General features: G+C 48.0%; 2 protein-coding genes across 2 annotated transcripts; both read right to left on the bottom strand.

The window, feature by feature from the left end:
* Positions 1-20,883: 20,883 nt before the first annotated feature.
* Positions 20,884-21,741, bottom strand: LOC123076249 (verprolin-like; the record flags this gene model as incomplete). The annotated part of the gene is made up of 1 exon (XM_044498605.1): positions 20,884-21,741. A coding segment is annotated over one exon (858 nt), but the record flags the coding sequence as incomplete, so codon positions are not given.
* A 1,997-nt stretch (positions 21,742-23,738) lies between these two features.
* Positions 23,739-58,254, bottom strand: LOC123078296 (CRS2-associated factor 1, chloroplastic). Its single transcript, XM_044500753.1, has 5 exons — positions 57,565-58,254; positions 57,360-57,487; positions 26,066-26,291; positions 25,315-25,442; positions 23,739-25,242 (listed from the first exon to the last, which is right to left on the bottom strand). The coding sequence occupies exons 1-5, from the start codon at positions 58,184-58,186 to the stop codon at positions 24,244-24,246; spliced, it is 2,103 nt and encodes a 700-aa protein (XP_044356688.1). The 5' UTR covers positions 58,187-58,254; the 3' UTR covers positions 23,739-24,243.
* Between the last annotated feature and the right edge of the window lie 13,835 nt (positions 58,255-72,089).

Below are 72,089 nucleotides of genomic sequence, written 5' to 3'. Positions count from 1 at the left end.
TCATAGGCATTTCTTGACGCTTACCCATATTACCTATTCTTTGACATTCATCACAAGATGAGACAAACTTACTGGCATCCTTGAAGAGAGTAGGCCAATAGAATCCAAACTGCAATACCTTATGAGCAGTTCTATCTCCAGCATGATGCCCTCCATAAGCTTCAGAGTGACATTTCCGTAGGATTTGTCCCTGTTCATGCTTAGGTACACAACGTCTAATAATACCATCTACTCCTTCTTTATAAAGATGTGGGTCATCCCAAAAGTAATGTCTTAAATCATAGAAGAATTTTTTCTTTTGTTGGTATGTAAAGCTAGGTGGCAAATATTTAGCAACAATGTAATTAGCATAGTCAACATACCAAGGAGTACTATGAGAAACATTTATTGCAGCTAACTGCTCATCAGGAAAACTATCATCAATAGGTAGTGGGTCATCAAGCACATTTTCAAGCCTAGACAAGTTATCAGCTACGGGGTTCTCAGCTCCTTTTCTATCAATGATATGTAAATCAAATTCTTGTCACAAGAGAACCCAACGAATAAGTCTAGGTTTAGCATCTTTCTTTTCCATAAGATATTTAATAGCAGCATGGTATGTGTGAACAGTTACTTTGGAATCAACAATATAAGGTCTAAATTTATCACAAGCAAACACCACTGCTAAGAATTCTTTTTCAGTAGTAGCATAATTTCTTTGAGCACTGTCTAGAGTTTTACTAGTATAATGAATGCCATTCAATTTCTTATCAACTCTTTGTCCTACAACAGCACCAACAACATAATCACTAGCATCACACATAATTTCAAAAGGCAAGTTCCAATCAGGTGGTTGAACAATAGATGCAGAAATTAAGGCTTTCTTGAGTATTTCAAAGGCTTTTAAACAATCATCATCAAAAACAAAAGGAATATCCTTTTGTAAAAGACTAGTGAGAGGCCTAGAAATTTTAGAAAAGTCTTTGATAAATCTCCTATAGAAACCAGCATGACCTAGGAAACTACGAATACCTTTTATATCTTTAGGGCATGGCATTTTCTCAATGGCAACAACCTTAGCTTGGTCCACTTCAATACCTCTTTCAGAAACTTTATGACCCAAGACAATGCCTTCATTAACCATAAAGTGGCACTTCTCCCAATTCAAGACAAGATTTGTTTGTTCACATCTCTGCAAAACTCGATCAAGATTGCTTAAACAATCATCAAAAGACTTCCCATAAACAGAGAAGTCGTCCATGAAGACCTCAACAATCTTTTCACAAAAGTCAGAGAATATAGCAGTCATACATCTTTGAAAGGTAGCAGGTGCATTACATGGACCAAAAGGCATATGTCTATAAGCATAGGTTCCAAAAGGGCAAGTAAAAGTGGTCTTTTCTTGATCAGGTTGAGAAACAGGTATTTGTGAAAAGCCAGAATATCCATCAAGGAAGCAAAAGTGTGTGTGCTTAGATAATCTTTCAAGCATTTGATCAATAAAAGGCAAAGGGTAATTATCTTTTCTAGTTGCTTTGTTTAGTTTTCTAAAATCAATTACCATTCTATAGCCTGTAACAATTCTTTGCGAAATAAGTTCATTCTTATCATTAGGAACAACAGTAATACCTCCTTTCTTAGGGACACAATGAACAGGACTTACCCATCTACTGTCAGCTATAGGATAAATTATACCTGCTTCCAGAAGTTTTAATATTTCCGTTCATACCACCTCTTTCATCTTCGGATTTAACCGACGTTGGTGGTCAACAACTGGTTTAGCATCAGGTTCCATATTAATTTTGTGCTGACATAGCGTGGGACTAATGCCCTTTAAATCATCAAGAGTATATCCAATAGCAGCTCGGTGCTTCCTTAGAACTTTCAATAATCTTTCTTCTTCATGTTCTGAAAGGTTACCACTGGTAATAATAGGATATATTTTCTTTTCATCAAGATAAGCATATTTCAAAGTGTATGGCAATTGTTTTAATTCAAACACGGGACCACCTTTAGGTGGAGGAGGACCTCCCAGAGTTTCAATAGGCAAATTGTGTTTAAGCAGAGGACGTTGTTCAAAGAAAATCTTATCTATTTCATTTCTTTCATGCATATGTAAGTCATTTTCATGGTCTAGCAAATATTGTTCTAAAGGATCAGTAGGTGGTACAGCAATAGAAGCAAGACCAACTAATTCATCCTTAATAGGCAATTCTTTTTCATGAAGATTTCTACTGAACTTGGAAAAATTAAACTCATGAGACTCATCACCGAAACTAACACCAACAGTTTGTTTCTTACAATCTATCTTAGCATTAACTATGTTCAAGAAAGGTCTACCAAAGATAATGGGACAGAAGTCATCTTGTGGGGAACCAAGAACAAGAAAATCAGTAGGGTATTTTACTTTCCCACACAAGACTTCAACATCTCTAAAAATCCCAAATGGTGATATGGTGTCTCTATTAGCAAGTTTAATAGTAACATCTATGTCTTCTAACTCTGCAGGTGCTATGTCTTTCATAATTTCTTGATATAAGGTGTAAGGAATAGCACTCACACTAGCACCCATGTCACATAAACCAGGATAACAGTGATCTCCTATTTTAACTGAGATGACAGGCATGCCCACAACAGGTCTATGTTTATCCCTTTTATCAGGTTTAGCAATTCTAGCAGCTTCTTCACAGAAGTAAATAACATGCCCATCTATATCTTCTTCTAAGAGATCTTTAACCATAGCAATGCTAGATTATACTTTAATTTGTTCATCAAGTTTAGTTGTTCTAATATAGCTTTTGTTAACCACAATTGAAACTTTAGCATGTTCCTTTATCCTAACAGGAAAAGGTGGTTTCTCAATATAAGCAGAAGGAACAACTGGATCAACATTATATATTATAGTTTCTTCTTGATTTGGTACCGGTTCTTTAATTTCTTCTTTAATAGGTGGGTGATATTTAAACCACTTCTCTTTAGGGAGTTCAACATGAGTAGCAAATGATTCACAAAAGGAGGCTACTATCTCAGAGTCAAGTCCATATTTAGTGCTAAACTTTTGAAAAGCATCGTCATAAAGGATTTAACATAATCATACTTAAGTTTAATACCCGACTCTTTACCTTCTTCGAGTCCCAAATCTTCAGAGTTGCGTTTAATTCTTTCCAAAAGATCCCACCAGAATTCAATAGTCTTCTTCATAAAAGAACCAGCACAAGAAGTATCAAGCATGGTTTGATCATTACGAGAAAGCCAAGCATAAAAGTTATGGATAATAATTTCTCTTGAGAGCTCATGATTGGGGCATGAATATAACATTTACTTAAGCCTCCCCCAAGCTAGAGCGATACTTTCTCCTTCACGAGGCCAAAAATTATATATATAATTCCGATCACGATGAACTAGATGCATAGGATAAATTTTTTGGTGAAATTACAATTTCAAACGATTCCAATTCCATGATCCAATATCATCGCACAGCCTATACCATGCCAATGCTTTTCCCTTCAAAGATAAAGGGAAAACCTTTTTCATAATTTCATCTCCGGGTAAATCTGCAAGCTTAAACAAACCACAAATTTGTTCCACATATATCAAGTGCATATCAGGATGTTCGGTTCCATCTCCTGCATAAGGATTAGCTAGCAGTTGTTCTATCACACCCGAAGGAATTTCATATTCAATATTTTCAGTAGGTGCAGTAGGTTGAGGGGTAGCTAATTGTGGTTCTGGACGAGGTGAAGATACCCTGAACAAACCCCTCAAAGGATTGTTTCCATAGTAACAAGTGACAATAGATTTCAACACACTATATAAATGTTTTCTTACCAAAGGCGCTTCACTCCCCGGCAACGGCGCCAGAAAATAGCCTTGATGACCCACAAGTATAGGGGTTCAATTGTACCTCTTTTCAGTAAGTAAGAGTGTCGAACCCAACGAGGAGCAGAAGGAAATGACAAGTAGTTTTCAGTAAGGTAATGTCTGGAAGTGCTGAAATTGTAAGTAGCGGAGTAATTTGATAGCAAGACAATTTGTAACGAGCAAGTAACAATAGTAGTAACAAATATGCAGCAAGGTAGCCCAATCCTTTTGAGGCAAAGGACAGGCCAAAACGGTCTCTTATGATAAGCAAAGCATTCTTGAGGGTACATGGGGATTTCATCTAGTCACTTTCATCATGTTGGTTTAATTTGTGTTCGCTACTTTGAGAATTTGATATGTGTGTGGACCAGTGCTTAGGTGTTGTTCTTACTTGAACAAACCTCCTACTTATGATTAACCCTCCCGCAAGCATCTGCAACTACGAGAAAAGTATTAAGAATAAATTCTAACCATAGCATTAAACTTTTCGATCCAATCGGTCCCTTACGGAATAGCGCATAAACTGGGGTTTAAGCTTCTGTCACTCTCACAACCCATCATCTAATTGCTACTCCACAATGCATTCCCTTAGGCCCAAATATGGTGAAGTGTCATGTAGTCGACGTTCACATGACACCACTAAGGGAATCACAACATACATACTATCAAAATATCGAACACATATCAAATTCACACGATTACTTGCAACATGATTTCTCCCGTGGCCTCGAGAACAAAAGTAACTACTCACAAATGATAAACATGCTCATGATCAGAGGAGTATTAGATAGCATAATGGATCTGAACATATAATCTTCCACCAAATAAACCATACAGTAATCAACTACAAGACGTAATCAACACTACTAGTCACCCACAAGCACCAATCTATAGTTCCGGTAACAAGATTGAACACAAGAGATGAACTAGGGTTTGAGATGAGATGGTGTTGTTGAAGATGTTGATGGAGATTGCCCTCCCCAAGATGGGAGAGTTGTTGGTGATGATGATGACGATGATTTCCCCCTCCAGGACAGAAGTTCCCCCGGTGGAATCGCTCCGCCGGTGGGCAAAAGTGCTCCTGCCCAAGTTCCACCTCGAGATGGCGGTGCTCCGTCCAGAGAGTCCTCCCTTATTTTTTTAGGTCAAAATGACCTATATACCAGAAGATGGGCACCTAAGGTGGGCCGAGGAGGGCACAACCCACCAGGGCGCGCCTAGGCTCTCTGCCCACCTGGTGGGCCCCCTCTAGTAGTTATTTGCTCCAATAATTATTATATATTCCATAAAATTTCCTCGTGAGGTTTCAGCTTGTTTGGAGTTGTGCAGAATAGGTAGGGTAGCTTTTTCAGGTCCAGATTTGCAGCTGTCGGAGTTCTCCCTCTTGGTGTGTACCTTCCAAATTATGAGAGAAAAGGCATTAGAATTACTCCAAAAAGCATTATTATGGATAAAAACATTATAAATAACAGTAAGAAAACATGATACAAAATGGACGTATCAATGCTCTAATGCATATAAATTGGTTGAAAAATCAAATTGTGTCCTTGCTTGCATGCTTAGGTCCCATGGAAGAAATGGGAGTGAATGTCAAACACCCTGCCACCGTCACTCGGGCGCAAACATTGAGATACTTGGTTTTTAAATTCTAGAAAATCCAAAACTCGTCTGAAATTCATGAAACTTGGAATGCTATCATGGAGCGGCATCAACATGCCTTGGTAAATTCTTTGTCCCATTTGGGGCAGGTTCGGCTATATGCTTCTCACAAACCAGAGCTTCTCACAACAAGTATGATGGTTTCGGTAGGGAACGCCCCACCTTTGGGGACGAAACGATATCCATTGCCTCTTATTGCTTTCAAAAAAATTCTCGTGTCAACACAGAACAACAGGAGTGTTGTGTCAATTGTTGTGATTTTTCGGGGTTCGTTTGGAAATTTGTATGCATTAACTGAGTTTTCAAAGCATTCATGTGCATAATTCAAATTTGAACTACATGCACATGCTCTAGTGCATATAAATTGGTTAAAAAATCAAATCTGTGTCCTGGGGTGCATGCTTAGGTCCCATGCAAGAAATGGGAATGAATTTCAAACAACAGGGCACCGTTGATTGCCGGCAAAATGTTGAGATACTTTGTTTTTAAATTCTAGTAAATCCAAAACTCGTCTGAAATTCATGAAACTTGGCATGCTATCATGGAATGGCACCCGACATGTTGTGGTATTTTTCGTGTCCATTTTGAGAGAAGGCGCACTCGAATAACAGCCAACAAAGGCATTTTGAAAAAATAGCTGCCACTTTAATATCTCAAACATTTGTATAATTCAAACCGTGTGCATTCTGTTAACCATTCACGTGACGCCATGTGTCTTGGTTTTAATGGCTATAGGAGGTGTCGTGCGGACAGCTACTTGACCTTGACTGAACAGGAGGCGTGCGAGCGCAGTCCGGTGCGTAGGCTGACCGGGAGGCGTGCAAGCTGTCCTCCAATGCGTAGGCTCACTGGGAAGCGTGCGAGTAGTACGCTGCGTAGGCTCACTGCACAGGCTCACTGGGAAGCCGTCGGCGTTGGTGTCTGCGGTGCCGCTGGGTGTTGCAAATCAGAGTTCAAAGGCATGGCCATGGAGCAGATCGAGCATAAGTGCAGGTTAGTGATGCCCTTGTTCCTCTCCCTATTTTTTATGCTCAAGTTATTAGATTTAGTAAATTAATTCAGTCTCATGTGCATGTGTGTGTACTGAACCAATTCCTCTTGTGCAAGATGTTGGTGTACTAATGTTGTACATTATCTTGCTCCATTTTATTTTACTTGATTAAGGCATTATCAATGCTTTCTTGTACTATTGCTTTGAAGATCTGTGATAGATGATACTACTGGAATGATTTAGCTTTTGTGTGCATCTGTGAAGAACTAGTGAGGAATATTGTGGGTGCATCTGGGTTGGGCTTTTTTGTGAGTGTGAGTGCTAAAGGAATGACAGAAGAAGAAGAACTCACCTTTCTTCTTTTGCCATCTCTGCTGTTCCTACTAGTGCTGCTCCTACTTCCAGATCCCAGTCCAATAGGCTAACTTCTTGCTCTAGCCTTCCTCCTTCGATCTACTATGATTTGTCAGGTCACCATCTCTACCTATTATTCTTGGATCTTTGTTGGTTGCAGATAGAAAGATGAAGACAGTGGGAGGAAGACAAACTGCTGGTTTGGCTATTTAGGGAAGAATGGAGACATGTGAAGTCTTAGCAATGGCTTGCTCTTCTCTCTCTCCTTTTAATATCAGAAAACCACCTTCCTTGGCTGGTATGGCTGCCCATCCCCTTCTCCATTGTTCTCACAGGTGCTAGCTTTTAATTGGCTGAAGGTTGAAGCCCATACATAGACTATACTGTTGACCCATTGACTATTAATCTATTGTGCACGTGAGTGTGGTGGTCAGTGTGTGTCTCAAATGTGTCCTGCTATTCTGGTTGACCCAAAGATATTTTTGGGTTGGTCTAAGTTTGGTGTGGCATTGTTGTATAGATTAGCATAGTCTGGTCTCCCTACATTTTCTTTTTCCAAAGATTTGTAATACACTTGTACAGCTGTACTGTTTGAGGTATATGAATATAAATATATATTTGAGTGGTTATGTTTGTTGAAGAAATCTGAGATGTATTTTCTTAATATATTCTACTTAATTATCTAGTTAAGGGTGGAATTACGTGTGAAAAAAATACGGATCGTTACATCCTACCCTCCTTAGAAAAAGATTTCGTCCTCAAAATCGAAACCTTACTTAAAAAGATTGGGGTAGGTTACTCGTAGGTCTGCCTCCTTCTCCCACGTCGCCTCACGAACCGAGTGGTTCCTCCATTCTACCTTGCAGAACTGAATGGTTCTTGTCGTGAGCTTGCGGTCTTCAATTTCTAGTATCTTCAATGGGCGCTCTTTGTAGGTCAGGTCAGGTCATAGATCAATCTCCAAGTCTGACACTTGTGGTGGTGGCTTGTTGCATTTCTTAGGTTGAGATATGTGGAAGACATTGTGAATCCTTGATAGGTGTTGTCATAATTCCAACTTATAAGCATATTTCCCCTTCTCTAAAATTTTAAAGGGCCCAACATATCTAGGACTTAGCTTCCCTTTGATTCCAAAGCGTCGAACCCCTCTCATAGGTAATACTTTTATATACACCTTTAAGTTCATAATCTACTTTCACTATATTGGCAGCTAACCAAACCATGCCAAGGATTATTTCTAACCCTGACATCTCTATGACATATAGGTTTGCTAAAATATTGGTGTTGTGGATTATTATTGGTTGAATCCTGCGCATTGCCTCTACTGCAGTCTTGCCTCCAAGTGAGTTAACTCCTAAAGCTTTTTCCAATGGTGCACATGTTAATCCATTCTTATTCATGAATTCTTGGGAAATAAATAAGTGTGTGGCACCGGTGTAAAAAAAATAACTGTACCAACTGAAGGAGGAATGAGTAGTTTACCGATGGCCACATCTGTAGCTTCTCCTAGTTGCTCTGCAGCCACATAATTCAGCCTTGGCTGTCCTCCTACTTGTCCTCCACGCCCGGCTCCTCTTGCTGCATAGTTCATAGGTCCGCCTTGTCCTCGCCCAGATGGTGGACGATGCACTTGAGTCTGCTGCATAGGTGGCCTTGTAGGATTTGCGGGAGGGGAGGTGCAATTGATCTTGTGGTGTCCTGGTCTCCCACAATTGAAGCAAACTCCTGTACCCATCATACAATATCGAGTAGCATGACCCTTTCCAAACTTCCCACATTTAGGAACAAAGGTTGGTTGAGTAGGAAACCTAGGTCGTGATGGTGGCATATGAGGACGCACTGGTCCATGCATCATAAGACGTGGGTGTTGCATCATGGGGCGTGGGTCTACCCTTGCTTTCTTCCTTCTCTCCTCACTTAGGTTGGCATGCTCATTCTCAAGTATGAAGGCCCTATTGACAAGGTCTTGAAACTGGGTGATCCCGTGAATCGAGAGGTGCATTTTCAGGAATGGGTGCGGCCCCTCCATAAACTTCTCCACTTTCTTGGCTTCAGTGTTCACATCATCTGGAGCATACCTCGCCAAATCATTAAATTGGTTCAGGTAGTCGTTTATCCTCTTACTACCTTGAGTCAGATTGCGAAACTCCCTCTTTTTGATATCCATCTTTCCCTTTGGAATATGGGTTTGACAGAAATTCTCCTTGAACTCCTCCCAAGTGATAGGTTGGTTATTTGCTCGGTTAATGCTGAAATTTCTCCACCAAGCTGTTGCTGGTCCGGTTAGCAGGTGTGATGCATATCTCACCTTCTCTTCATCTGAGCACCCTACCTTTTCCAAATTATGTTCACTTCTAACAGCCAGTCATCTGCCTCTAGTGGATCCACCACCTTGGAGGACGTGGGTGGTTGGGTTTTCAGAAATTCTCCCAAGCTAACTCCTGCACCGGGTAGGTGTGCTCCTCCAGGAACTAGTCTTGTGAGTATCGCTTTGAGGAAGTGGTTCTGGTTCTCTTGGGACTCCCTTCGAGAATTCTCCATGAACTTAAGGACATCTCCCAGATTGCATTCTCCATCCATAAGTCCAGAAGTTCCAGCATTGCCAACTTCTGGGTGCTTGGAAGTTGCACCGGTCCAGGTAGAACACTTTGATTTTCTGAAGCTGGAGTACCACCATGCTGATCATGGGCGCTTGATCCCAAACGAAAGAGAAGGTCTTGCTCGGTCAAACCATTGTTATCCATCCTGCATTTTTTTTGTTGGTTAGTTCTTTGCATGATTATTGATTCAATCAGCAAGCACAAGTGCAAGTGATATCAATAAATAGCATGCTATCCTTAAGTTTATAGTACCAAACATGAAGTTTAATTCTGGTGGCAAATGCCTCTTGTCGGGGAACGTAGCAATAATTCAAAATTTTCTACGCATCACCAAGATCAATCTATGGAGTAATCTAGCAACAATGGGAAGGGGAGTGCATCTACCCTTGTAGATCGCGCGCGGAAGCGTTCAAGAGAATGGGGTTGATGGAGTCGTACTCGTCGTGATCCAAATCACCGACGATCCTAGCGCCGAACGGACGGCACCTCCGCGTTCAACACACGTACGGAGAAGCGACATCTCCTCCTTCTTGATCCAGCAAGGGGGGAGGAGAGGTTGATGGAGATCCAGCAGCACGGCGGCGTGGTGGTGGAAGTAGCGGGATCCCGGCAGGGCTTCGCCAAGCGCAAGCGGGGAGGAAGAGGTGTCACGGGAGGGAGAGGGAGGCACCAGGGCTTAGGTATTGCTGCCCTCCCTCCCCCCCCCACTATATATAGGGCCAAGGGAGAGGGGGGCGCAGCCTTGGCCCTTCCTCCAAGGAAGGGTGCGGCCAGGGAGGAGTCCTTCCTCCCCAAGGCACCTCGGAGGTGCCTTCCCCCTTTAGGACTCTCCCTTTTCCTTATCTCTTGGCGCATGGGCCTCTTGGGGCTGGTGCCCTTGGACCATATAGGACAAGGCGCACCCCCTACAGCCCATGTGGCCCCCCGGGGCTGGTGGACCCCCTTGGTGGACCCCCGGACCCCTTTCGGCACTCCCGGTACAATACCGATAATGCGCGAAACTTTTCCGGCGACCAAAATAAGACTTCCCATATATAAATCTTTACCTCCGGACCATTCCGGAACTCCTCGTGACGTCCGGGATCTCATCCGGGACTCCGAACAACTTTTGGGTTACCGCATACTAATATCTCTATAACCCTAGCGTCACCGAACCTTAAGTGTGTAGACCCTACGGGTTCGGGAGACATGCAGACATGACCGAGACGACTCTCCGGTCAATAACCAACAGCGGGATCTGGATACCCATGTTGGCTCCCACATGCTCCTCGATGATCTCATCGGATGAACCACGATGTCGAGGATTCAATCAATCCCGTATACAATTCCCTTTGTCTACCGGTATAGTACTTGCCCGAGATTCGATCGTCGGTATCCCGATACCTTGTTCAATCTCGTTACCGGCAAGTCCCTTTACTCGTTCCGTAACACATCATCCCGTGATCAACTCCTTGGTCACATTGTGCACATTATGATGATGTCCTACCGAGTGGGCCCAGAGATACCTCTCCGTTTACACGGAGTGACAAATCCCAGTCTCGATTCGTGCCAACCAAACAGACACTTTCGGAGATACCTGTAGTGCACCTTTATAGCCACCCAGTTACGTTGTGACGTTTGGTACACCCAAAGCATTCCTACGGTATCCGGGAGTTGCACAATCTCATGGTCTAAGGAAATGATACTTGACATTAGAAAAGCTCTTAGCAAACGAACTACACGATCTTGTGCTAGGCTTAGGATTGGGTCTTGTCCATCACATCATTCTCCTAATGATGTGATCCCGTTATCAACGACATCCAATGTCCATGGTCAGGAAACCATAACCATCTATTGATCAACGAGCTAGTCAACTAGAGGCTTACTAGGGACATGGTGTTGTCTATGTATCCACACATGTATCTGAGTTTCCTATCAATACAATTCTAGCATGGATAATAAACGATTATCATGAACAAGGAAATATAATAATAACCTATTTATTATTGCCTCTAGGGCATATTTCCAACACCTCCTACTAACCAGAATGATATCCTCTGGTTAGTCATGTGAAGCATAAAAAGAATGGAAATCATTTTTCTTCTACCTAGTAGGATTATGTCCTCCTCTGTGTTACCCACTAAAAAGGAACACAATAGTCAGGTACTGTAAGCCTCCTATGCACACAAGTTGTATACTACAGGGCAAACACTTATGTTAGATCAGTACATCACATAGGTCTTAATTAGGGGCATAACTGCCTTACAACTACACTAACACCACATATGGTTCGGTGCCTACTACTAGTACATATGACACAAACTCTGCCTTGCAGTTCACACATATCTTACATAAACACACATGTTCAGGCTGCCACTACACCAACTACTGCTGATCCCAAAAGATTAGTCTATGGCCAAGGCGTCCCACTCCTAAGAGTTTGGCAGATTGGAACTTGATTAGGCGATGTCGCTGCCACCGCCATTGTTGCTACCGCTGCCACTTCCATTGCTTCCGCCCCTGCCACTTGCGCCAAGCCCAAGTACCCTTGCATGGGTAGCAGCCTCCCTATACTCCCTCGAGCTGACACTCATGTGTGGGTGGATAAAGTCAGGTTGGTGTGGTCGTGGGATAGGGAAGTGGGGTTGCTGCTGCTTCTCTATATCTAGTTGTAGGGCTGGTTCTGGTTCATCTATATGTTCAGGTAGCGGCTGGGGTGGTGTACGTGGTACATTTGGTGAGGGTGGAACTACTAGCTCATTTGGGTTCTCTACTCCCTCAACTTCTTCCGTCTCCTCTAGTTCTACTTCCTCTGGATCCTCCTCTTCTTCCTCTTGAACATCACCTGGTACTATTATAGGATTAAGAGGACCTCCGGGCATAACATTTAGTGCTCCCTGAAGCACAATCCTATCATGTTCGCTCATCTGATAGCATTGATACCAGAATTGGGTTGCTTCCTGGTGTCTAATAAGCTCCTCCTTCATTGTATGATACATCATCGTATCAGCAATCATTGTCATACTAGAAGTGGTGCTAACTGTTGAAGCGGCAGGTGTAGGCTGAGCTGATGAAGACCGAACGCCCAGGCTTGCTCCTCTAGCTCCGTGCTGATGGTTCTGCCCAAAACTCCCAGAATCAAGTGCTGGCAAGTCACGGCATCCGGTGGTGCGCAGTTTCTCTCCAAAGCGTGCTCGCAGTCCAAGCATAGCTTCCTTGGCAACCTCCTGCATGGGTAGAGTGTCATCGGATAACCGCAGCATTGTGGAGAGCTCCACATAGAAGTCCATGTCTAATGGAACACCGCTGAGCACCACAACTACACGCCTGTAGGAGTGTGTTCCATCATCTGGCATCTCTTCAAAGAATCGAGGACATGGTGCCCCAAGCTCCTACATCATTTGCCAAAGTATAGGACATGCTGGCCACGAACCCTTGATGGTGGAATTCTAATTCGAACCATCCTGCAATAGGCTTCTAATTAGCATGGTAGTCATCTAAAGTTACTGGACAGAATAATATGATGTGGGATTAATTACTTGTGTAATATAGCAAGTGTGGGTTCCATCTTAAGTATTCCAACCGTCTCTAACTATCTGCGTGGCCCTCGAAACCATTGCTCTGATACCACCTGTGACGACCCGTGTCATCATTAATTATGATAATTACACTAGTCCTTGGATTATTTCTTGACAAGGCCTTGTCTTGTCAAATAATAATCCATGTCAGAGATTTGCAGCAGGGAAATAGCTAGAGATGGTCATTTTTATTACAATACCATGCCACGCAGGGCAACAAGTCTCAAGTAGGCTTCTCACATGTCCACCAAATTATTACAACTACTAACATTGGAGTTCCAACTAGCAATACTAGATAGGTGGTGATAAAATAGTTTCTAGATTACATAGCTAGATCATAAGTTACTTATTCATCCCAACCCCCATATGTGGCATACAAATTGTACATAGCACTAGATGGATCCACATCTAGGTCCCCTGTGTAGTTGTAGCCATCACCATTGCTCTCCTCACTTGGTCTAGTAGGATTCTCATACAAGCTTTGCTCTAAGAAAAAAATGATTAATAGCAAGAGTGAGTACAAGGTATTCAGCAAGCTCAAATAGAAGAATGCAACACTCATGATAGCTCAATATAAATCAACAAGTCCTACCTCAACTCAACCCCGTTTAAAAAAGAACATTTGTTGCAGAAAGTCCATTTTAAATTATAAAAGCTATCAAACACTCGTATTGCGAGATAGAACCACCAATAGGTCCCCGTAGTCTCCAATCCAAGAGACTGGCATGAATTCATGTTTGCTTTAACTCTGCAGAGTTTGTATCACTTTACCCATAGAGCTCGAAACCATAATTGCCATCTGCATTTCCTTAGATGCGAGACATGGTTCAGAACCTAAGCTTTTTCCCATTATGTATATTATATCTCCACCTGGCTAGTGGTTACTAGCCGTTGTGTCGGGTTTCGGAACCTGCACTCCACCAACGCTTAATATATAGCGCTTGCTAATGCACCCATCCGGCATTAGCTTGGGAACTCATCGCCCATCCTACTACTACTTACCCATGTGGAGAGTATAATAACTTGATGGGTAATGGGCTCAACCCGTCTTAGACGAGACCATGGTTGATACGGTTGTACGACGCATAAAACGAGTGAAAGTTATTTAATCTTAATATCATAGCCATATGTAGAGGACCCCACCTTCCAGTATGTCCATTCCGGGCACCCTCTACCCACCAAATATTTATATAAAAAGAATGGATTAGCTGCTCCATCAGCTAACCCAAATATTCACCAACATTCACTCCACACGATTTATTCAAAAACATTTTATGCAAGTTGATGATAAGATAGCAGAGAATAGTGTTTTTTTAAGTTCTACTCAGTATGATCAAGGAGAGCTTGCCTGAGTTCTCGTACTCAGACCTGAACTCAGTTTGCTTCTGTAGCGCCTCCTTCTCCTGACTGTACTTGCTTCCTGCAGTTCGGCAAATATATATATATATATAGTAGCACTATTCTGATCCTAGGATCAGAATAGTTATTTGGATCACGGCCAGCCCTATATAGGGCCCGATGAAGATGTTCCTGAGATCGAAGCCCACCCGACCCGACCGGTACAAGAAAAAAAAACACCCCACCGGCCCGCTGCACACGGCCTCCCCAAACCCGATCCCGACCTCTCCTCCACTCCCGCCTCCCTCCCTGGCCCGCACCGCCGTCGGCACCTACCACCAACCGCGTCGTTGCACATCCCCCGCCGCTGCCCCCCCACCTGACCTCCGCCGCCCACCGGATCTGACGAATGGCGCCGCCCTTGGCCACGCACGGGCGTCGCGGCCTTCCCAGGGGCGCCGCCGCCGCCATCTGCCACGCACGGCCGCAGCACCCCGCGCTGCCCCCATCCCCAACCTCTGCCCCTCCCGTTAACAGAAGTCGCTGTCGCCGACCCACGCCACCGCTGCCGGCTTCACTACCACCCCGCACCATCCTCCACCGCGGGCTGCCGCCGACTGCCTTCCAGCCGCCGTCGAGCCGCCCAGCGCTTCGATCCGCACCAGAGCCGCCTCCCTTGCCTGGATCCGGCCCCAACGCCTGGATCCGGCCACCCGTCCCGGCGCACGGCCCCTCCCGTGGCCGGACCGCCTCCACCACCGGCCTGCAGCTGCTGGAGCGCCGCCGACAACCATGCCTCCCTCCACCACCGGCCTGCAGCTGTTGTTGTCCTCTTCCTCCGTGTTGCTGCTGCCGTACACTCCGCCCCGCGCGCCAGTCTCCACATCGAGCTGCCCCTCTCCTTGTACTAGCAGTGCACACACTGTTTGTGTATATGTCTCAAACAAAAAAAAGTGTGTTTTTTGTAACATTTTACCCTGTCTTGGTGCATCCTCTCTCTTTGGTTACAGGAGAAGTTCATATACAGCGACAACAACAAAGTTCATGTCAGAAAATTGAAGTCCATCTATATGGAAGTTGATAATTGTTGTGTGTATGCAGGGGAGCACAAAAAAACTTGTAGGTGATAAATTTTCCTTTTGTTTAGCCGCAGCAATCTTTCTTGATGCCTGCTCTTTTTGAAGTGATTAAATGATGCTTGTTTATGGTTCCTGCTGGTGCTTGTGTTGGAAACATATTACAGTGCGCGGATGTGAAGTTCAATTTGAAATAATCGAGCAGTCTGATGGGTATAAAAACCTTGTATTTCCCTGTTTCTCAAAAAATAACGAAGAAGTTCATATTAAAATTTCAGAGCATTTCAAGAGTTAATAAATATAAAGTAGATTCTCCCAATTTCTAAAAAACAAGAAGTTCAAATTAAATTAAAGGAGCGGTTCAATGTTTGTTATAAAACTCAGATTTTTGCCGTTGCTCGAGTAAATTCTTTTTACAATAAAGGCATGGCATCATAGAATGAATTACTAAATAGAAATAGAAAAAAATTGGTTTTTCACGTTTCTAAACACAAAGCTCAATGTTTTATTTCAAAAACAAATTTTTCCTATTTCTAAAAGGACAACCAAGAAGTTAAAAAATAATTTGAGCTTGTATTCAAAATAATTTAAGCTTGAAAAATTGGATTTTCAAGTTACTAAAGAATAAAACCAATAAGTTCAATTTCAAATAACGAAGAAGTTCGATGTTTCTAAAAAACCTCCAATTTTCATATTTCTAAAAATACACAATGAAGTTCAAATAAAAAATGTAGAGCGGTTAAATGTCCATAAAAAACTAAGATATTTTCACGTAACCGAGAGAATTTCAGGTTGATAACGGCTAGAAGTTCACGTATTACACGGTGTGCATTTTGTATGAAAAAAGAATGAAAAAACAAAGGCTAAAGGTTTTGTTGCTAGAAGTTCAAGTGCTCCGTCCGTGGAAGTTCAAAAATTCTTGCAAAAGAGGTTCACCTTGTATTTCCATGTTCAAAAACACACAAAAAAGAAAATGTTTTTTTGCGTTTTAAAATAATTCTCTCAATCCACAAAGAAGTTCAATTATTATTTGGGAGCATTTTGATTTCAAATAGAAACTAAAAAATCAAATTATAAAAATGGAAAAAGTTCATGTATTACATGGTGTGTATTTAGTATGAGAAAAATAAATTAAAAGGCAAGGTCCAATTTTGTTGTTGTTATAAGTTTAAGTCCTTGGCCGGAGAAAGTTAAAAAATTTATTGTGAAAGAGGTTTGCACAAAAGGAATATCATTTGTGTAACACTGACGAATGGATGAGAAAATTACAAAACGAAAATACGTCACAGAAGTTCAACGTGAAAACAGCAGGAAGTTCAACTACTACAATGAATGAATTTCAGATGAAAGAAATTTAAAAACGTCGCGAGTATGAAAAAATGATCAACACGGTAAAGTTGTGTGTTTACATCAGCTTTCCATCGGTATATCACTTGCTAATTTCCGGTGAGTGGGTGAAGAGCTACGAGCAAAAAAAGCATGTGAAAAACAGAGTGAAGTTCAAGTAGACATGCCGAGAAGTTGAAGTCTTCACGCGGTACATTTTGGAAGAATCTGTTTCGCGATAAAGGCAGAACGAATGATCCCGCCGTTTTCGCAATTACTTGAAAATGACTCGGAATCAAAGGAAACCATCAATATGAAAAAGTTTCGTATTTTCCGTAGCTTTTCAATGGTATATTATTTGCCCCATTCCGATAAAGTTTGTAGAAATTATGGCGAAAATACGTTTTTTAGCTATTTTCAAAATTGACTTAAAACAATAAGGAATTGGGAGAAACAATATATACCAAAAAGTTTCGCATTTCCTCAAGCCTTCCAACTCCATATCAGTTTCTGCATTCGGACATACCGTTAAAAAATTAGCTCGAAAATACGAACTCGGTGGAACTTGTACCGTTTTCTAAATTACTTTTAAACCGTTCAAAATTAGAAAAAACTTTCAACATGAGAAAGTAGCACATTTTCATAATGTTTCCAACGCCATATCACTTGCCTCAATTGGATTAGCCATTTAGAAATGATATCGAAAATACGAACTCGGCTGTTCGGTTCACGAAATTTTACAATTTTCCAAATTACTCTTTAACCGTAGGGAATTAGAAAAAACTTTCAACACGTGGAAGGAGCGGTTTTGCAGCAATTTTCCAACGCCATATTATTTGCCTCATTCCGATAAACGGTTTAGAAATGCGATTGAAAATACAATTCATGTTTTTTGTATGAAGAAAAAACGGTTTTCAAAACTGCTCTTAAACCGCTTACATTTTGCCAAAAATTTGACTTGGGTCATGATACTGATGTCCATAGCTTTCCAAAGGTATATCGCAAGCCCCATTTGGGCAATGTTGGCGGAAGTTCAACCTAGCACTAGGAGAAGTTTAGGTCGAACAACTCAAGCAGTAAAATTGCAAAAAACGCAATTTCATCACGACCCGAGAGCAAAATCCGCCAATGAGCGAGATTCCTATTTAAAACCGGTATTTAGTTGCTAAAAAACGTTTCTAGATTACACTAACATCATATAGAACACGATTAACAAGAATAATTCGCGGGGGAAGCCACGGTTGCGAAGATAGCCCGAAGGTCGGGTTCATACAGAGGGGAGTTCAGACGCGTTACTCAGGCAGTTCAGGTTGTGATCAGAATATTATCCTGAACCCGTGATCAGAATAGTGTTTATATATATATATATATATATATATATATATATATATATTTCGAGACTACTAGGGAAATAAAAATATACGTCGGTGCAGTGTGGTCATCCTACAGTCAGACATAATTATTTCTTTTATTACCTATTATTCTTTTTTTACTAAGCTTGCATTAGTAGGTGGATTTAGATTAGATAATTATTAGATGTGCACCTGGGTAATTACCACTACTAGAAACCTCCACATGCCCTCTCCCTTTCTCAATTTCCAAGTCTCTCTCTACTAGTCCTCCACGGAACACAACACACACCAATACTGAGTGTTTGACAAAAAACTACCACTTTAGGGGTTCGCGTCCCACAAAACTACCACTTAAAAAAAAGTGACCGAAAACTACCAAAAATTTCTGATTTTGTGACTAAAAACTACCACTTTCAGATAATGATCAGTTTAGACGATTTAAACATGTTGACCGTCCAGTTGACCATTATTACAGGTGGGACCCACACGTCATTCTTCTTCCTTCTCTCTTTATCTTTCTTTAGCATTTCCACAAACAGCTTCTGTGCATCCCGGCTCCCCGGCGGTCGTCGCCGGAGGCGAGAGGGAGGCCAAAGGGAGGCCACCATCGCGGCGAGCCCTTGTTGCTGGGCGAGACTGCTGCTGCCCGAATTCTGCGTCGTCGGGCACGCGGAGGATGAGGAGGAGGTGGCGCGGCGCAGGCAGGGCAGGTTGACTACGAGGGAGCCGTCGACCAGATCGGAGCGGAGGTCGAAGACGAGCTCCTCCGGCTCGAGCCGCGCGGCGGCGCGGAGCAGCGAGTTGACGCGGGCGGGCCGCGAGGGCGCGCCACCGACGCGGTCCTCGAAAGCACCAAAGGCGGGGTGCTGGGTAGGGCCCCCGCGCGAGTGGTGGAGGAGGGCGCCGTGCGGGGGTTCGTCGCGGCCGGAGTCGTGGAGGCTCATGACGTGCGGCGGGCGGCGGCCGACCATGGGGAGGCGCGCGGCTGCGGCTGGCCATGGGGAGGCGCGCGGCTGCGGGCGGCGGCTGGCCATGGGGAGGCGCGCGGCGGCGGCCGGTCATGGGAGGCGCGCGGCTGCGGGCGGCGGCCGGCCATGGGGAGGCGCGCGGCTGCTTGCCCTCAGGTGCGGGTGCACACGACATGTTTGAGGATATGCCAGAGAGAGGAGGAAGAAGAAGATTGTGGGCCTGCATGTCATAAACGCATTTTAATCATTTAAACCGGTCATTATCTGAATGTGGTAGTTCTGTGGGACGCGAACCCCTAAAGTGGTAGTTTTTTGTCAAACACTCCACCAATACTAGTCCACCAAGAACAGAACACACGTACATGTCTTCCCTCCCTCCTATTCCTCTGCTCCTAACCTAGCCAGATCGGCCACGCCGCCAGCGACGGGAACATGCTGCTCCGCCACTGCCGGACCTCTCTCTCTCTCTCTCTCCAAATCCCTAATCTCTAATCCCCTCTCAGATTTGACTTGCAGGTTAGGTTCTTGTTGTGCTGTGATTCATTTGCTCCAGATCGAAGTCGCCGGTGTTGGTGTCCGTGGTGCCGCTGGGTGTTGCAGATCAGAGTTCAAAGGCATGGCCATGGAGCAGATCGAGCATAAGTGCAGGTTAGTGATGCCCTTGTTCCTCTCCCTATTTTTTTATGCTCAAGTTATCAGATTTAGTAAATTAATTCAGTCTCATGTGCATGTGTGTGTACTGAACCAATTCCTCTTGTGCAAGATGTTGGTGTACTAATGCTGTACATTATCTTGCTCCATTTTATTTTACTTGATTAAGGCATTATCCATGCTTTCTTGTACTGTTGATTTGAAGATCTGTGATAGATGATACTACTGGAATGATTTAGCTTTTGTGTGCATCTGTGAAGAACAAGTGAGGAATATTGTGGGTACATCTGGGTTGGGCTTCTTTGTGAGTGTGAGTGCTAAAGGAAGAGGTAATAGCACCCCAGGTACCCTAACTTGCACCTGATGATTCAGTCCCAAAGTTGCAAAACTTGACCAAACCATACCCCAACTTGCATCTCATGTGATGATTTAGTCCCAGGCCAATCAGAGCTCGCCAATTGGCTGGACCGGTCAGCGCGCGCAGTTTTGCACAAAACCCCCTGCCGTTTCCTTGAATCAACCCGCAGTCACCCCCCACCTGAATTAAATCTGTCGGAATCCACTTATAAGCCACACTTATAAGCCACGGACAACACGCCGCCTCCACAGCAGCCTCGCCACAACAGAGGCACCCACGCAGCCCAACCCGAGAGCAGAGCAGAGCAAGGAGAGAGGATAGAGGGAGATTGATCGATGTCTTCCACATCGGTTCCGCCGCCGGTGGCGCCGGAGCGGAGGGTGCCCGTGGTGGTGCCGGTGGTGCCCCACTTGGCTGAGGGAGGAGGAGGTGGGAGCGGGGACGATGCGCGCGGTGGCATGGCGGGGATATCGCCGAGCATCCTTATCATCGCCGTAATCGTGGTGGTGATGCTTCTGGCGTCGATCTCCATCCACTACTTCATCCGCAATCTCTGCCGCCGCAACTCCTCCTCGGGGCCCTCCGCGCCGCCGCTCTCGCTCGTGGCGGTCCGCAGCTCCGCGGTGGCCCCGGCGGCGGCGGCGCCCGTGGCCGACCAGGGGAAGGAGGCGGCCGCGGAGAGGGAGCGGCTCATTGGGCGGCTGCCGCTCTTCACGCTGGCGTCGTCCCTCGCCGCGCTGCCCAGGTCGCTGGGGCTGCGGCGCTGGAGGCCGGAGCTTGTCCCGCCGTTGGAACGCGCTGTTTACTAGGTAACTAGTATGCTCCCGTCAGCCACCGCACGAACCCGTAGAACGCGCTGCCGTCCTCGGACTCGGCCCGCCGCGACGCTGGCGCCACCCCGCCGTCCATGTTCCACCACCACTCGGCCGTGGCGGCGGCCGTCACGCTCCCGGCGTCGTACCGGCTGCTCCACCGGCTGCTCCACCTGCTGCTGGAACGCCCCACCGACCTGAACGACGCTGTCGGCGTCACGGACGACGACAGCGCGCGCTCCGCCGCGGCTGCCAGCTGCTGGCTCGGCTCGCCGGTATTTCGAGCCGTGGGTGGCGGCGGTGGCGCCGGGTTGGCAGCGCTGGGCGGCTTGAGGACCACCTGGAGGTCCTCCTCCACGAGGTACTCTGTGTTGGTGTTGGAGTTGGGGAGCGGGTACGCGCGGACTCCCTCTGGCGGCGCTGCGGCGACGGCCGCGGAGGAGGACGAGGAAGTGGAGCGGCGGCTGCTGACGCTGTCGAGCTCGACGCGGAGGAGCTCGGGGAGCGGCGGCTGCTGACGCTGTCGAGCTCGACGCAGAGGAGCTCGGGGAGCGGCGGGTACGGGAGTGCGATGAAGGCGTGGCAGAGAGGGCAGGACGGGTTGGCGCGGAGCCACGGGTCGACGCAGACGGAGTGGAACGCGTGGCGGCACGCCGGCAGGAGGCGGAGCTCGTCGTCGGCGCAGAACACGCACTGGCACACGCCGCAGTCCCTGGACGACCTGGGACTGCACACGGGTTGATTCAGGGAAACGGCAGGGGGTTTTGTGCAAAACTGCGCGCTGACCGGTCCAGCCACTTGGCAGCCAATTGGCGAGCTCTGATTGGCCTGGGACTAAATCATCACATGAGATGCAAGTTGGGGTATGGTTTGGTCAAGTTTTGCAACTTTGGGACTGAATCATCACATTGGGTGCAAGTTAGGGTACCTGGGTGCTATTACCTCCTAAAGGAATGACAGAAGAACTCACCTTTCTTCTTTTGCCTTCTCTGCTGTTCCTACTAGTGCTGCTCCTACTTCCAGATCCCAGTCCAGTAGGCTAACTTCTTGCTCTAGCCTTCCTCCTTCGATTTACTATGATTTCTCAGGTCACCATCTCTACTTATTGTTCTTGGATCTTTGTTGGTTGCAGATAGAAAGATGAAGACAGTGGGAGGAAGACAAACTGCTGGTTTGGCTATTTGGGTAAGAATGGAGACGTGTGAAGTCTTGCAATGGCTTGCTCTGCTCTCTCTTCTTTTAATATCAGAAAACCACCTTCCTTGGCTGGTATGGCTGCCCATCCCCTTCTCCATTGTTCTCACAGGTGCTAGCTTTTAATTGGCTGAAGGTTGAAGCCCATACATAGACTATACTGTTGACCCATTGACTATTAATCTATTGTGCACGTGAGAGTGGTGGTCAGTGCGTGTCTCAAATGTGTCTTGCTATTCTGGTTGACCCAGAGATATTTTTGGGTTGGTCTAAGTTTGGTGTGGCATTGTTGTATAGATTAGCATAGTCTGGTCTCCCTACATTTTCTTTTTCCAAAATTTGTAATACACTTGTATAGCTGTACTGTTTGAGGTATATGAATATAGATATATATTTGAGTGGTTATGCTTGTTGAAGAAATTTGAGATGTATTTTCGTAATATATTCTATTTAATTATCTAGTTAAGGGTGGAATTACTATGTGAAAAAAATACGGGTCGTTACAACATGTTTCCACGAGCACCGGCTTGGATCATGCTGTGTCTAAGGGACACATAGAGATTATTATACGCCAAGCAACATCAAAAGTGCGGGTTTCCGAAGATGGAATGTCTAATGTTTTTTTGCCTTGGGAATTAATCGGACTATTGCGAGCGGAACGAGCAGGGCGAGCTTTAGATGAATCGATCTATTATCGGGCAATCTTATTGGGAATAACCATAACAAGGGCTTTCCTGAATACCAAAAGTTTCATATCCGAAGCAAGTTTTTAAGAAACTGCTTGAGTTTTAGCAAAAGCTGCACTACGAGGTCGCATTGATTGGTTGAAAGTGTTGAAAGAAAACGTAGTTCTAGGGGATTATACCTGTTGGTACCGGATTCCAAAAAATTATGCATCATTCCCCACAAGACAAGAACCTTTATTTCGAAATAAAAAAACTATTCCTGTCAAAATGAGAGTGTTTTTAGGGGGATTTTCAACGATCAAGACCATCAAGTTGACCAAGAAGCGCGCCGCGAAGCCTCAGCGGCCTGCTAGGCTTGCTCGGCCTGAATGGGCCCAAGTTACCATGTCAACTACTTAAGCTAGAGAGCGCGTGTGTAAGAGGGTGCTTGGATTTAAGGGACTTATTTTAGGTTGACTAAAAATAGTCTCTTTAAAAGGCTAAAGTTCCAAGCACCCCTGACTAAAGAGGGGTTAAAACTAGTCTTGAGACTAAATTTTTTTAGTCAAGGGTACCCCTACTAAAATGTGGGTTAGTCCTTTCTCTTTTCACTTAACTCCTCTCCTTTAACACATGCGAGTTCTGGATTGGAGGGTTTACAGGATAATAAATGCTCATTAACTTGATTTTAGACTCTTTAGTATTTGGATCCAAGCATGGGTGAAGCTAGCAAGTTTTAGTCCCACTACTTTTAGTCATGAGACCAAAAGGTATCCTAGCACCCTCTAAGGCAGGCAGGACAGAACGGCTGGAAGCCGAGGCACGGCTCGTGCGTGTAGCGTGGACGAGTTGTCAATCCCCTTCCTCCTCCTCCATTTCGAATTGTAGCTCGAGTTGCTGGTAATGTCGCCATGAAATACAATTGAGAGAGAATTGGCGCTAACAAAATTCTTCACCAAAATGTCAGAGAAGTGCACCGAAGCCAAAAGAGATCAAACGAACAAAAGCACCAAACACTAACAATAACTGATCAAATCTGCATGGAATCATCTACAAGAACAAAAACCGAAATTCCATAAGATCAAATACGTGGCCATCTCTGGCTCCCTACCGCTACCCGATAAGGCACCGTCACAGTGGGAAGAGAACAAGGGTAATTTTATTGTCACCAACATCACACCCTATGCCTAAATGTGGCCAGTGAAGAATACAAAAATCAGTTTCCTTCGATTTTGCCATTAAAATCCAACGCAATTGACTGAGTACTTCTAAACAATTCTTGAGTCTAAAAATTGAGGGGCAAGTTCAGTTTCCTTCGATTTTGCCATTGAAATCCAACGCAATCCAAGGCTGCTGGTTCATCTTCCTCCTCCCTCCAGCCGCTATCCTGCCCTGGCCTAACACGGCATGACATACATGCTCCATTGCACTCATTGACCATGTCAAAGTACAGGGTATGCATATTTTGCATGCCGTCATTGTTACTAAAAGAGCAGCCATATCTAAGCAAGTAACTTCGCTAGTTCATCCACTCTCAGTGTACCTCGTGGAACCACATCCGATAGAAACTCTTGTGCAAGATCATTTCTCTGCCTTCCCAATCGTCTGTCAACATCATATTTCCTTCCAACATCACTAGGTTCTTCATGTTCTATAGAATGCTTCTTTACTCTTACGCTCTTATCTGGCATGCTTTTCCGAAGGTCGGACTTCCTTCGTGCACTTTTGAAAAGTAGACCTCGTGGAGCTGTCTTTGCAAAGGCAACAGACTTTTGATAAATCACATCAGCATCAACAAACTCATTTTCATCCAAGACATTTGCCCTTCCAGTTAATGTGGCCTGTTCTAAAAGAAGTAACATCCCCTCCACACAGGATAACATTGCTGAATAACTCTTTACACCATCATGTCCATTCAAATCTTTACTAATTTTGCTCGTAGTCTCTAATTTGCTGACCACATCACTCCTGCTCGTCGGACAAATGGAAGTTTCTACCACATCTGGATATTGTTCAGACTTCCCAGAGTCAACAGGAGACCTTCGAACTGGATCTCCATTTTCACTGTTGCCTGATATGATACCTTGGCCATAAAACTGTGACGTAAGAGATGGAATCACTGTATCTGAAGTAGAAAGTTGTAATGGACCAACAACTGAGATTTCAGTTACAGCTACACTCTTAGAATTACACAATCCAAGGACTGTAAGTGGAGAACTTAGCACCATATCATTAGCAAGACTAGGATTCAAGGGATCTTCCAGAAAACGTTCACGTTCACTCAAGATGCTGTTGTAAACAGATGCTGCATTATTGACCACCTCGATAGAAGTCGGAACAGTTGCTGAATCATTTTCCATTTTATTCAATTTTTCTTCACCATTGAACGGATGTTGATCACTTACAACTTCTGGCAGAGGAAGAGATGATCTCCAATCATTTCCTCTCCACATCAGTATATGTTCAAACTCAAAAGACAGCAAGATACATGGAACTAGATCCTGCAAGGTACAGTTACTCATGCTTTGAACAAAACAACCATATAACAATACAATACAACAGATTAATCAAACCTTCAGTTTAGCTCCAATTTTTCTGCAATCACTTTTGTTTAGACTTGAGCAATCAACTCGGACAAGATCACATGCTTCAAATGCTTCTCTAACTTCCTTCACAAGGTTAGCATAAACACCATTTTTTCCTGTACAAAATTAAACGAATTGAGGACTCTGGTACGAGCAACAGGATATGGCCCAATGACTCAACCATACAATCGAAACGTGCAGATCAAAATGTTGTATATGGATATACGATATACACCGTACTAAGAAAATTCAGAAAAGCTGGAATAAGGCTATAGGAAATGGGGAAAAAAATCAGATATCATCCAGTTTTTTCGCCATACGTATGGCTGTAGGACCAAACCATAGCAAGTTAACCAGTTGAGGCAAAGCAAGTATGAGTGTCTACTCTACACTGAGTTTGGTCACAGGCATTACATCTTTAATTGTTTTTTAACATAAGTACAACGTAGAAGGTAGAACCAAAAAAAGGGCATACTTTGGCCTTGTTTAAGAGATCTTCTTTTCTTATCTATTTTTTGAACAATGAATAATATATCATGCAACATGCATCAACTTGTCGTATTAGAGTAATTGACTGGTACATTTTATAAGCCATGCAACATGCATCAACTTGTGATTTCGGATTTCTTTCGCCTTTTTTGCGAGAGGGCTCTTCTTTCTCCTTACTATGTTATCTACTGAGCATCCAATGTTTAAAGTATGGTTCAAAGCAACATACATGGAAAATAAACATCTTTACCAAGTTTGCAAATTGGTGTTAATTGACGCCCTCTCTTGCGCATTTGTGTTGCCTCGTCTGAAGTTAAGCCATCCGGCACCGTTTTGACCAGGCGAGGGTACATCGGTGCTGCAGGTCTCCAGAGCATAAGTGGAAAAACTGGGCGAGTCCTGTAATTATAGTTTCTGCCACGAAAGAGAAATATAACACCCCCTTGACGGTGAATTACTTTTCCTCCAACTTTTTCCTGCTCAAGTATGTGGTGTAACTTATGAGAAAGTAATCAGCAGACAAGCTGCTACCAGGAAGTGAAGAGGACAACAAAAACAGAAACTACATAAACGAGTTTAACTAACACAACTTTTACATTAATTCATTTAAAATGGCGAACTAGTTTACTGGTGCACTAAAAAATAAGAGTGCAATTCCTCTCCGAGCTAGAAGAGGAAGTGGAATCAGTATTGACACCCATAGTAATGGGTGGAAACTTTAACTTGGTCCACGAGAATGCGGATAAAAGCGAACATCTACTCCGCGTCTGGGGCGCCAAAAGGGGAAGGGGCGCCAGACCGTTCAAAGCTGACATGCTCCAAGAGATCTAGTTGGACCAAAAGATCGATGCGTCCGGTCTCTCATAGAGAATGGGCTCATTGATATGCGCTTGAAGACCAATCCTTTTGTACAAAGAGGAAGTTTACTGGTGCCAACGGGGATGTCAGAAGTGGTTGCAACTGAACAATCTTGAGAAGGAGCATAAACTGATGTTTTCTGAGATGAACCAACTTTACAACATGATTAAGGTCAAGGTCAATCAACATGCCAGTGAAGAAGCACTCAAGCGCTCTTGGCTTCTTCTGAAGAAGCATTACACAGTTGAAGAACTGGATGCGCCTCCTTCAACTTCTTCACCGCCCGGCGCCAGGGACGACTAGTGCCTATGTCCTCATCTTATTGGTTAGCTTTGATGCCAAAGGGGGAGAACATAATGATTAGAAGCTTCAAGATGTATTTGGGAGGGCAACCTAAGTTGATATACGGTTCTTAGTTCCTCTGATGATTCATGTATGATTTGTAAACTCCAAGTCTCTGATATTGTGCTACAATATGTGTGACGTGCTTATTCATATGCATGTTGCCAATTCTTCAAGATCACATATGTGCATTGTTGTTTCTTCCTTCTTATTCATACCCAATGCACTCCCAGATTCTGTAAGTGCATCTACTGCCCCCTAGAGGGTTTTCGATGATTAATGACAAAATAGTTAAGGAACTAATGTGTTTGTGAGTATACACAGGTGAAAGTCCCTGAGGATTTGGTTTAACATGAGAGTTATGACCCTGAAAATTTGTGATGACAATGAATACTTTGGGATTGCCTGTTCGAGAAACAATCAGCTCGCAGAGAGGATAATGAAGCGTAGTGAAGACTGTTTTTTCTAGTTTCATTTTCTTCTATTTGTGTCATAGGGCAAACCGTACTATTAAGGGAGTCTAAGTGAAAGTTGAGATCTAGGTCTTTGATGTATGCTTAATCCAAACATCTTCAAGTGAAGACTTGGAAATCTCTTCGTGCGCCGTGATTTTCTCTGTGAGTCCGAGACGATGTTCTTCAGGACTCCGAAGAAGAATCAGGTGCAGTTGAGTCGACTTGACTTGTGCTGCAAGTAAGTCACAGGCCGCTTTTAAAATCCGACAATAACTCCATGTGTCGGTTTTCTGTTAGGTGGCAAGTACCCATGTTAGTCATTGCAAACCTTGGCATTGCGCCAACTATAAATAGCCACCCCACTTCAACTTTAGATGATTGGCTGCTCCAGAAAGAATTGACAAGAGTTTGTCAGACCAACCAATCCTCTCGAAAGAGATTGAGAGAATCCTAAGGGAGGAAAAACCCCCAGAGCCTAAAATCTGCTAAGTGATTGAGCATCACTGAAGAACTAGTCGAAACTTAACTTAACCTATTACTCTTGTGGACTATGCATCCACTAGACGGTTAGGTGTCAATTCTGAGCTCTAAGAGTAACTGTGGACGACCGAAGAACAAGTCTGTGAAGGTCCTGGAGATCTACCTCGAAGATCTTGGGCGAAGTCTAAGTGACTTTAGCTCAAGGAGAATAGGATAAAGGCTTTGCCTTCTGAACTAAACCTCGGCCTCTCCAACCAGACATAGAGTTGTGCCAGCAGTTAATACCTTAGTAGGCTGGGAACTGGTCTTGGACGAGGAAAATGAGGCTCTCATGCTTCCCTTCTCCAAGGAAGAAATTGAGTCGGCATTGCACTCCGTGAAACTGATACAATACAACGCCAAGACCGGACAGGTTACAGGTTAAAAAGCTCTGGGGAACAATTAAGGACATAGTTTGCGCGATTGTGAATGATTCCGTGCTTGGGATGGTCGACATTGCTGCTCCCGATGTTCAAGGGGGTGACTGTACTACGAAATTTCGCCCTAAACGTAATGTTCAAGTTGGTTGCTAAGTACTACACTAACAGACTGGCTCACTTAGCTCATCACATCGTCAAAAGCTGCCAATCTGCATCTATTAAGAGTAGGCATATTTTGGAATTAGTTCTCTCCCTCTATGAAATAGTGTGTGACGTGAGTTAGGAAACAACCAGCGGTCCTACTTAAACTTGAGCTCAATAAGCCCTATGACTAGGTGGACCGGGTGAGCTGGTGTTTCTCCTGCGGGAAGTGCCCGTGAGAAAGGGTTTTCATGCAGCATGGATTCACCACATTTTGCACTTCGTTTGGGTGGGGTGGGGGGCCTTTAGGAACAGAAGAGATTTGCACTAAGGCGGCCTGCTTTCAGCCCCACAATGTTTGATATTGTGGCCCAAGCGGTTGCTTCGATGCTCGATAAGGCATGTCACATTAAGAGTGGTGCCGCAATTCATCCCGGGGAGTTACCCAACTCCAATAGGCAAACAACCCCATGTTGTTGTTTCACCCAGACCAACATAGCATTGCCACCGTCAAGCTCCTTTTAAGTTTGAAGGTAATGTCCGATATGAAAATCAATTTCTTTCTGGGTTTTGCTTCGGTACCCCCCCCCCCCCCCCCCCCAAAAAAAATTTGCACGGATCTTCAAGTTATTTTTAAAGGCTATCGCCTCCGGGTGCCTCTGACATCCGCCAGTTCCGGCCTATCACTGTGATCAATGTGATATTCCGGATCTTGGCCAAAGGGTACGCCAATAGGGTGACCCTTTTAGCTGACACCATCACTCACCCCAACCAATCCGCCTTCATTCAAGGGCGGTTTATTCTGGATGGAGTTTTGGTTTTCCACGAGGTCCTTCATGAAGTCCGGTCCAAGCACCACCGAGCTGTCTTCCTGAAGCTTGACTTCCATAAGGCCTACGATACGGTGCCCTGGCCCTTCCTTCGGGAAGTCTTACTCCGCAAGGGTTTCGACGACCGGTGGGTGACCAGAGTTATGCAACTCGTCTCTTGCGGCCAGACCGCGGTTAGCATTAATAGTGAGGTTGGGCCATTCTTCCCCACTCTTTGTGGGGTTCGCCAGGGCGACCCGTTCTCCCCGTTTCTGTTTAACATGGTGGTCGATGCCCTTGCGGTCATCCTGGATAAGGCCAAATCTGCTGGCCATATCCACAACATTGTTCCTCACCTAGTAGGAGGGGGAGGGATCTCCCTCCTACAATATGCAGACGACACCATAATAATGGTGGAGGGCTCCGCGACCGACATAGCCAACCTGAAGTTTCTCCTCCTATGCTTCCAACAGATGTCCGGGTTCAGTATCAACTTCTAAGAGCAAAGTGATGATCCTTGGCTATCCTCCGGACGAGGCCTAGGCCATAGCTGATCAGCTGAAGTACTGCTTGGGTACTTTTCCCACGACTTATTTGGGGATACCCATTAGTGACTCGCGACTCACCGTGGCTGACCTCCGCCCGACAGTGACCCGGATGCAGCACCGGGTCGAGCCCTGGAAGGGGAGGTGGCTCTCGAAGGCGGCCCGGGTAATCCTCATCAACTCCTCGCTTGCCAGCCTCCTATGGTTCCTCATGAGCTTCTACAGCCTGCATGAGACGCTCCATCACGAGATCGCCAAATACCAGTCCAGGTTTTTCTGGGCAGGCGAGGGTGACAAGCAGAAATACCATATGGTGAGCTGGCCCGACATTTGCAAACCCAAGGACCAGGTGGTCTAGGGATCTTGTCTTCTCGGCGCATGAACATTGCTCTCCTGACCCATTGGCTCTGGCGTATCGCCAATGGGGAGGGAGGCCTCTGGCTTACTATCACCCGAAACAAGTACCTTCGGGGCCAACCCCTAGCTTTCTGTCAGCGTTCGGGTGGCTCCCAGTTCTGGCAGGCTGTGATTCAGCTATTACCCGTGCTCCGCATCGGCACGTCCATCTCGGTTGGCTCCGGGTCCTCGACCCTGTTCTGGTTCGACCGCTGGTTAGGGGACTCCCCACTGGCCGCTCAATTCCCGGATCTATTCGCCATAGCGGTCGACCCTCGGGTCTCGTCGAGACGGCCCTTATTGACTTAGGGCGTCTCGCTTTCCGGCGCCCCTTTGGCCCCCTTGAGGATGCCGCGTGGGACTCCCTCCTCCAGGATATCGCTCTTCTTCCGATGGACGTCGAGGGTGCCCCTGACTCCATCTCTTGGCATCTAGAGCCATCCGGCCGCTTCTCCACTAAGTCCTTATACGCGGCCATCGCCCCCTCGTCGGCCCCTGAGCCCTTTAGCCTGATCTGGGACATTCGCCTCCCCCTGAAGATCAGGATCTTCTTGTGGCAGTGGATCCGGGGACGCCTTCCCTCTGGGATAGAGGTCCTCAAGCGTAACAGGAGATGGGATGTGTCCCTTGTGAGGCACGGTGGAGGATACTAACCACATCTTCTTCTCCTGCTCAACAGCCCAATTACCGTGGTCCTGCTTTCGCGAGACAGTCGGTGGGCAGTGGTGCAACACCAACTTCCCTGACCTGCTTGCGGAGATCCACGCCGCCCCTCCTCGCTACCGCCATATTAGATGGCTATGCGTTGGGGTCCTCGCCTGGACGCTTTGGACCATCCGCAACAAGCTTGTTATTCAGAAAGTGCCTCTTCGACGTGCGACTGACGCAATCTTCAAAATGTGTGGTTACTTGCAGCTCTGGCGGCCGCTTAGCCGCCCCCAGGATCAGGACGCCATCAACACCCTCCTTGCCGACCTTCGCTCGATGGCCTTCCGCGTGGCGCCACCGCTGCCGCCCCCTCCTCCGGAGCCCGATTAAACCTGCTGCACGGGTTGCTATTTGTGTGTGTGTTGTTTTGTTTCCAGGGCTTGTTGAGTTGTGCCCTCAGCATTAACCCTTTACTCTTGTTGGTTGTGAGACGTGTGTGTGTGTGTTTGTGTGAATCTTGTTGGACGTTTGGCTCGGGCGGTTTGCTTTATAATATAAAGCGGGGCGAAAGCCTTTTTGGGTAAAGGCTATCGCCGTATTAGCCTGTAGATCAAACGTATTGAGTACATTGATTTGGATACAAAAGACTATATTACCCGTTTTTGTTGAAGGGGTACCTTCTAATCTCCACCTTTAATCTGCATCGATGTCCGTAAAATTTTCTAGGGGAGGTGTACCGAAGGAAAGTTCTTTCTACAAACGTAAGGTGGTCGCCATGGGGATGCACGAGGGCGAAGATCGCATGGTGGCCAATCTTCTGAATAGTAACTTGGCAGCCTTCCTGATCTTGTACCGGTTTGCAATTAGTGATAGAAATCTAAGCATAGCGGAATGGGATCAGTTGGGTGTCAAGGTTGCCAAGAGGGTGGAACCTTGGCAAGGCAAATTCATGCCTTCGGGCGGAAGATTGGCTTTAGCGAATGTGTATTTATCGGTGATTCCCTCTTTCACTATGGAGTTGATAGCAAACTTTGATAAGGTGCGTGCGTGATTTTTTTGGGAAGGGGAAGGTAACAAACACAAATACCATATAATCAGATGGGTCGATATTTGTAAACCGAAAGCCAAGGGAGGCCTCAGGGTGATGAACTTAGAAATTACAAATGTGTCAATTTTATTAGCTCAAAAAGAAGTTGTCGGCCCAGTGGGAACCATGGTACCACGGCCCATCTGCCTCTGGCCCAGAGGACAACACTGGGGCCGGCCCAGGAAAGATGGCCCTGCCTCGGCTGCTCCTAAGGGAGTCGCCTCGCGAGTGCGAGCCTAGCAAAGCCCCTCGTCGCCAGGCCAAGCCCTGCCGAGGCCGCCAAGCACCAGGTTGCCTCACGAGGCATGACGTACGGCGCCAGCTGCGGGGCTCCAGGCTCATCACATTGGTGACGTCCCGCTGTCAGGGTAAAGGCAGCAAGGCACGGCTCAGACGGGTTTCCATTTTGATGACAAGGGAGCAGCGGCGTCTGCCTCCCGCAAAGCAAGTCCCAAAGCATTTCCTCTTTGGTGTAGGGGGATCAGAACGGATCGGTGCGCCAGGGCGGAGGTCATCGCCGAGCCCACCAGTGCGTCAGGAAGACCGCTTTATCAGGCGGAGACCGCCTTTAGTCAGGATAAGCCTGGGCATCTGTCCCCTATTGAATTGCCGCCCTGTGGCCACCCTTTAAAAAAAGGGCAACCCGGTGCATGTAGCTCCCGCTTGCGCAGGGTCCAGGGAAGGGTCCGACCACTTTGGGTCTATTGTACGCAGCCTTTCCCTACATTTCTGCAAGAGGCTGTTTCCAGGACTTGAACCCATGACCTCATGGTCACAAGGCAGCAGCTTTACCGCTGCGCCAAGGCTCCCCTTCCCGCTCATATTTTCGGGGAAGAGGATCAAGGCACTACAAAAGGGGCAGGGCCGCTTCCATGTAAGGGGATCGAGCCATTCTCCCCCACACCTCGTGTACCTTGAGCCACAAGCTCTCCATTACAGAGCAATCCAACACAGGCAGGAGTAGGGTATTACACCGCACGGTGGCCCAAACCTGGGGAGCTCGCGCGTCCCCTTCATGTCCGGTGTGAGTGAGTGTGCTCGTCTTGATCTCACCGTAGTTGTCGTCGGGTCGTAGGTCGCCAAGTAAAGCCCTCCAGAGTTCGAACCCTAGTTGTTGGAGAAGTTTGATGAGGACATCAATACCATTGTTACACCCACAACCCCTACTGTTACATATACTGGACCAATTACTAGAGCTCGCGCACGCCAATTAAATTACCAGGTACTTTCGTTTCTTGGTAATGATTCTAATGTTCATGAGAATATGATGCTGCCTAAATTGGATACATTTGTTTTGCTTACAAATGAAGGGCCTAGCTTGGAGAAGGATGAACATTGGAGCAAGGGGAACAAGAACGGAGTTACAAGTGATGATTTCAGGACTTTGAAGCCACCATAAGGAGTGCATGAAGCCTTGGACGAAATATACAAGATGCCACTTCATAAATTTCGTCCAGAGGCTATTCTAGGTGCTGCGTCACCTTATTATTGGGCCAGGCCCATGTAATTTCGAAATACATAAGTATAGGCTGTTTTTAGAGTCCGTACGTGTGGGGAAACAAGAGATAGGGTTGGTTTCGGACCCCTTCCCCAAGGGCCACGAAATTTAATACTTTTTGTCCTAACTAGCAGAGTTAGGTATGATACACTGCATGCTATCAAATCATCTTGTAATTCCCTTTTTGCCACTGTGGTCACCCCTTGAGCTATAAAAGGAGGGTCAGGGCAACCTTTACGAGGGTTCGAACCCATTCAAACCCCTAGCACACTTGCTCATGTAACTGCCTTCTCCTAGCACCTTGCCGGGGGAGAGCGCTCCGTGTACTTGTGCTCCACACACTTTCAACACAACAAAAGCAGGAGTAGGGTGTTACATCTCAAAGGTGGCCCGAACCTGGGTAAAGATCCTTGTGCTTTCTGTTGTTCCTGCTCTTTGCGTTTAGTGCATTCCCCTCGCTGAACCACAAAAGGGCTAAACCACCTCATAGAGAGCCGTTCCACACCGGCATCTATGGCGCGCCAGGTAGGGGATTCACTGGCATGAACCTAGTCAGCAGACAGCGCGTCGATTTCATTGAATTTCATCACCATCTTCATCATCCATGGCGCCCAAGAAGGGTCCCATGGCGACAAAGCCTTCCATGTCCAAACTTCCTTCACACGCGTCCGCGGGCGGCGCAGGCGGCCCACCACCGCGGACGGCGCAAACGTCGCAGTGGGCACGACCGTTGCAGGCGGCGCAGTCGTTGTTCCCGCTGCGGCGAGAGCGGGCGGTGGAGACGCTTACCTTTTGCGACCCTCCGGCGAGAACAACAATAGCGCGGGCAATGCGGGCACGCGGGTCCCGCCTCCCCAGCGCGACGGCGAGTGCAGCCACCGGAGCAACACCGTCCGGTCGGGCGCGAACGAAGACCACCCCGTTGCGGCTACCACAGTGGCGGCGAGGGGAGCGACATCACAACACATGCCGCGCCCGTCGCGGGATGGGCATGCCGTGCCCCCAAGCGGCGCTGTTGATCATGCACAACGGCGTTCACACGGCAAGACGCCTATCGATCAGGCCCAAGATCATCAGGCACCGCTCCCGCCATGCCAACTTGTTGCCGCTCCCGCGGTCCCGCGGCAAGGTCGCAACGGTGCTCCTGCTGGCTCTGTCAGGAGTCGAGCGACGTCGCGGTCTTCGCACTCCAATTACTTATGTACTAACGCATGATGTATTGTGGTTACATTTTGTTTGAATGAAACGACTAACATGCTGCCAAGGTCTCTACACCACTCCTTTCTTTTCTTTCTTGTTCTCAAAGACAGAAGGATTCCTCACGTACATGTTTCCCGGGGAGGATGATGGAGTACCATCTCATATGGCGTTTGGCATCCGTTTCATACGACAAGAAGTACAGCAAAGAAAGATAAGTTGAAAGACAACTGAAAATTTTCTTTGTTACATCTTGGAATTTCCCTTGGTTCGGGTTTATACATGTATGAAAAACCTGCACGCAAAGGAATCTTGTCGTGTTTCATTCGCGCTCTTATTCTTGCCTCGAGTCGGCTCGGCGGGATTATTTGTAGCCACATTGAGACCGAAAGTTGCCTTGTCGGATACCTTACACCCAGCAGGCTGCTAAGGGCCACTCCTTCAAAGCGCTCATAGCAAGTATGCGTTCGGCAAGTTTCCAAACTGCGTAGGGTGTTGGATTCGAATCATACAAGGATAAGCACGGATAAAGGGGGCAATACATGTTTATTTGAGCACGGCAAGTGTTACATATTTGTTGAAAAAGAAAAGTGCTCGTTAATATTTCCTTTAGCCCTTTCTTTTCAGGGTTTACATCAAGTGCAACCCAGGGCAAAAGGGGCGCCTAGGCGAAGCGCTTCCGGCAGACCACTCTGCCGGTGTCCAGTTGCAGATGATGGTGCTGCCGTTGCTCAGCTGGAGATGATGGCGCTGCCGACGTTCAGCTGGAGTCCGAGTCGTCGTCTTCAGACTTGACGCTCGGGGACTCGTCGTCGTCGTCTTCACCATCGTCCTCCTCGAGCGACAAACGCTCGGGGACTCGTCGTCGTCGTCTTCACCATCGTCCTCCTCGTCGTTGTTGGTCGAGCTCTCCGCGCGGCACTCCATGCGAGCACCTGAAGCCCTGAAGAACTTCACGAAGAGCGTACCGGACACCACCAACTCGACGATCACCCACACGACGCCATTGCAGCAGCCGTTCACAGGTAGCCACAGGCCGAGCGGCTGGTCAACCTCCATTACCCTGGCGAAGGGACGAGGGAGCCGCAGCCGGCTTCGTGGTGGGTCGCACAGCTCGACGACGAACTCGAGCGCCGTATCCTCCGTATGGCCTTCTGCCGGGGACGGAGCATTTGGAGGTGGAACAACGAGCGCCCTGCTCCGTTCACCCCGACCACGACCTACAGCCCCGGCCCGCGCACTGGAGCAGGCCTCTGCAACCGCGGCCGAGGCAAGGGTTTGTTGCTGAGGAGAAGCTCTCGCTGTGACGTCGGAAGCACGGGCTCAACCTCTCCCTCTCGCCATGGTGGGAGCAAATGCTGGGAAAATGGAGGAAGGGGAGGTGGATGAGCATCGCCTCCCGCAGTCCCCCTCTTTCTAGGGAGAGGCACGAAGGCTGGCTCTCCACTATCCTAGGGCAACCGCCCCGCTTCACCAATCCCATGCCCTGCATTCCTGGCGAGCGCATTACTCCATGAACCGCCCAATCTCGCCAATCCGGCGTCCTGACCCCCTGATTCAAAGCACTAACTCCACGACCGCCCCTCTGCACCAATCCCACGTTGCGCGCCTAATCCGCGTCATGGGGGGCCGCAGTAAAAGGGGGAGTGATGACAAAAATGGCAGTTACACCAAGCCACGCGTGATCGTGGGCCTGCCCGGGCTAAACTTAGTCGCGACCCGTGTACGTACGCACCCCTGATTTCTGACACAGACGTTGGACGCCGCCTGGACGACAAAGATGCCAGAGGAAGAACTGGGGCTGGCTCAAATTCAAATTAATGAAGAAGCAAAGAAGATCTCAAAGGCACAGGTATCATTTTCTATAAAATTAACACTGCTTGTCTGTGCATTGTTTGGGCCTAGCCCAACGATGCCCGGCAGCACGTGCGGCCTACTCCCAGGGGCTCCTGTCGGTGTATTAAACACGGGTGTTTAGTACTGAAAGCACATGTGCTCCTTGGGTGATTTTGGTAATTAATGTCAACATATCTCTTGTTGGACTAATATTTTCATCTAGTATATTTCAGAAAGTTCAACAAAGGCGTGGCATGGACAAGAGGATGTGGAACCCCTTCAAGATGCTAAGGACAAAGATTGGCAAGAGCTCAAGACTCTACATTTTCATTTTAGTGATCCAAGATCACATTGAGTCCATAGGAAAGCCAATACTATTAAAAGGGGATTAGGTGTTGCTTAATGGCTTGCTTGCTCAAAGTGCTTAGTGATATGCTCCAAAGCCCTCAACCACTTTCTCATTTCCACATATGTCCTAAACCTAAAGTCAAACTCGGCCCCACCGATTTGATCTATCCGGCGCCGCCGAGTTCACTTGACATAGCCACTGCCAGAAACCCTAACCAGTTCAGTCTCACCGATGGGATCTCGGTCTCACCGAGATGGGCTTGCAAACTCTCTGTTGCCTGTTGCAACTATTTCGGTCTCACCGAGATATGCAGTCGGTCCCACCTAAATTGCTTGACCAACTCTCTGTTTGCTCATTACCAAAATCGTTCTCACCGAGTTTGTGTAATCGGTCAAACCGAGTTGAGGTTTTACCCTAACCCTAGCACATCGGTCCCACCGAGTTGATCATGTCGGTCCCACCGAAAAGTCTAACGTTCACATTTTGAACTAATTCGGTCTGACCGAGTTCCACTATTCGGTCCCATCGAGTTTGGTAAATTGTGTGTAACGGCTAGATTTTGTGTGGAGGCTATATATACCCCTCCACCCTTCCTCCATTCGTGGAGAGAGCCATCAGAACGTGCCTACACTTCCAGCATTCATTTTCTGAAAGAGAACCACCTACTCATGTGTTGAGACCAAGATATTCCAATCCAACCACAAGAATCTTGATCTCTAGCCTTCCCCAAATTGCTTTCCACTCAAATCATCTTTCCACCATATCCAATTGAGAGAGAGTTGAGTGTTGGGGAGACTATCATTTGAAGCACAAGAGCAAGGAGTTCATCATCAACACACCGTCTATTACCTTTTGAAGAGTGGTGTCCCATAGATTGGTTAGGTGTTACTTGGGAGCCTCCGTCAAGATTGTGGAGTTGAACCAAGTTGTTTGTACGGGCAAGAAGATTGCCTACTTCGTGAAGATCTACCCTAGTGAGGCAAGTCCTTGGTGGGCGTGGGATAGACAAGGTTGTTTCTTCATGGACCCTTCGTGGGTGGAGCCCTCCGTGGACTCGCGCAACCGTTACCCTTCGTGGGTTGAAGTCTCCACCAACGTGGATGTACGATAGCACCACCTATCGGAACCACGCCAAAAATCTCCGTGTCTCCAATTGCGTTTGCACACTCCAATCTCATCCCTTTACTTTCTTGCAACTTGCAGGCTTTACTTTCCGCTGCTCATATACTCTTGCCATGCTTGCTTGAAATGTATTGTTATTGTTTAAACTTGTGCTAAAACTCCACCTTAACTTTAAGAATTTAAAAACTGCTACTTTTCTTTGTTGAGGGTCTAATCACCCCGCTCTAGACACCTCTTCTCAATCCTTTCAATTGGTATCAGAGCACTGGTCTCCATTGCTTTGGTTTAATCACCATTGGAGGAAGATGGATGAGTCTACGTTGGGGAGTCTTAGACGTAAAGTGCCTATACTTGATGGAGAGTTCTTTCATGAGTAAAAAATGAGATGCTTGAGATTTTCAATGAATATCACTTGAACAAGTACATTACTACCCCTTGTGCGCCCCTTGTTGATCCTTTGCATCCTACTCCCGATGAGTCTCTTGACATGATCCGTAATCTTAGAACTGTCAATCTTATCACTAGAGGTTTGCCTAGAAATTTGATTGTTTGCTTGCCTACTCTTGATTGTGCTTACACCATATGGATATTTCTTGAGGAACGATTTCCTAACTATTCCTTGCTAAATCTAGATGTGATTCTTCATAAGTCTATTGCCTTAAGTAAGATGAATTCCAATGATCCTAAGTTTGGTGATTGTTTGTGTTAGAGTTATAATATAAGTCATGTACCCCTTTGTATTTATCCCGTTGTATAAGGGGTTTCCTGCATATGTTCCACACCTGTACATGTATATATATCGGCCTATGGCCTCATGGGAATACAAGTTGCTTATTCCTAACATGGTATTAGAGCTTTAGGTCTCTTTTTCGCACGCGCAACTCGTGCTCCGATCCCATCTCGCCGCCGCCGCGTCTTCTCTTCGCCAGGCGCCGTTCCCTCCCGCCCAGGCGCCGCTCCTGCCCGGCGCCGTTCCCGTCGTCCGCTCCTCCCGCAGGCGCTCCCGCTCGACGCTCCCTCCCGCTCCCGCGGAGTCGGCCGCCGCTGCTCCCGCTCGAAGTCGTCGTCCCGCTCGCAGTCGTCGTCGACCGCGGCTGCTCCCGCCCGAAGCTCCTCCCGCAGGCTCGCCGTTCCTTCCCGCCCCGCGCCGCTCCCGCCAGGACGCCGCTCCCGCCCAGGCGCCGTCGCCCGGCTCGCGTTTGCCCGGCCCGGCTCGCGTTCGCCAGTCCCGCCAGGTTCGCAGCCGCGCCTCCTGCTCTCAGGCGCTGGTTCTGCTACCTGTGCGCCCCAGCTCCACTCCCCGCGGCGCCGTTCGCTCCCGTCTGCTCGTTCGCCTGCCGTCTCGGATTCTGCTGATTTCGGGTCTCTCCAAAAAAAAATGTCTGCTGCATCGGGCTATGTTGCTGTCCCTCGCTGCCCGGTGATTACTGACGGAGTTTTCAGTGTTTGCTCTACTGACCCCGTCTCGCACATGTGCCTTTCTTCCGCGCTTGGTGCTCGTTCGTCTATGCTATCGTCCCCTGTGGCGACTCTCGCACGTGGTGATTGTCGCTCTACATCGACTCCTCCTGCGACTTTCATCGGTGATTATCGTTCTACACCGGCTCCTCTCACGGCCCCCATCGGATGTGTTGATGCATGACTCTATTGACCCGCGTCTTCCTTTGGCGCTTGGGGCTTGTCTGCATGTGCCCTCGTCTCCGTCACCGGCCTCTATGGATGATGTTGATTATGCTATGTCGCCTCCTCTGGCGGTTTCCACAGGCGGTGGTGGGCCTGGTGGCCGCTCCTCTCCCAGTGCTACTGCGTCATCTACTCCAGCTATGTACTTCACCGAGCAGGAGATTGTGGGACTTCGTGGTCTGCTCACTGCCTCCGGCTCTTCATTGCCGGGTGCATCTGCGTCGACCTCTTCAGTTGAGCTCCTGACTGAGCAGGAGATTACGCGCCTTCGGTGCTTGCTCGCCGCATGCTCTGGTTCTTCACCGACGGGTTCTGCTGGTTCTGCTACTGACTCCTCTGGCATTGTGAGACCACCTTCACCACAGTCAGGTACATCTCCATGGATTCTTGATACTGGAGCATCTTTTCATATGACTCATGATTCATCCACCTTGTCTTCTACTCGTGCTCTTGATTCTCCTATTCATGTTCTTACTGCTGATGGTACCTCCCTCCCGGTTAATGGTCGAGGCATTCTTAGCACCTCATCTTTTCATGTTCCTGATGTTGCTCATGTTCCTCGACTTACCATGCAGCTCCTTTCTGGTGGTCAGATTGTTGACTCCGGTTGTCGGGTGATTCTAGACTTTGACTCTTGTTCTGTTCTGGACCGTCACACTGGTGCTCTCCTTGGTGCTGGTCCCCGACACCGTGACTCTCAGGGTCTCTGGGAGCTTGACTGGCTTCACCTTCCCTCCGCTGCCACCGCCGCCAGTCTTTCCCCCTCTGTTGCCTTGTCTACTAGCTCTTTTCAGCAGTGGCATCATCGCCTTGGTCACTTGTGTGGCTCTCGTCTCTCATCCTTAGTTCGACGTGGTCTTCTTGGATCTGTCTCCGGCGGTGTGTCTTTAGACTGTCAGGGTTGTCGGCTTGGTAAACAGGTCCAGTTACCTTATCCTCATAGTGACACTATGTCTCAGCGTCCTTTTGACCTGGTTCACTCCGATGTCTGGGGTCCAGCTCCCTTTGCCTCGAAAGGAGGTCATCGCTACTATATTATTTTTATAGATGATTTCTCTCGATACACCTGGATATATTTTATGTCTTCTCGTAGTGAGGTGTTAAACATTTATAAGCGTTTTGCTGCCATGGTTCACACTCAGTTCTCTACTCCTATTCGTGTTTTCCGCGCAGACTCTGCTGGAGAGTATATCTCCAAGATGTTGCGTGGAGTCCTTGCTGAGCAGGGTACTCTTGCCCAGTTCTCTTGTCCTGGTGCTCATGCTCAGAATGGCGTGTCTGAGCGCAAGCATCGTCACCTTCTTGAGACGGCTCGTGCGATGATGATCGCCGCCTCTCTTCCGCCTCATTTTTGGGCCGAGGCTATCTCCACTTCCGCCTATCTCATCAACCTTCAGCCGTCCGCTGCTTTGCAGGGTGGCGTTCCTTTTGAGCGTCTTTTTGATCGTTCTCCCGATTATTCGATGCTTCGCTTGTTTGGTTGTGTTTGCTATGTTCTTCTTGCCTCTCGCGAACGCACCAAACTGACCGCTCAGTCTGTTGAGTGTGTCTTCTTAGGCTACAGTGATGAGCATAAGGGCTATCGTTGTTGGGATCCTATCGGTCGTCGGATGCGTATCTCTCGCGACGTGACTTTTGATGAGTCTCGTCCTTTCTACCCACGCCCATCTTCTTCGATTTTTTCGATGGAGGATATCTCTTTTCTCACTTTTCCTGACTCGCCTATCACCCCCGTTGCGCCTGTGCCTATTCGTTCCACTCCCTCTGCTTCTCCACCTCTAGTTGATTTGCAGCAACCATCTTCTCCGGTCTCCTCGCCTAGCATGTCACCGGATTCTACACCTTCATCTCCGGTGACTTCTTCGTCGCCACCCACACCTTCATCTCCGGTGACTTCTTCGTCGCCACCCCCCGATTCTCCCTTGGCGATTCCTCCTTCTACTGTTCCATCTTTTCCTCAGCATTACACTCGTCGTTCACAACCTGTGGATGCCTCCTTGGATGAGTCGTCCTCTTCCACTCAGCCTACTTATGGCTTGCGTTCTCGTCCTCGTCCGCCTGTTGATCGCTTTGGATTTCCCACTGCTGGTGCTGCTGTTCTTGAGCCGACTTCTTATCGTCAGGCTGTTGTTCATCCTGAATGACAGTTTGCGATGGCAGAGGAGATTGCTGCTCTTGAACGCACTGGTACCTGGGATCTTGTTTCTCTTCCTCCTGGAGTGTATCCCATCACTTGTAAGTGGGTGTAACACCCCGAGAATCATGCTACAGTAACTCCCTGTGATTAAGCTAATCATGTTGCTAAACAGGGCTTGATCACATTTGAATCACATTCCTTTTCATACTCCTAATTCAAACTTCAATTAAATTTAAAAGTGGAAAATAAAAGTTTTCAAAAATTTAAACAAAAATGTTCGGGCCCTGCCAGAAATTACACTGGTAATTATGGTGGAGAAAACACATTTTTATAAAATACCTAAATACCTTTAAATGAAATAAAACAGAAAAGAAAATAAACAAATAAAAAGAAAATGCAAAAGAACACAGACAAAGAAAAAAAGAAAAAAAGGAGAAGGCCCTCCCCCCCACTGGACCCCTGGCCCGACTGGGCCGACCCCCGGCCCAGCCCACCTCTCCCGCTCGCCCCCTTCCCTGTTCCCCCGACCGGGGTCGGAACAGGGGCAGTCCCCGCCGCACCACCTCGCCGGCGACGGGGAGGATAAGGGCGCCAGCACCCCCGCCTCCTCGGGCCTCTCTCCCACTCGCCCCGCTCTCCTCTCGGCCCCTGCGCCTCTCTCTTTCCCCCCCAGATCCGCGCCGCTCTCTCCTTCCCCACGCCCGACGCGGTCGCCGCCGTTCCCGTCATTCACACGGCCACCGTGCCCACCTCGCCGCCCCACGTTGTCTCCAAGGACCGCCGTCGCCCGCTGCTTCGTCTGGTGCAGCCCGTTGGAGACCGGAGCCCCTACAACGAGCACACCGAGCTCGTCTTCAACTTCGGACGCCGGCGACCCCCTTCTTCCCCGGCGCCGACCTGCTGCTCCTAAGCCTCTCACCGGCCTCCGTGTGCCGCGCGGTGAGCCTTCCCCCCTCCTCCCCTGTCTTTTCTCTCTCGCGCGCCCCCTAGCTGCTTCCCCACGCGCGCCCGAACGCCGCGCCGCGGAGCTCGCCGCCGGCGAGGCTCCGGTGACCTGTTGGTCACGGGCTCAAGCCCGTTGCACTCCCCACCTCGCGTAGATGCCCCCCAGCCCCTCCGCTTGCTCGATAGCCCGCCGTAGCCTCGTTTCCGTCGGGCACCCGTGCGCGCCGCCGCCTCCGCCGCTCGCCGGCGCCGATTCCGGCCAAGTCCGGCGAAGCCCCGGCCACCCCTGGATGCGGCGCTGCGAGCCCTTTCGAATGGGCCTAGCCCCGCTCCTCCCCGAGCCCCGTAGCGCGATTCCGGCCAACTCCGGCGAGGGGCCGCCGCTGTTTTGGTCGCCGGAGTTGCTCCGGCGCCGGCCGCCGACGTGGCCGGCCTGGGGCCACCCCAGGGCCACTGCCAGTGGGCCCCGTGGTCCCAGTTGACCCAGTCAACTGCTGACTGGGCAGGCCCAGCCACTGACATGCGGGCCCCGCCGCAAAATTAAAAAAAAAGAGAAAAAGAAAAATGTTTTATAAATAAAAATAATTAGATTAACTAATCACTCACTGACATATGGGGCCCACCCCTCTAATTAGACTGTTAGTTTAGTTTAAATTAATATTAGACTAACAGAGGCTGACATGTGGGTCCCACTGGACCCACCTGTCTGGTTTGACTGGTCAGCCGACCTGTTGACCTGCTGACGTCAGCATTGCCTCATGCTGACGTCATAATTCATTTTTGCTTAATTTAAATAATTCCAGAAATTCAAATAAACTTTGAAAATTCATATCTTTTAAACCGTAACTCGGATGAAAATGTTTTCTATATGAAAGTTGCTCAGAACGACGAGACGAATCCGAATACGCAGTCCGTTCGTCCACCACAACCCCCTAACCTATCGAACTAGCAACTTTCCCCCTCCGGTCCATCTGTCCGAAAACGCGAAACATCGGGAATACCTCCCGGATGTTCCCCCCCTTCGCCGGTACCACCTACTGTCGCGTTAGGGCACACCTAGCACCGCTCATTGTCATGTCACGCATCGTCATGCTTATGTTTGCATTGTATTTACTGTTTCTTCCCCCCTCTTCTCTCCGGTAGACTACGAGACCGACACTGCTGCTGTCCAGTTCGACTACGGAGTTGATGACCCCTCCTACTTGCCAGAGCAACCAGGCAAGCCCCCCCCTTGATCACCAGATATCGCCTACTCTTCTCTATTCTGCTTGCATTAGAGTAGTGTAGCATGTTACTGTTTTCCGATATCCTATCCTGATGCATAGCCTATCCTTGCTACTACTGTTGTTACCTTTACCTGCAATCCTACATGCTTAGTATAGGATGCTAGATTTCCATCAGTGGCCCTACATTCTTGTCCGTCTGCTGTGCTATACTATCGGGCCGTGATCACCTGGGCGGTGATCACGGGTATATACTTATATACTTTATACATGACACATGTGATGACTAAAGTCGGGTCGGCTCGTAGGAGTACCCGCAAGTGGATCTTTGTGGCGGAGCGACAGGGCAGGTTGAGACCACCCAGGTGAGAGGTGGGCCTGGCCCTGGTCGGCGTTCGCGGTTACTTAACACGCTTAACGAGATCTTGGTATTTGATCTGAGTCTGGCCATTTGGTCTATACGCACTAGCCATCTACGCGGGAGTAGTTATGGGTATCCCGGCGTCGTGGTATCAGCCGAAGCCTTCTTGACGTCAGCGACTGAGTGGCGCGCGCCGGATTGGACTGGAACGCCACTAGGCTAGGTCTGCTTCCGGCCGCGTACGCAACGTGCAGGTGCGCATAGGGCGATGGGCCCAGACCCCTGCGCGCTTAGGATTAGACCGGCGTGCTGACCGCTCTGTTGTGCTTAGGTGGGGCTGCGACGCGTTGATCTTACGAGGCCGGGCATGACCCAGAAAAGTGTGTCCGGCCAAATGGGATCGAGCGTGTTGGGTTATGTGGTGCACCCCTGCAGGGAAGTTTATCTATTCGAATAGCCGTGTCCCTCGGTAAAAGGACGACCCGGAGTTGTACCTTGACCTTATGACAACTAGAACTGGATACTGAATAAAATACACCCTTCCAAGTGCCAGATACAACCCGGTGATCGCTCTCTAACAGGGCGACGAGGAGGGGATCGCCGGGTAGGATTATGCTATGCGATGCTACTTGGAGGACTTCAATCTACTCTCTTCTACCTGCTGCAAGATGGAGATGGCCAGAAGCGTAGTCTTCGACAGGACTAGCTATTCCCCCTTTTTATTCTGGCATTCTGCAGTTCAGCCCACTGATATGCCCTTTTACACATATACCCATGCATATGTAGTATAGCTCCTTGCTTGCGAGTACTTTGGATGAGTACTCACGGTTGCTTCTCTCCCTCTTTTCCCCCTTTCCTTTCTATCTGGTTGTCGCAACCAGATGTTGGAGTCCAGGAGTCAGACGCCACCGTCGACGACGACACTTACGACACTGGAGGTGCCTACTACTACGTGCAGCCCGCTGACGACGATCAGGAGTAGTTAGGAGGATCCCAGGCAGGAGGCCTGCGCCTCGTTCGATCTGTATCCCAGTTTGTGCTAGCCTTCTTAAGGCAAACTTGTTTAACTTATGTCTATACTCAGATATTGTTGCTTCCGCTGACTCGTCTGTGATCGAGCAATTGTATTCGAGCCCTCGAGGCCCCTGGCTTGTATTATGATGCTTGTATGACTTATTTATGTTGTAGAGTTGTGTTGTGATATCTTCCCGTGAGTCCCTGACCTTGATCGTACACATTTGCGTGCATGATTAGTGTACGGTCAAATCGGGGGCGTCACAGTGGGTCTACAAGGTTAAGACTCGCTCCGATGGTTCTCTTGAGCGTCACAAAGCTCGTCTTGTGGCTCGTGGTTTTCAGCAGGAGCATGGTCGTGATTATGATGAGACTTTTGCTCCTGTGGCCCATATGACCACTGTTCGTACACTTCTTGTTGTTGCCTCTGTACGTCACTGGTCTATATCTCAACTTGATGTTAAGAATGCCTTTCTTAATGGTGAGCTACGTGAGGAGGTGTACATGCAGCCACCACCTGGTATTATGTTCCTGATGGCATGGTATGTCGTCTTCGTCGCTCTCTCTATGGCCTTAAGCAAGCCCCACGCGCCTGGTTTGAGCGTTTTGCCTCTGTGGTCACTACTGCTGGTTTTTCAGCAAGTGCTCATGATCCAGCATTGTTTATTCACCTTTCTCCTCGTGGTCGGACTCTTCTTCTTCTCTATGTTGATGACATGATCATCACTGGGGATGACCCCGAGTATATTGCCTTTGTAAAGGCCCGTCTTAGTGAGCAGTTTCTTATGTCTGATCTTGGACCTCTTCGCTACTTTCTTGGGATTGAAGTCTCTTCTACCTCTGATGGCTTTTTTATATCCCAGGAAAAGTATATTCAGGATCTTCTTGCTCGTGCTGCTCTTACTGACGAACGCATTGTTGAGACTCCTATGGAGCTCAATGTTCACCTCCGTGCTACTGATGGTGTTCCTCTCCCTGACCCGACGCGTTATCGTCATCTCGTTGGCAGTCTTGTCTATCTTGCTGTCACTCGTCCGGACATCTCTTATCCGGTTCATATTCTGAGTCAGTTTGTTTCTGCTCCCACATCGGTTCACTATGGTCATCTCCTTCGTGTTCTCCGATATCTTCGGGGCACGATCTCTCACCGTCTATTCTTTCCTAGCTCCAGTTCTTTACAGCTTCAGGCCTATTCGGATGCTACGTGGGCTAGTGATCCTTCTGATCGCCGTTCACTTTCTGCTTACTGTGTTTTTCTTGGTGGTTCTCTCATTGTCTGGAAGACGAAGAAACAGATTGCAGTTTCCCGTTCGAGTGCTGAGGCTGAGTTGCGAGCCATGGCTCTTTTGACGGCAGAGGTGACTTGGTTACGGTGGTTACTTCAGGATTTTGGTGTTTCTGTCACTACACCGACTCTGCTCTTATCTGACAGTACAGGTGCTATTAGCATTGCGCGCGATCCTGTGAAGCATGAGCTCACCAAGCATATTGGTGTTGATGCTTTCTATGTGCGCGCTGCTGTGCAGGATCAGGTTATTGCTCTTCAGTATGTGCCTTCCGAGTTACAGTTGGCAGATTTCCTGACGAAGGCCCAGACTAGAGCACAACATGGCTTTTATCTCTCCAAACTCAGTGTTGTTCATCCACCATGAGTTTGAGGGGGGGTGTTAGAGTTATAATATAAGTCATGTACCCCTTTGTATTTATCCCGTTGTATAAGGGGTTTCCTGCATATGTTCCACACCTGTACATGTATATATATCGGCCTATGGCCTCATGGGAATACAAGTTGCTTATTCCTAACAGTTTGTTTGAGCTCCGTGACCTTATGCATGCAAAAGGAGATGTTGGAATCATTAGCAACATCATCTCCGAAGTCATTAGGATTCATAAAGATGAACATTGTGATGATCACTTATCTAATGAATCACTCTCTCTAGGAAATGATCAATCACAAGACGATGTTGAACATGGATACTATGAAAAGGATGATGATAGTGACTTCGATCTCGATGAGTCTATGAGACACTTTGGTCTTATGGCTAATATTCGCAGCTACATGGCTAGAGGAAAGGAATGGGTTCTTGATAGTGAATGTACCGATCACATGACCGGAGACAGGGATATGTTTCGTGAGCTAGCTGAAAATGACGGCCCTCGAAAGTATATCACTTTTGGTGATAACTCAAAGGGTAAGGTGGTTCGCCTTGGTAAGGTGGCCATCTCACATGATAGCTCCATACAAAATGTTATGCTTGTTGAATCTCTTGGCTATAATTTACTTTCCGTATCTAGACTAGCTGATTTTGGCTTCAATGTTCTATTTACTGAAGTAGATTGCCAAGTGTTTCGAAGAGATAATCACAATATGGTCTTTACTAGTATACATAGAGGTGATCTATACATTGTTGATTTCACTAAAAAGGCTCAACCTAGAACTTGCTTAATTGCTAAATCTTCTAAAGGTTGGTTGTGGCATAGAAGGTTAGGTCATGTGGGCATGCGAAATCTTAATAAGCTTATTAAAGGAGGTCATATCCTTGGAGTGAAAGATGTTATATTTGACAAGGATAGATTATGCAGTGCTTGTCAAGCAGGAAAACAAGTTGGAGGAAGCCACCCCGTGAAGAACATCATGACCACGAGAAGACCGCTCGAGCTACTTCATATGGATCTCTTTGGTCCAAACGCCTATAAAGTCTCGGTGAAAACTCGTTTGGTTCAGTCATAGTCGATGATTTTTCAAGATTTACGTGGGTGTTCTTTCTTGATGATAAATCGCAGGTCCAAAAGATCTTCAAGAACTTCGCTAGGAAGGCCCAAAATCAGTTTGAAGTGAAGATCAAGAAGGTTCACAACGACAACGGAACGGAGTTCAAAAACGCAAATGTGGACACCTTTCTTGACGAAGAAGGGATTTCACATGAGTTCTCGGCTACGTACACGCCTCAACAAAATGGAGTTGTTGAGAGGAAAAACCAGACTCTTATCGAGATGGCGAGAACGATGCTTGATGAGTACAAGACGCCAAAACACTTTTGGGCGGAAGCAGTTGAGACATCTTGTCATGCAACAAATCGTCTATATTTTCACAAGCTACTCGGCAAGACGGCATACGAGCTTCTCACCGGTAACAAACCCCAAGTTGGATACTTTCGAGTATTCGGCTCAAAGTGTTATATTCTTGATAAGCATCATCGCTTTAAATTTGCTCCTAAATCTCATGAGGGTTTCCTACTCGGTTATGGCTCAAACTCTCACACATACCGTGTCTACAACAATTTCACCCAAAAGGTTGAAGAGACGGTAGATGTGAAGTTTGTTGAATCTAACGGCTCGCAAGTAGAGCAATTGCCAATTGATGTAGGAGACAAAGACCCTTCGGAAGCAATCCAAGACTTGTCTATTGGCAAGATTCGTCCAACGGAGGTGAAGAAGAGTACCTTGTCCGTCCAAGTGGAAGCTTCTACCTCACGACAAGGTGAACCAAGAGTTGACACGGAGGCATCCACAAGTGGGACACGCCAAGATGAAGAAAACGAGGAAGTACACCAAGATGAACCTCATCAACCTTCTTCTCCACCTTCGCAAGAGAACAACAACATCAACAATGAATAAGGCCAAGAGGAAGAACAAGATGATGAAGAAGATGCTCCACCCCGACCCAAACAAAAACTCTCACGAGTTAGAGCAAGAGTTTCACGAGACCATCCCATCGAACAAATCTTCAATGATATCCAAACCGGGAGAATCACTCGCTCTAAAACTCGATTGGCTAATTTCTGTAAACATTATTCATTCATCTCTAGCATTGAACCTATGAAGGTTGAAGAAGCATTGGAATATCCGGATTGGATAAATGCCATGCACGAAGAGCTACACAACTTTGAGAGGAACCAAGTGTGGACATTGGTTGAGAAGCCCGACAACAACCACAACATCATTGGTACCAAATGGGTGTTTCGCAACAAGCAAGACGAAGATGGACAAGTCGTTCGCAACAAAGCACGTCTCGTCGCCCAAGGCTACACTCAGTCGAAGGTATGGACTATGGTAAGACATATGCCCCTGTTGCTAGACTTGAGTCCATCCGCATCTTACTTGCTTATGCCAATCATCATGATATCACATTATACCAAATGGACATTAAAAGTGCTTTTCTAAATGGTGAAATTGAGGAGGAAGTTTATGTTAAACAACCTCCCGGCTTTGTTAATCCTAAAAACCCCGACCATGTTTACAAACTTCACAAAGCTCTTTATGGTCTTAAACAAGCTCCTAGAGCGTGGTATAAATGCTTGACCAAGTTCCTTATTAAAAAGGCTTTGAGATTGGAAAGATAGATTCTACTCTTTTTACTAAGAGGGTTAATGGAGAACTATGTGTGCCAAATTTATGTTGATGATATCATATTTGGTTCAACTAATCCTCATTTTAGTGAAAAGTTTGGAAAGATAATGTCGAAGAAGTTTGAGATGCCTATAATATGTGAACTCAAGTTCTTTCTTGGTTTGCAAATGAAGCAAACTAAGGAGGAAACCTTTATTTGTCAAACAAATATGCCAAGGACTTATTCAAGAAGTTCAACATGCAAGAAAGCAAAGGTATGAAAACATCCATGCCTAATAGTGGACATCTTGACTTGATCAAGGATGGCAAATCAGTTGACCAAAAGGTTTACCGTTCTATGATTGGTTCATTGTTATATCTATGTGCCTCCCGTCCCGATATTATGCTAAGTGTGTGCATGTGTGCACGATATCAAGCGCCCCCACAGAATGTCATCTTAAGGCTGTGAAAAGGATAGTGAGATACTTAATTCATACACCAAATTTTGGCATTTGGTATCCTAAAAGGTCTTCTTTTGATCTTGTTGGCTACTCTGATTCGGACTATGCCGGTGACAAGGTTGATAGAAAGTCCACTTCAGATACTTGTCAATTTGTTGGTAGATCTCTTGTGTCTTGGTCCTTCAAGAAACAGAACTCGGTATCCTTATCCACCGCCGAAGCGGAATACATTGCCGCCAGTTCATGTTGTTGGATGACCCAAACTCTTAAAGATTATGGGATCTATGTGAAACATGTTCCATTGCTTTGTGACAATGAAAGTGCTATTAAGATTGCTCATAATCCCGTGCAACATTCTCGAACTAAGCATATTGAAGTTCGTCATCATTTCATTCGAGATCATGTTGCTAAAGGAGACATTGATCTTAAGCATGTTCGTACCGATAAGCAATTGGCGAATATATTCACCAAACCGCTTGATGAGAAAGTATTTTGCCGTTTGAGAGGTGAATTGAACATCATTGATACTTCAAACTTGGAGTAAAAACTTTATTTGGATACATGCAAGGCATGAGCCTTTGACTAATCCTTGATATTTCTCTTATGATGATGATCATATGTCTTGGATACACTTGCACCCTTACATGCTAGCTAACCCTTGTAGGTACTTGAATGAATCTAAATCTATGAGATTGCAACTCACTCACATCATGAGCAATCTCTACATCACCAAGTCTCTACAAATCGGTGGTTGAAGACAAGGAAGCATGAATCCTTTCAAACATATCCTTTGACAATTTCTACATATCAAATTTCATGCTTGTCATTTTGGATACACAAGTGCTCTTGCTTACAAGACTAACCCATATAGGTAGATGAACTCAAACTACAAGTGGTGCTCCCAACCATTGATGAGCTACATCAATCTTAAGCATCCCACACAAGTTCAACTACATGATCAAGATCAACACTACCACCCAAGGTATGTTATTTCATCTTAGAGAAGCTTTACCCCAAGTCATGGGTCAAAGCAGCGCAACAAGATGCAAATACATCAAAATGCTTAAACGAAAACTGGCAACCCCATTTTAAGCTTAAACGATGAGTATGACCTACGATCAAGTGTTCTCACTTGACTCCTCAGTCAATATACTCTAACATAGGTGGCTTTGTCGCCGACCATTTCTAGATGAAGTTCTCTAGTGTTTTTCTGTGTTCTTGCATTTGTTTCTTGCATGTGAGTTTCCCTTTTATCAAAAAAAATTCATCTAGATTTCTTTTCTTTTCTCTGTTATGTTCTACATTCCCTGCATCCAATTCATTGCAAATCTTTCAGTTAATTCCTTGCAAATCTTTATGAGATCTTATCTGCCTAAGTGAGCTAAGATGACAAATATTTTCTCTCTGTGTTGGATTCGGCCTCACCGATTTATTTTCCTCGACTAAACCGAAACAACTCAGTGCCACCGAAGCAGACAACTCGGAGCAACCGAATTCAATACTGAAAACACTTTGCCATTTGCATCCTGCATATTTGTCCAGTTTCACTCGATGATTCTTGTCCTCTACCAGCATCTTATATTACATGTTGCTTAGTACTGTGACTCAAGGACCAAACCTACTTGACTCATGCTCCAGAAGATCCATTTTTGAAAATTGATGTCAAAGGGGGAGAGAGAGCCCATCAAAGCTCATCACATAAAAGAGAATGCACACCTTAAGCTTCTCTAGATGCTTGTTATCCATAGAGGAGAGAAGTCACATGTCTTCAAGAGGGGAAAACATGTTAGTATGTGTTATGTTTGATTATGATTGTTTTTGCTCTGATTTTCTTTTCCCTATCTTCTCCCATTATCCAATATAAGATTCAGGGGGAGAAAGACATTTACGGGAAGGAAAGAAAATCTTCGAATTCATTGCGTATCTCTTTGGGGACATGTCTATATCCAAATAGAGTACCTAGTACTTACTCTCTACATGTCAACCCAATCTTGGTACTCTTGTGGTTTCCTGTTCTTGCATTGCCTAGTAGGTGTTTTTGTGTTATCTAATCCTGTTTTCTCAAGTTCACCTCCTCCAAAGCCACCTCAAGACTACAAGGTAAGTATATGTATCACACTCATGTGCATGATTATCTCTTGCTACTGTACATATTGTTTGCAAGAAAGAATCATGAACATGGAGGTACACTTTTTATATTCACATCATTTGCTCTGATGCATATACATGTAACCCATTGCTTGCTCTGACATGCTTATGCATTCACATGCTCTTATATTTCATATTCACATGATTGCATACATATAGGGAGAGCCTATGCATGTTACATGTTCTTTCAAAGCTTTACTTGCTATTCTTCATATTTTTATCTAAAGCTTTGATATATGTTGTCATCAATTACCAAAAAGAGGGAGATTGAAAGCATAAATGCTCCCTGGGTGATTTTGGCAATTAATGTCAACATATCTCTTGTTGGATTAATATTTTCATCTAGTATATTTCAGAAAGTTCAACAAAGGCGTGGCATGGACAATAGGATGTGGAACCCCTTCAAGATGCTAAGGACAAAGATTGGCAAGAGCTCAAGACTCTACATTTTTATTTTAGTGATCAAAGATCACATTGAGTCCATAGGAAAGCCAATACTATTAAAAGGGGATGAGGTGTTGCTTAATGGCTTGCTTGCTCAAAGTGCTTAGTGATATGCTCCAAAGCCCTCAACCACTTTCTCATTTCCACATATGTCCTAAACCTAAAGTCAAACTCGGCCCCACCGATTTGATCTATCCGGCGCCACTGGGTTCACTTGACATAGCCACTGCCAGAAACCCTAAGCAGTTCAGTCTCACCGATGGGATCTCGGTCTCACCCAGATGGGCTTGCAAACTCTCTGTTGCCTGTTGCAACTATTTCGGTCTCATCGAGATATGCAGTCGGTCCCACCTAGTTTGCTTGACCAACTCTCTGTTTGCTCATTACCAAAATCGTTCTCACCGAGTTTGTGTAATCGGTCAAACCGAGTTAAGGTTTTACCCTAACCCTAGCACATCGGTCCCACCGAGTTGATCATGTCGGTCCCATCGAAAAGTCTAGCGTTCGTGGACTCGCGCAACCATTACCCTTCGTGGGTTGAAGCCTCCACCAACGTGGATGTACGATAGCACCACCTATCGGAACCATGCCAAAAATCTCCGTGTTTTCAATTGCGTTTGCACACTCCAATCCCATCCCTTTACTTTCTTGCAACTTGCATGCTTTATTTTCCGCTGCTCATATACTCTTGCCATGCTTGCTTAAAATGTATTGTGAATGTTTAAACTTGTGCTAAAACTCCACCTTAACTTGAAGAATTTAAAAACTGCTACTTTTCTTTGTAAAGGGTCTAATCACCCCCCCCCCTCTAGACACCTCTTCTCGATCCTTTCAAGTACCCTGACCTATGCACAGACGAGTAGCAGCTCCTCCACCAAACTAAAGTCTCAGTGAAGATTTCCGAATCAAAGAAACAGCTCTTTGGGAGATCAAGGAGCACATCAAGAAGACCAAGGATCAAGATAAGTATCAAGACAGGACATTTAAAGCAGCCTTTGCCGGCAAGGCAAGAGCCAGGCAAGCCCCGTGGCTAGCGAACCCCCGCCAACTACCACCGATCCACCTCACCAACCAGCTGGTCGCTGGTCAGTAAGGTGTCAAGCCCGCAGGTAGCGAGGTGGAGTTTACCGGCACGTGTCGACACGCAGGAGAGAAGGTTACCTTGGGCAAGCGGTGCGATATCCTTGTTGGGGCTTCTCCTCCTCATGACACCTAGCGATGCATTTAATGCTTTTTGTCCTAACTAGCAGAGTTAGGTATGATAGCACTGTATGCTACCAAATCATCATGTAATTCCCTTTTTGCCACTGTGGTGACCCCTTGAGCTATAAAAGGAGGGCCAGGGCAACCTTTACGAGGATTCGAACCCATTCAAACCCCTAGAACACTTGCTCGTGTAGCTGCCTTCTCCTAGCGCCTTGCCGGGGAGAGCACTCAGTGTACTTGTGCTCCACACACTTTCAATACACCAAAAGCAGTGTTACACCTTAAAGGTGGCCCGAACCTGGGTAAAGATCCTTGCGCTTTCTATTGTCCCTGCTCTTTGTGTTTAGTGCATTCCCCTCGCCGAACCACAAAGGAGCTAAACCACCCCATAGATAGTCGTTCCACACCGGCAGCTCGGGGGGCTGGGTCCCAGCGACACGGGGCACAAGGGCAGCGTAAGAAGGAAAGAAGCATCTCGGGGAGAAAGCAAAAACACAGGAGACATCAAGTACTTTGACATATAGTGCCATACAAGATATTTTCACGCCCCACCGGGCTACATTGGTTGCGCAGGGGCGAAAGGAAGGAATCGTCCTTAAGGGTCCGCCCCAGGCACCGCCCGCGCCTAGTCGGAATCCTCGTCTTCACTCTTGACGCTCCGGGGGCTCCCATCGTCTTCGCTCCCGCCACCCAGAAGGGGTCGTTGCAGCAGCCGTCCTCCTGCAGCTACAGGCCCAGAGGCTCGCCGTCCTCCATCGTCCTCAGAAAGAAGTCTGGAACCCGGAGCCAGCTGCAAGGTTGGCGGTGCTGCCCCACGACAAACTCGTGCGCGACCTCCGCCATGTGGGCATCCGCCCAGGGAAAGGGGGCGCGCGCTCTGTCGCGCCCGCGAGCGCCACGCCGCCCACGACCACGAGTCGTGGCCATCCCACAGGTGTTGGGGCCAACTTCCGCTGCGGCGGCCATGGAGCGCGTCCGGCCCGAGGGGGAACGCGGGCCCGGCCTCTGCTCCTTGCCGGCGCTGACTTCGGCGGCTCCACCTCCTCCACCGCTTTCTTCCCTTTTTCGGCTGCGAAGAGCTTCCTCTTGGGAGCCATGGCCGCGACGGCGGCAGACGGAGATTGGGAAGTTGGAGAAAGGGGGGAGTCGAGGTGTTGGTCGCGAGGAAGACTGGGGACGGGGTGAAGGAGCAATGGTGTGCCTGCACACTGCACGGACCGGCTTTATCGCTGAGACGGCGGTTATCGAGGCGTCGTGGGGAAGTGGAGGCGCTGCGCCCGCAAAGGCTGCCACACGTCGCCCCTGGACCCGGCAACTCGATGGGCCCCGCATCGTTTCGTCCCTAACGGGCGGAACGTGCACGCCGCGAGCCCGGGGGCTACTGTCGGCCCAGTGGGAACCAGGGTACCACGGCCCGTCTGCCTCTGGCCCAGAGGACGAGACTGGGGCTGGCCCAGGAAAGATGGCCCTTCCTCGGCCGCTCCGGAGGGAGTCGCCTCCTGAGGGGCGAGCCTCGCAAGGCCCCTCGCCGCCAGGCACCAGGTTGCCACGCGAGGCCGCTTCACGAGGCATGACGTACGCAACCAGCAGCGGGGCTCCAGGCCCGTCACGTGGGTGACGTCCCCCTGTCAGGGTAAAGATAGCAGGGCACGGTTCAGACAGGTTTCCATTTTGGTAATAAGGGAGCAGCGGCGTCTGCCTCTCCCAAAGCAAGTCCCAAAGCATTTCCTCTTTGGTGTAGGGGGATCAAAACGGATCAGCGCGCCAGGGCGGAGGTCATCGCCGAGCCCACCAGCACGTCAGGAAGACCGCTTTATCAGGCGGAGACCACCTTTAGTCAGGATAAGCCTGGGCGCCTGTCCCCCTTTGAATGCCGCCCTATGGCCACCCTTTCCCGCTCATATTTTCGGGGAAGAGGACCAACAAGGCACTACAAAAGGGGCAGGGCCGCTTCCATGTAAGGGGATCGGGCCATTCTCCCTCACACCTCGTGTACCTCGAGCCACAAGCTCTCCATTACAGAGCAATCCAACACAAGCAGGAGTAGGGTATTACACCGCACGGTGGCCCGAACCTGGGTAGCTCACGCGTCCCCTTCGTGTCCGGTGTGAGTGAGTGTGCTCGTCATGATCTCGCCATAGTTGTCGTCGGGTCGTAGGTCGCCAAGCAAAGGCCCCCAGAGTTTGAACCCTAGTTCTTGGAGAAGTTTCTTGGACGCAGATCCTAGACTCCGACAGAAGCATCAAGAGGATACAACCGAAAGAGCACACACCCGGCCTCTGCATGGCTAGGATGCTTGTCAAATGGATCTGGAAGCTTTCCCATAACCCTTCTATCTTGTTTGTGGGCCAGGTTGTTAAACAAGAAATATTTCCCCAACTCTAATGTCTTCTCGGCTGTTGACAAACGATCATCATTTTGGAATGGGATCCAGAAAGTCAAATTTGACTTTAGCTTGGGGGCAAGATTCGAGGTCAAAGGCTGTTGACAAACGTTCATAGTTATGGAATGGGACGCAGAAAGTTAAATTCGACTTTAGCTTGTGGCGAGATTTGAGGTCAAAGACGGCAGGGCTAACAAGTGGCTTGGAGACACCCCTCTTTTGCAAAAATTATCACAACCTGTACAAGTGTACATGCTAGCCGTGGAGACAGAGGCCTCAGTTCACTCTGTTTTCCATGACAGCTTGTCAGCATGGTGTTCTGTCATAATGTTCCCCCTCAAAAATTGGCTAGTTCGGGAGGCGCTGAGGGGAGAGTAGCAGTTTATGTGGAGTTGCATCTGAGATTGCATGGGATGCTCCTGGAACGCCAACTACACACCTGAGTTCTTAGAGCTACTGTGTGACCCTAAGGGTCCTACTCATAGGGTCGTTTGCCGTTGCTTTGTAGCGCGATTCTGGGGGTTATGGAATGTGATTAACAAGCATTCTATTGAGAGAATTATCCCAGGTCTCCCAGCTGATTACATCTTCAAAACCATCTCTTCCTTTCAGCTCTGTCTCCCCCGAGGGAAGAAGCGCAGGGCAGCGTATGTCATCAATAGACATCTAACGTCGAGCAGCTAATTGGGATATTGGCTGCGTGTGTCTTGTGTTGCGAGTTTACGTACTCGCTTATGTGGCTTGTTTTGTTAAACTGATATCCTTGCTACCTTGCTTTCCATTTTATTCGGTTTGGTTGTAAGACTTTGTGTTTGCCTCTCGGTTGGGCTTTATTAATATAAAGCCAGACATTCTAAAGAAACCAAGAGTGACAAATTTTACCATGGTGTAAAATCGATATATTTGAAGAATTACAAGATAGGATATATCCTAAATAGATTGCAGGATACAAAAAACAAAACAGAGGGCTAGAACTGAAACGAGATGTAGCAGCCCGAAGAAACAATAGAGGGTGGTAGCATAGTTACCTCGAGTTGTTGGCAGACATTATCCATGTCAACTGTACATACACCTTTGCATTTTATCTTGCAAACTCTCTTCCTCTTCCAGTGTGCATGAATGTTCTCCAACATATTGTGTGTTAAACCATCCCTGCCTGCAGAAATGCACATTCAGACTAAAAGGAACATAGCTGTAACTCCTAGCTTATTGAGCGAGTTCATGAAACTTTACCCATATTGAGCTGCCGTTTCGCCTTGAGGTTTCCCTTGACGAGCACGGCGACCTCGTCTCTGGTGAGCGGTTCCCCGAGGACCTCCTCCCGGGACGCCGCTTGGTACCTTGGCTCCATCCCAGCGAGGAATGGCCCTGGCGACTGCACGGGCTTCACGCCTTTCTTGCCATGCGGCGGTAGCACGAAAGAGTCGAACTCAGGCAGCTCCTTGCGGCTCTTGGGGAGAGGCTTCCTCCCGGTCCACGGGCGCGGCGTGGCCTCGGGACCGAACGGCAGGAATGGAGCCTCCCGGAGCGCGACGGGGCGTGCTCGTGGGGCCTCCGTGTAGCTGTACTGGAACTCAAACGGCGCCCCCTCGAGGTGGTAGGCGAGGCCCCGGTCGGTGACCCGGATGCCGGCGGCGGGCTCGCCAGTGGTCGGGACGGGGATCTTCTTGGCACGGTTACCGCGCGAGAAGGCCGGGTGAGAGCCGACCGGAGCTCGGCGGCGCTCAGGGTCGTCGGCAGGTTGATTGTGGTGAGAGAGGGAGAGGGAGAGGCGGAGAGAGGTCCCGAGCCGTAGACCAGGGTGCTGGGCCGGAGCAGCGAGGAGGGAGCGAGAGGGGAGGGTGTTGGTTGCCATATGGATGGTTCACCGTCCAAGCTCTCGAGAGTGTAAAGGTTTATCTCATCTTTGAGGCTTGGGGATCCTGGTTTGCGAGTTCCCTCTCCGCCGTTTGTTCCAGGTTGCGACTCGTGCCGTTGCCACGCCTTTCCCATCGTCCGATCTTCACCGGGGCTCCGCATCCAGCGGATCATACTAGCAAACGGGCTCTGCATACGTCAGGTTTTTTTTTCTTTTTTGAAGCAACGGGCTGATGGTCGGCTGACGTGTTCTGGTAAAAGGGCCCGTTTACTAAAAAAGAAAAACGGCCACGGAAGGAAAAAAAATCATAATCTTCAATGGCCATGAACACATTTTGCTGCATCGTCGAGATACACTATAACTCTCGATTTCGTAGACACTTTTTTGAACCCGTGCACATATTTGAAATCATGAACATTTTTCGAATTCATGAACACTTTTAAAAATATTCAAATATTTTCTAAAATCAAGAACATTTTTGAATTCATGAACATTTTACACAATTAATAATATTTTTAAAATTGTGATCATTTTTGAATAATTTTCTTGAATCGACGAACAATTCTAGAATGGATGAATATTTTTTGGAAATTGGTGGAATAATTTTTGAAATTCACAAACATCTTTTTCATTTAAAGAACATTTTTTGAAATGCATGATTATTTTTTGAATCGGCGAACATTTTATGAACGAATATACTATTTTATAAGTCATGAAAAGTTTTTGAATTTTTAGGATATTTTTTCATTCGTGAACATTTTTTGAATTGGTCAAATATTATTCAATTTCATTAAAAAAATTAATACACATTAAAAAAAATCATGAACATTTTCTTGTTTCCCGAACATTTGTTTTCAAAATTTCGAACATTTTTTGAATAAGTAAACATTTTTTACAAAATCATGAACATTTGTTTGAATCCGCAAACATTTTATGATTTATTAAACATCTTATTTCAAATTTATCATTTTTTATTTTTGGAACGTTGTTTAAGTCCCAAATTATTTAAAGCAGAGGAAAAAGAAAACAAAAAAGAAAAGGAAAAAAATAAAAAAAATAAAAAACAGGTCGTCCAGACATGGGCCGGCCCAAACGGACGCGTTGCGTCTTCTCCCAGCACGCAGAGCGTAGTATAGGAGGTCCCTACTGCATGGGCCGACCCAGGCGCGGGATTCCCGTGTGTGAAACGTTTTTTTTATCACTTATAGGTGGCATTGGTGGGTAATATTTTGCATCTTTGGGGGCAATTTTCGTGACGTACCGCCAGAAGCAATAGCCCCTTTATTATAAGGGTATAGATGGGGCGCTTTCACCTGTTGGTCTCTCTCTGATGTGAAGGGATTTTGGCTAGCCTCTTGCCGTCGTGGTTCCTAGTCGGTGACCCTTATGGCCGTCTGGCTTGCCATCGCACCCCTTGGCCGAATAACCCTCGTGGTCGGCTTGCGTGTTTTGGTCCCAGTGAGGCGCTTTCACCAGTTGGTCTCGTTCGGATATGGAGGTGCTTTATCTATCTGCCCTCTTTTCATCGCGGCCCCTGGTCGTATGGCGTGTTTTGGAATGTCATCCCGGCTTTTTGATGTCGTGGTCTGCCCTGCTGCCCTGCTTTGTGCACGTGTGTGCTGCACGTGCTCTCGGATCGCACTCTTTCTAGGATGGTGTATCGTTTGGCGGCTCGCTTTGTTTCCTTCTACTCATGTGATTCAAGGTCGAAGTATATACCTCGTTTGGGGTTTTCGACTATGGTAGAGTGGAACACCAATTTTCTTACCTGGTTGTTTCCGGACAATGCATCGTCAAGCCTGGATCGGTTTTAATGGTGTGGCCTTCTCTTTCTCACTGGTGTGATTGTTATGTTTGGCTTGGTGCACGCCCATTTCTTTCTCTCTCCGTTTCGGCTAGTTTCTAAGTTTCATGCGGCTTGGGTTGCGAAAAGCGAGTGTCGTTCATTTTTTGCTCTTCAATCGTTACATCATGGTGCTCTATTCTCTCGCTGCACCACGTACTCATGAAGGTCATTTGATTCGGGTTTGTCATTTTCATGCATGTTTTCTTCATACCGACATTGCCTGGGGTCATTGCGTGTCTAGCCCGCTTGGTAAAAGGCGTACTTGTGTCGTTAAGTTCATACCGGTGTGCGTGGGGTCGTTGCGAGCCAAACCCTAGGCAGCGGCTTGGAGGCAGTTGGAGGATGATATTCCTATTTCCCCCCTCTCTATGTCGGATGGTACTTTTTCTATGTCGAGATTGACTTTTCCTCGGTTGGTGGCATTAGCTCCCTTTCGTTGTTCCTGGTACTATGGGTTAGTGACTCACCTATTGTGGCACGATATACACCCAACCTAGTCACATCGGACGGGCCTGTTTGGTGCGACCAAACCGCTGTGTGTGGCCGTGCCGCACACCCATCCTGGCGCGACCAGACCAGGCCGGCGCGGCAGGACAACGTAGATAGGCGGGTCCAGCTCCATTCCTACGTAATGGGACAACGCGAGACAGGACCAAGCGCGTGCGACACACACGCCACCTGGTGCGGCCGGTCCAGCCCGACACGGCGCGTGTTGGGAAACGTATTAGAAAACAAAAAATTGGCCTACAAATCTAGTTCTGTCGGTGTTCTGGGAGTGGGGGTCCCCAGAATTGCCTGCCTGCGGCCCACGGCGTGGCTCTGTGAGCGGGCCCGTACGGCCCATCTTCACCAACAAGCACTCAAGACCCTCGCGAGGGGCCAAGCCTCGCGAGGCGGACGGTGCAAGGCCCCTTCGGGAGCGGCCTCACCAGGTTGGCTCGCGAGGGGCGGAGAGATCAAGGCAAGGCAAACCTCGCGAGGTTCTCATGACGTGAGCCATGACGACCGAGACCAGGCGGGCTCCAGGCGGGCGCGAGCGCGCACAATGTACTTGTTTCCTCTTTGGTGCTAAGGAGGCAAGCGCAGGCGCGGAGTACCGAGGCTTCAAGCAAAGGTTTCCATATCAGTGCAACGAGACCAAGACCAGCAGGACGGCAAGGCGGAGGTCACCATGGAGCCCAAGGCGGCGTCACCACCAGAGCCTTTTGCAGGCGAAGACTGGTTTTGTCAGGATAAGCTGTACTAGTTGTCCCCTTTCAAATTGGCCGTTGTTGGCTCCCTTCACGCTCAATATTTGGGGAGAGGACCAGGGCCTCTAAATAGGACTGGCCACCACCATAGACGGGGACGGATCACTCAGATCATCCTCAACCACACAAGTTCACCAGGCACAAGAACACCCCGCCTCAGGAGGCTGTTCTTCCCCTTGTACTGTTCATCCTCAGCCCAAGAGGCAATCCACCACCACCACACTGGAGTAGGGTATTACACCACAACGGTGGCCCGAACCAGTATAAATCTTGTGTCCCTTGTGTTGCGAGTTCGTCGAGTTAGCCCTTGAGATCTTAGCGAAGCTAGGACATGGATCGGTTGGGGGAGATCTTCGTGCGCACCCCAGTGTTCGAACCTTGAGGGTTTTGCCGGAACCCGTGATCCGACATTTGGCGCGCGCAGGTAAGGGAGCGCCGAAGCTTCCCTTCCGTCGCTCCGCGTCCCGTTGCTTCATCGTCTCCATGGCGGACGCACGCCGCGCTCGCGCTGAGCGCCGGGCTGCCCTCGCCGCCCGTGTTGCTCAGACGGCTCCCGTCGGCGGGCCACCCCGTCGTTCTCCGTCGCCTGCCGCCAACGCTGCCACCGGCCCGGCGGGGAACGAACAGCAAGCATCCTCGCTGCACCCCTCAGTGTGGCGGGACGGCCGCACCGCCACTCCATCGCTGACCCCGGCCGGTTCGTCATCCCACGCTCGTCACGCTTCTGTGGACGCGCAGGCCGCGCTGTGCATGGCACACGAGCTCCTGCGCTACCGCCCCGTCGGCGACCTCTACGAGGACTGGCTCGATCGCATCGCCGAGCTTGTCAGCGCCGCAGGGGGCTCCCCTGCACCGTCCCTCTCACTGCCTTGCCCTCCGCCAGTCGCGGGCGGCGTAGCCCATGGAGCGCCTCCACCACCTCTGCCCCAAGATGGAGTGTTGGCGCCAAGGCGCGCGGCCCCACGGCGCGACCTGCCGCGTCCGGTGCCCGCGCAAGAGGAAAGAAGCTGTCAAGAAGTCCCTCGGCCACGAGAAAAGGCCCCCGCGCTCCCTGCGCCACCACGGCAAGACCGCGTGCCGCCTGCGGTGGCGGTGCGCGGACCCCATCAAGGACATGTTCCCCACCAGCGCAGAGTCCCGGTGACCACGACAGGCTGCCGCCTTCACCCCTAAGCTGCATAGCGTCGCCTGGCCGGGCAAGTTCAAGCCGGATCTGCCTCCTCGCTACGACGGCACCCCCGACCCCGCGGAGTTCCTGCAGCTCTACGAGCTGAGCATCGAGGCAGCCAACGACGATGAGAAAGTCATGGCGAACTGGTTCCCCATGGCTCTTAAGGATGGTGCCCACTCCTGGCTCCTGAACCTGCCTCCAGGCTCGATCTCCTCCTGGAGCGAGATGCGCGATCGTTTCGTGGCCAACTTTCAGGGCACTCGGACCGCCCACCGGCCGCGGGTGACCTACGCCGCATCAAGCAACAACCAGGAGAGACCCTCAAGAAGTACATCCATCGCTTCAACAACGTTCGCCTCAAGATCCCCAAGGTGACGGACGAGGCCATCATCTCCGCGTTCTCTGATGGCGTCCGCGACGTCAAGATGAAGGAGGAGCTAGCCATCCACGAGGAGCTGTGCACGTATCTGGAGCTGTTCAATCTGGCGACCAAGTGCGCAAGAGCTGAGGAGGGCGCCTCTCCCTCCTCGAGCTCCCGGCTGCGGACCCGGAGGAGAAGAAAGCCAAGGCCAAGGACGTGAAGCGCAAGGGAGCAGCCGTGCTCGCGGCGGAGCCAGACACCAAGCGTGGCAGAGACCAGCCCGAGTCATCCAAGAGCAGCCGACCATTCTGCGCATTCCACAACCTGCATAGCCACAACACCAGCGACTGTCAAGAGCTCAGAGCCATTCGAGAAGGACGCTTCGGTCGACGCCCCGAGCGCAACGACCGGGGCTACGGCCGAGGAGGAGGACGTGGTGGCGGACGCTGGGATGACCGTGGCCTGCGCCAGGAGTGGCGCGACCGGCCTCGTGAGGACCGCTGGCAGGATCAGCCTCGTGAGGAGCGTCCTCAGGGCAACGCAGGTCTTCCCCCACTACCGCCACCACCAAGAAGGAATGACGACCACCATCAAGACGAGGGGGCTGGGGGCTTCCAGGAGCCGCATGCTATCGCCTGCATCTTGGGCGGAGCTCAAGCCCCAGCCTCTCAGCGTATCTTCAAACAGTTTGCTCGTGAAGTGAATGCAGTCCTCCCCAAGCTCGAGGCCACGCGCCCGCTCAAATGGTCCCAGTGCGCTATCACTTTCAGCTCGGCAGATCAGCTCAAGTGTGCGGCTACCGCTGGCGCCCTCCCGATGCTTTGTTCACCAGTCATCAGCAACGCGCAAGTCACCAAGACCCTCATCGATGGCGGCGCGGGGCTCAACGTCCTGTCCGTCGACACGTTCGACAACCTCCAAGTGCCGTATGACCAGCTTCAGCCCACCAGGGCTTTCTCAGGAGTGACCGACGGCTCCACTACCCCGATCGGGCAGATCCGCCTTCCGTCACCTTCGGGCAGCGCAACAACTACCGTACCGAGCTCATCGACTTCGACGTCGCCCACATTCGCCTGCCATACAACGCCATCCTTGGGTATCCAGCCCTGGCCAAGTTCATGGCGGTGACCCATCACGGCTACAACGTCCTCAAGATGCCAGGGAGCGGCGGAATCATCACAGTCCCGTGCGAAGAAAGAGACGTGGTGTGCTCCCTCGAGCGTGCCTTCCAAGCTGCAGCAATTGACGACCCCGACAGCAAGGGCGAGTGCCCTCCTGAGGCCACCCCTAAGAAGAAGAAGAAGCAGCTGCTCCGCGCAGGGCCTCAGGCAAGCGGCACCACGTCTGGATCAGCGCCCGCACCTGGGGCGCCTCCCTCCATCGCATAGGAAAGCGCGCCCGGCGCCCTTCTCGGGCAGGGCTCGGGGGCTCTCTTCTGGAGGGCCTCGGACCTTGCCAACATCACGAGGGAGGCGCTCAGGCACCACTCGGAGGCGTGCTTCGTGACACGTCTTCCGCAGGAGGACATAGGGCGAGGAACGCCCACCGCTCAGGAGTTCATCACCAAGATCACCTAGGAGTTGCAAGATGCGAGGGCCATACGCGGCAACCACCGTTCACCTGGCGCAAGCCTCCCATCCAGGCGAGGATGCCGGGCTGCGCGTTTGCATCGACATCCCAGGGCTCAACAGGGCCGCATCTCAGGAGCCCTTCTGGCCTTCGCGTGTGGGACGCTGCGAGGGGCCACCGCACAGCCACGTTCGCATGCCCTTTGGCCTGCCGAGCGTGGCGTCCGCCTATCAGCGCAACTTGCGGCGCGCCCTGGCGACTCAGGAGGCCAGGCACCACGCCGTCCTGACAGAGATGGAGACGGTCCTCAAGGAACCGCCTGGACCCCCAGAGCCTCCCGAGGCTTAGGGCCCCGGTGGCTCGTGAGGAGCAACCCCTTCGCCGCTGAAAGGATCGAGATGGACCTAGAGGGGGGGTGAATAGGTACAATTACAAATTTTAATTATGACTTAGCAATTTTAGGCAATAATGCGGAATGTGAAGGTGAGCCTAACAATTGCAAGTGTAGTACTAAGTGCTAAGCAAGTAAAGCAAGTATGTAAGTAGGCAAGCACAATATGATAAAAGTAAGTGCTAAGAGACAAGTAACCACAAGTAGGGAGTTAGGGTTAGGAATAACCGCAACTCCGGGAGACGAGGATGTATGCCGATGTTCACTTCCTTGGAGGGAAGCTACGTCACCGTTAGAGAGGTGGATGTTACCACGAAGGCACACCAACACCACGAAGGCTCACCCTATTCTCCCTTTGAGACAACACCACGGAGGCGTTTCTCAACCACTAGTGGTAGACCTTGGGGTGGTCTCCAAACCCTCACAAACTTTTCTAGGGGTAATCACAAAGGTCGATTCCTATTCGAAAGACTCCTACCGCCTAGGAGTCTCCAACCTCCAAGAGTAACAAGAACGATGGGAAAAGCTCAAGACTTGCTCAAATCACGAATTCCTTGGGTGCAATGGAGGGGAAGGAGTGGATCTATCACTTGATTGGAGAACTTCTCTCAAATGTTCCAAAATCACTTGGGGATCTAGGATTTGGTGTAGAGGATTGAGAGAGAGAGAGAGAGTGAAAAGTGTTCTTGGCATGCTCAAAGTGAATGGTCAACCTCATCCCGGAAGAGGGAGAGGGCTATATATAGTGTGAGAGCAAAACAGACCGTTGAGCCACTTAAAGCTGACGGACGTCCGGTGGATATCGGACGACCGGTGACACAGAGAGGACCGGACGTCCGGCAGGGTGGCCGGTCGTCCGGTGGCTGGAGCACCAACTAGAGGCACAGGTGTGGAAGGGGACGCACAGGCAGCGGACGTCCGGAAGGCACCGGTCGTCCGGAGCCCGGACGTCCGGTGTTGTCGGAAATCCGTTAATTTCAGTTCTGTTGAAGTGCACCGGACATCCGGAGGTGAGTGGATGTCCGGTGACCGGACGTCCGGTGTGATCGGTCTTCCGTTAATATCAGTTCTGTGAAGATTTACCGGACGACTGGAGAGGTCGGATGACCGGTTGGTTGAGAGAGGCCGGACGTCCGTAGACTTCGGACGTCCGGTGGTAATAAGACCTATTAGCTAAGAACCATACTACCATTTGTGCACAGGCTAGAGGAAGAATATTGATATGGTATGAGAGGGAATTTTTGTAGGTTTGAGCAAGTCCTTTCGCGAAATCCAACGACCCCCTCTTAATAGTGCGGGATCCCTATACTCAAGAACAAACCAAAAACAAGGAGCCGAAGCTATTTATCTTTGTCTTGTTTCTCTGCTCTTGAGTGATATATGTATATATATAGCTGTTTTATGTCCGTAGTCATGATCCACACACACATAGCCCTTGAGACATAATCCTGAGAAATACTCGATAAACATGATTAGTCCCAGTATGCATGTTGTCATCAACATCAAAATATGATTAAGGGCATGATTGCACTTTCAATCTCCCCCTTTTTGGTAGTTGATGACAACATACATGCACTTTTTAGAATAAAGCTTTGAATATCGAAAGAATTTGAAAACATTGAATATCGAAGGATTTGTTATGGAGCTCCCCCTCAATATGTGCAATAACTACTAGGTAAGCATGAAGAGAGCTCCCCCTCAATATGATATCAACACAACCGAAACTCATACACAAGATAATCAAGATAGCATCAGATTTAGAATAGGCTCCACAAAGATACATCACACATAGCATATAACATGAGTCAGTACAAACATATCATAAGTTCAATAACAGGTGTCATAACATAGCATGAGTTCGATAACAAGCTAACAACATACCTTCATATCCCATAAAATAAGTGCCTACTCCCCCTGGCAGCAAATACCCAAAAGGAGGTGTCATAACAGCATCAAAGAGCATCATCGTCATCATCATCACGGGAACCACTACCACCAGCCTCATCAAAGAAGTCAGCCCACTCAGGACCCGAAGGAAAACCGAAGTCAGAAGGTGGATCAGCAGGAAGACGTTCATTGTCACTCACATCGTAAACTCCGGAGTCTCTTAGACGAGCCTTCAGAGCATTCTTGGAGGTGACCAAGCGTGTGACAATGTTGTGATTTTGGGAGCAATGAAAGGTAAACATCTTCATCATGGCAGAGTGAGCCTTCCCAAGGAAACGAGAAATGCGACCAAAAGATGCAGAGCCGGAAGAAGTAGAGCGAGCGGTAGGAGGAGGAACATTAGCCGGAGTGCGACGAGCCGAAATAGAAGAGTCCCGGGGAACCCAATCATCTGCCATGTGAGGTGGAATGGCCCACCGTTCATGCAAGTGAGTGCGGGCAATGGGAAATGGAGCAACACTCTCGATAAACGCCTGAAGAAAGGGGGCATGAGGAAAGGCTCGCTTGTGTTGAAAACAAGCAAGACGGATCTCATGCCACAGAAAATGAGGGACATTTATCTTCCCCTTTGGGGACTCATAGAGGTGATGCATGAGACCAATGCAGTAGCTATTACATGACCCCTTGTCACCCATCTTGGGATAAATGGTGCGAATGACACACTAATAAATGATGTAGAAAGGTGAGCGCCAAATCGAGACTTGGTTCAGGCCCTTTTGTTTCTCTTCATCAGTCATTTCACCGATGGGTTTTAGAAGATCCATGCAGACCTCTATGCCCTTGGGCCTATGGTGAGGGTCATCCTTATGGATTTTGAAGCCTATGTCAGAAAAACCAAGAGCAGCAACAAATTGAGCATAGGATGCCGTGAGCATAGTGTCGGAGGTCATCCAAGTGACAGTTTTATTTGGACCAAAATAACAAGTGGCATAGAATTGATGGATTGCAGCTTGGTTAAAATCATGCTGAAATGCAAATGGTGCAGCAAGATTGGATGGCTCAATGAGCTCAATAGCTCCCGGATATTTCGCCGGATGAGTACGGATATGCTCTAAGTCAATGCAAACATGGAGAGATAGACCTTTAGGAATGATGATAGTGGTAAAAATGTCGGCTTGGACATTAGTGCAAAAACGAGCATCCTGTGAGTCGCTATCAATAGTGAATTGATCTACGTCATGACGAAGCTTAAGGTAAGAAGCTATGGGAACCTCATTGAACCTTTTAATGATGCGACCGTGAGGGAGTGGAGGTCCAAGAGAGATGTGACGGGCATCACCATGAGGTTGTACCGGAGGAGGAGGAGGCTTGAACGTGGGCCGACGTGTTCCCGGTTTAGGAGCGGAGGTGCGAACAGTGACATAGGCGGGCTGCTCCAAATCCGCCATTTCATCCTCGTAGTCGGATCCCTCCGATGAGGAGTCGCTAGCTGAGCTGTGAGGGAGGACGACATGCTTCCGGGGGCAGACCCGCTCTTGTGAATCGTCGGAGCCACCACGACGAGGCGGTCGGGACGGTCCACCGGTGACCTGCTTGCGCGCGGAGTGTTTGGTCTTTGGCATTGCGACCTAGAGAAGGAGGAAGCCCCAATTTTCTTAACCACCGCCATAGATCAAGAAATCGAGAAATGGGGGAAAGAAAAATAACAGTTGCTACCTCGGGAGGGCGAGGAGAAGATGCGACGGAGAAGAACAAGTTTCCCCGACGCCGGCTGGTACGAGAGAAGGACGGGCGGAGTCCTGACGGCGGCCGCCCGTGCAAAGACGGCGACGACCACGGCCGGCGCCCACCCCCAGTGAGGAGAGTGAGCGGCGGTGGCGGAGAAGATATGAGGGACGGCGGATTTTAGGTTTAGGAACCGCTACAAGACGCGAGCTTTATATAGGCGGGCCAGGAGTTGACCGGACGACCGGTGCGGAGCGGACGTCCGGGGACTAAGAAGGTAAACAGATATGCCAGGGACCGGACGACCGGCAATGCCCGGACGTCCGACGGGTCTGAGCAGAACAGGAAATAGCGGACGACCGGTATCACCGGATATCCGACGCGATTGGTCAGGGCAGTAATTAGCGGACATCCGGACTCAGCGGACGTCCGGTAGTATGGCACCAGAGAGGGAATAGCGGACGTCCGGTACATAGCGGACGACCGGAAGCACTTGTGTATCTTTGAGAACACAAAGGGGCCATAGTTGGTGCAAATGACCATGATGAGTTCAAAACGTAGTAGGATGCAAAAGTACAATATATTAAGCATTGAGTATCCTATGTCACACTAAAACACCCCGCTCAGATCGTGTTCTAATGACAAGAGCGGTGGCCAAGGCCACCATGTATGAGTATACTTGACATGGCTTCCCAAAGATTGGAACTTTGGGTGCATAATCAATACTCCATCATTGAAAGCACCATAGTTAAAATAACATGATAGCTTTGAGAGTGTTTGTTCTATTTATGCATTATGTAGGGTGAGAATATTCATGAATTGAGTGTCTCCCCCTAAATATATGCCTACATCAAAACAAGACATTGAGTTTATGGATGAATGGGTACTAGATTTCACATAATATTGTCAAGCTCTAAGATACCAAGTTCACGCCTAAGTTGACAAAACCTTGCTTCATCCAATGGCTTGGTGAAAATATCTGCAAGTTGCATGTCTGTGCCAACATGAGCAATGTCAATATCACCCTTCTCCACATGATCTCTCAAGAAGTGGTACCTAATGTCAATGTGCTTGGTGCGGGTATGATCCTTGGGGTTCTCAGCAATATTGATGGCACTTTCATTATCACATAGAAGAGGCACATGTCTATAGGTGATACCGTAATCCTTCAAAGTTGCCTCATCCATAGTAATTGAGTTGCACAACTGGCAGTTGCAATATATTCAGCTTCGGCGGTGGAGAGGGCAACACAATTTTGCTTCTTCGAGGACCAACTTACCAAGGAGCGTCCAAGAAATTGACATGCACCGGAGGTGGACTTACGATCCACTTTGTCTCCAGCCCAATCCGCATCCGTGTACCCAATGAGATCAAACTTAGCATCCTTGGGCTACCATAGACCCAACTTTGGGGTGTGAACAAGGTATCTAAGAATATGCTTAACCGCCTTATGATGACTTTCCCTAGGGGAAGCTTTAAATCTAGCACACATGCATACCCTAAACATGATGTCTGGTCTAGATGCACAAAGATAAAGCAATGAACCAATCATAGAGCGGTATTTGGATGGGTCGGAGGGGATACCGTTTGTGTCTTCAGTGAGTACAATTTTGGTTGGCATGGGTGTCTTACATGGGCTAGCATCAGTCATGCCAAATTTTGCTAGGATATCCTTGAGGTATTTTGCTTGAGACAAGAAAATTCCTTCTTGAAATTGTTGAATTTGAAATCCAAGGAAGAACTTCAAATCCGCATTGAGTGACATTTCAAAATTCTTGGTCATTGAAGCCGCAAACTTCTTGCACAAATGAATGTTAGGAGAACCAAAAATGATATCATCTACATAGATTTGGCATAAGATCAAATCACCTTTGTCCCTCTTAGTAAAAAGAGTGGGATCGATCACCCCTCTCACAAAACCATCATCGAGTAAAAACTTCTTAAGATGATCATACCAAGCACGAGGTGCTTGTTTAAGGCCATACAAAGCCTTATGAAGTTTATACACATAGTCTTTGTGATCGGGATCAACGAACCCAGGTGGTTGTGATACATATACTTCTTCTTGTAGAGGACTGTTAATGAAAGCACTCTTCACATCCATTTGATGTAATGTAAAACCATTGAAAGCAGCATAAGCAAGTAAGATGCGAATGGATTCAAGACGGGCAACGGGGGCAAAGGTCTCACCAAAGTCCAAACCTTCAACTTGTGAGTACCCTTGTGCCACTAACCTTGCCTTGTTTCGGATGATTACACCATTCTCATCTTGCTTGTTCTTGAAAATCCACTTTGTTCCAATGACGTTGTGTTCCCTAGTTGGCCTTTTGACTAATGACCACACTTGATTGCGCTCAAAACTATTCAACTCTTCTTGCATAGCAATGAGCCAATCGTTGTCTATCAATGCTTCTTGTACCTTGAGAGGCTCAACACTAGACACAAAAGAGAAGTGAGCACAAAAGTTTGTCAATTGTTTACGAGTGACTCTACCTTCCGATATGCCGGTGAGAATTTTATCAACATCAACACGACCGGCCACTCGAGGCATCATGGAGGTTAAGGTTTCGCGAGGTTCAACTTCATGACCATCATCCACGTCCTCAACATATGGATCATTAATGTGTGGTGGAAAATCTTCTTCTTCATCTTGCATTTGTTGAGGTTCATTGTCAATGATTGCACCTTCTTGTTCTTGCCCTTGAGGATGATCTTGTTCTTGATGATTATCATGAAGATGTAGCGACCCGACCCGAATGGATCAAGTCTCTGTGCTTAAATGTCATCCCTGGATCGGTATGCTGACACACACAGTACTCGAGGATTTATAACAAACGTAAATCACATGTATAATAACGTAAATACTATTACCTCAATCCAAATAGCGGAAGTAACAAGGTTGTGGATTCCCATCAACACCAATGGCAAAGTTGAGTGTAGAAATCGTAACCCTAACGTATCACTTACTCGTCGTAAGATATCCTGCAACATGAGACGTTGCAGCCACAAGGGTCAGTACATTGAATGTACTGGCAAATTCACACCATAGAGAAATGATGAACAAAGGCTATCACTACATGCATATATGGCTGGTGGAAAAGCTCTATGGTTATAATGTTTTTGCGAAAAGCCAATTTTCCCCTAGTGTAAAGGAATATATTTTATTTAACTACAAAGTTGGTTGAAAATATTGAGAATGTAAACCCCCTCTCAATCCCAATTAAAAGTAATCATTAACAACCCAACAAATTATTGAAGTAACGTGATGAGATCAACGGGATAATCCAAGAACTAGATACTCAAGATGTCCATAACCGGGGACACGGCTAACCATGATTAGAATCTACACTCTGCAGAGGTTTGTGCACTTTTCCCCACAAGACTCGATCTCCTCCGTTGGATTTCTCGCACTACATGGTGTTTGAGAAACGGATGACCGAGACACAGTCTTTCAGAAGCGTTAGCACCTTAGGATGGGTAGACAGTTACACCTACTTTCCCCTACATCTGCTAGTCTACCACTGTAAGAGTTCACACGACTTAATCAACTATGCTAGAGTCCATAATAGCATGTGGCTGCACACGGAAGTTTCTAGCATGAATAATCTCATGATCCCTTTGAGCCTGGGTGGCGGTCCATAAAAAAACAGGCAATCACTGGAATACCCAGGTGCCTCAATCCACCCAGATGTGTGTTTAA

This window comes from Triticum aestivum, chromosome 3D, assembly GCF_018294505.1.
Source record: "Triticum aestivum cultivar Chinese Spring chromosome 3D, IWGSC CS RefSeq v2.1, whole genome shotgun sequence".
In the NCBI taxonomy this organism is placed as follows: domain Eukaryota; kingdom Viridiplantae; phylum Streptophyta; class Magnoliopsida; order Poales; family Poaceae; genus Triticum; species Triticum aestivum.
The sequence above is the reverse complement of the archived record's forward strand: the minus strand, read 5'-3'. Positions and strand labels throughout refer to the sequence as shown.

Bases quoted from the DNA above. Each gene is read 5' to 3' on its own strand.
- LOC123078296 (XM_044500753.1), bottom strand. From the start codon at position 58,186: ATGGCAACCAACACCCTCCCCTCTCGCTCCCTCCTCGCTGCTCCGGCC. The intron at 57,488-57,564 runs GTAAAGTTTCAT...GCATTTCTGCAG, and splicing joins GAAACGGCAGCTCAATATGG to GCAGGGATGGTTTAACACAC. The intron at 25,443-26,065 runs GTAAAGATGTTT...AATTTTGTACAG, and splicing joins AACACCAATTTGCAAACTTG to GAAAAAATGGTGTTTATGCT.